This window comes from Quercus robur, chromosome 4 (assembly GCF_932294415.1).
Source record: "Quercus robur chromosome 4, dhQueRobu3.1, whole genome shotgun sequence".
Classification (NCBI taxonomy): domain Eukaryota; kingdom Viridiplantae; phylum Streptophyta; class Magnoliopsida; order Fagales; family Fagaceae; genus Quercus; species Quercus robur.
This window is the reverse complement of record NC_065537.1, coordinates 74,399,358-74,471,446: the sequence shown is the minus strand read 5'-3', so window position 1 is coordinate 74,471,446 and position 72,089 is coordinate 74,399,358. Positions and strand designations below refer to the sequence as shown.

General features: G+C 32.9%; 6 protein-coding genes, 2 long non-coding RNA genes and 3 pseudogenes across 10 annotated transcripts in view; 5 read left to right on the top strand and 6 right to left on the bottom strand.

Moving 5' to 3' along the window:
• Positions 1-4,588: 4,588 nt before the first annotated feature.
• LOC126723723 (GRAS family protein TF80-like) lies at positions 4,589-11,087 on the top strand. 2 transcript variants are annotated; one of them, XM_050427500.1, is made up of 3 exons: positions 4,589-4,880; positions 4,976-5,057; positions 9,624-11,087. In XM_050427500.1, exon 3 carries the CDS (start codon positions 9,643-9,645, stop codon positions 10,987-10,989), a length of 1,347 nt encoding a protein of 448 aa, XP_050283457.1. In that variant the 5' UTR covers positions 4,589-4,880; positions 4,976-5,057; positions 9,624-9,642; the 3' UTR covers positions 10,990-11,087. The 2 variants fall into 2 exon arrangements, with proteins under 2 accessions (XP_050283457.1, XP_050283458.1); XM_050427501.1 differs by having other exon boundaries at positions 4,589-5,057.
• A 3,850-nt stretch (positions 11,088-14,937) lies between these two features.
• LOC126723722 (scarecrow-like protein 3) lies at positions 14,938-18,140 on the top strand. Of its 2 annotated transcripts, none has more exons than XM_050427499.1 (2): positions 14,938-15,538; positions 16,529-18,140. In XM_050427499.1, exon 2 carries the CDS (start codon positions 16,569-16,571, stop codon positions 17,976-17,978), a length of 1,410 nt encoding a protein of 469 aa, XP_050283456.1. In that variant the 5' UTR covers positions 14,938-15,538; positions 16,529-16,568; the 3' UTR covers positions 17,979-18,140. The 2 variants fall into 2 exon arrangements, with proteins under 2 accessions (XP_050283456.1, XP_050283455.1); XM_050427498.1 differs by having other exon boundaries at positions 14,939-15,538; positions 16,543-18,140.
• A 3,859-nt stretch (positions 18,141-21,999) lies between these two features.
• Positions 22,000-24,907, top strand: LOC126723721 (GRAS family protein TF80-like; annotated as a pseudogene).
• Positions 24,908-32,925: 8,018 nt separating this feature from the next.
• On the top strand, positions 32,926-36,271 carry LOC126723719 (GRAS family protein TF80-like; annotated as a pseudogene).
• A 41-nt stretch (positions 36,272-36,312) lies between these two features.
• On the bottom strand, positions 36,313-37,109 carry LOC126723720 (dirigent protein 22-like). Its single transcript, XM_050427497.1, has one exon. It carries the CDS (start codon positions 36,975-36,977, stop codon positions 36,426-36,428), a length of 552 nt encoding a protein of 183 aa, XP_050283454.1. The 5' UTR covers positions 36,978-37,109; the 3' UTR covers positions 36,313-36,425.
• A 2,987-nt stretch (positions 37,110-40,096) lies between these two features.
• LOC126723718 (uncharacterized) lies at positions 40,097-42,813 on the bottom strand. Its single transcript, XR_007654428.1, has 3 exons — positions 42,454-42,813; positions 41,925-41,966; positions 40,097-40,354 (listed from the first exon to the last, which is right to left on the bottom strand). It is a non-coding gene; the product is annotated as an uncharacterized LOC126723718 (long non-coding RNA).
• A 2,933-nt stretch (positions 42,814-45,746) lies between these two features.
• Positions 45,747-46,283, bottom strand: LOC126722581 (dirigent protein 22-like; annotated as a pseudogene).
• Positions 46,284-48,179: 1,896 nt separating this feature from the next.
• LOC126723717 (uncharacterized) lies at positions 48,180-50,186 on the top strand. Its single transcript, XR_007654427.1, has 2 exons — positions 48,180-48,407; positions 49,541-50,186. It is a non-coding gene; the product is annotated as an uncharacterized LOC126723717 (long non-coding RNA).
• A 296-nt stretch (positions 50,187-50,482) lies between these two features.
• Positions 50,483-53,233, bottom strand: LOC126723716 (dirigent protein 22-like). The gene is made up of 2 exons (XM_050427495.1): positions 52,028-53,233; positions 50,483-51,172 (listed from the first exon to the last, which is right to left on the bottom strand). The coding sequence occupies exon 1, from the start codon at positions 53,191-53,193 to the stop codon at positions 52,639-52,641; it is 555 nt and encodes a 184-aa protein (XP_050283452.1). The 5' UTR covers positions 53,194-53,233; the 3' UTR covers positions 50,483-51,172; positions 52,028-52,638.
• A 4,604-nt stretch (positions 53,234-57,837) lies between these two features.
• Positions 57,838-58,750, bottom strand: LOC126723715 (dirigent protein 22-like). The gene has a single exon (XM_050427494.1). It carries the CDS (start codon positions 58,692-58,694, stop codon positions 58,131-58,133), a length of 564 nt encoding a protein of 187 aa, XP_050283451.1. The 5' UTR covers positions 58,695-58,750; the 3' UTR covers positions 57,838-58,130.
• Positions 58,751-70,418: 11,668 nt separating this feature from the next.
• LOC126723713 (protein trichome birefringence-like 38) overlaps positions 70,419-72,089 on the bottom strand; it is a 29,519-nt gene continuing 27,848 nt past the window's right edge. Inside the window, exons 3-5 of the mRNA XM_050427492.1 lie at positions 71,932-72,089; positions 71,679-71,837; positions 70,419-70,903 (exon numbers count right to left, since the gene is read on the bottom strand). The exon at positions 71,932-72,089 is cut by the window's right edge and continues 18 nt beyond it. Coding sequence (XP_050283449.1) covers positions 70,603-70,903; positions 71,679-71,837; positions 71,932-72,089 — 618 coding nt within the window. The 3' untranslated portion in view covers positions 70,419-70,602. The remainder of the gene's footprint in view (positions 70,904-71,678; positions 71,838-71,931) is intronic.

The following is a 72,089-nucleotide window of genomic DNA, read 5'->3' as shown; positions in this document are numbered from 1 at the left end:
ATTAAAAATAAAAGGATCCAAATTAATTGCTACAAAAATGTAGAGAATAAAATGGTATTTTTGTTTTCTTATTTCTCTCTCTCCTAAATCCAAATTCTTTTTAACCCTAACCATTAACATAATGAAAACAGTTTCATTACCAATGTTTTGTCTCCTTTCCAAGTTCCCCTTTTTTTGTCAAATTCTCTTCTCTTTTACGAAATTTACCTAGGATAAAGAAATCCGTCTAAAATTAAATTAAAAGAAACTTACAAATTCCCAATCACAACCTCAAACATTTTGTGGTCCCAATATGATTCTGTTTTTAACCCATCATCCAAATGCAATATGTTTCCTAGATTTACCTGAATTTTAAAAAAACTTACATAGTTTGGGGAACTTCATTCCTAGTTGCTAAGCTACAAACGGTCATTGAAAATACCACCCTAAACATTGTTTCTTGCACCGTATAATAAGAGAAGAAACTACCTTCGTAGCTAAAAGCCGATGTGTTTGCCTAAGTAACAAGCTAACCTAAGCATGCACTAAAAGTAAAAACAACAAATGCTCCTCTATGGACTAAGATTTCTCTTTCAATGTCTTCTTTAAAAAAAAGATTTCTTTTTCAATGATAACATCTACACCGTTGGCACACCTACCACTGCCGCATGTATTAACTCAGACAAAACCAACATCACCTACGCCAGAGAGAAAAATTTTCCTAGCTGGAAAAATTTATAAACTCTTAAGTTAGTGAAACTCGGATTTGAATGGCTCCAAAGAGCAAAAAACTTTAGCATTGTTGTGTTCGTATTCACTAACCAAACAGTTACATGCCCACATCTCGGAGCTATTAATTTCCTGTATAGATTGAATTATTTTTTGGATAGATGTAGGGTGTGTTTAGATACCGTTTATTTGCTGAAAACTGAAAACTTATTGTTGAAAACACTGTAACAAAATAATTTTTAAATGTGTGAATAATATTTTGAGACTCCAATTTATATTGAAATCTGTGTTTAGATGACTTTTGTGGGTCCATGAACAGTGCCATGGGGACCCACATTTTTTCAGCAAAACGCACAAACGCAACGCTTCCCAAACGCATACATAATAGGATTTCAGTCTGTTTTTTGCTCAATGATGATGGTTTTTTGCTACTAGGTTAAGATGCCAATGAGGGTTTCTTTTTTTGGGTATAGACAAGATTTGATTCCAAGTCCTTTATTTGAAGATAAGTACGGGTGCATAGTGATATGAAAAAACCCCTCCACACTAATCAAATTGCATCAAGTGTCTACTAATGGCCAAACTAATTATGTGGTCTGACAGTTCAAAAGGGGTACCAATTTATGGTTGATGCAGTTATTGATAGCAGGTGTTGTAAAAAAAAAAAAAAAAAGAAAGAAAGATTTCTCTTTCAATGTCTTCTTTAAAAAAAAAAAAAAAAAAAAAAAAATCTCTTTCAATGATAACATATACACCATAGACTCATCTAACACGTGTATTAAATTAGACAAAACCAACATCAACTCCGCCAGAGAGAATAATTTTCCAAGAAAAATTTATAAACTCTTAAGTTAGTGAAACTCGGAATTGAATGGCTCCAAAGAGCAAAAAAACTTTAGCATTGTTATAAAATTGTGCTAGTATTCACTAACCAAACAGTTAAATGTTCACATCTTGGGGCTATTAAGTTCTTGTAAAGATTGAATTATTTTGTTGGATAGATATAATAGGATTTCAGTCTATATTTTTTGCTCAATGATGATAGTTTTTTACTATTAGGTTAAGACACCAGTGAGGATTTTTTTTTTTTGGTGTAGACAAGATTTGATTCTAGATCCCTTATTTAAAGACAAGTAGGGGTGCATAGTGATATGAAAATTAAAGCTAATTGAGTTGACCTCTCCACACTAATCAAATTGCATCAAGTGGCTACAATGGCCAAACTAGTTGTGCAGTCGACAGTTTAAAAAGGGTGCCAATTTATGGTTGATGCAGTTGTCGATGGTAGGTGTTGTAAAAAAAAAAAAAAATCACACCAACCGACATTCAATTAATAAGAAAAAGTTTTCAGTTGTGCATTCTACGTGTTTTTTTTTTTTTAATAAAAATTAAATTAGGGGTATAGATGTTAAGACACTCTTTCTTGTAGGTTGTGTATTTCCCTACTTGTGAACGCCTTTCTCCCATAAAGATCGTTGTAGCTCCCTTGCTCTAGCTTGATCTACTCAAGTAAGAGCACCTCATTGCTATCTTATAGACTATCATTACTATTACTTTTTCTTAACGAATCTTACTTCTATTGTGAAGCTTCTTCTGGGGTCGATTTGGTTGGAGGGGTGAAAAAATAGAAGAATAGAAAATGGGGAAATGATAGAAAAATGAGAGGATAAAAGAGATTTAGTTTTCTCTCATATGTGTTTAGTTGGGAGGGTGGAAATGTGAGAGGATAGAAAACTCTTTTCATTGAGAAGAAAAATATGAGGATAGAAAATATTGTTTGTGAAAATTTATTGTCATGCCCATATTAAATAAAAAAGCAACAAATTAGCAACAAAAAGAAAAAAAAAAAGAAAAGAAAAAAGAAAAAAAGGGTTACACCAAAACAAATGAAAAATACGGATTGAAAAAAAAAAAAATGCTTTTACAAACTAGAAGTACATAAAAGACAAAAAACCAAAAAAGAAGGAGAAAACCAAAGAAAATGAAAAAAAGAAAAGACGAAGGAAAATAACAGAGAAAAGAAAGAAAGATGGGTAACGTAACACCGAAACAGAAAAAGAAAAAGATTAAAAAAAAAGGGAGGGGGGTAAAACTAGAAAACACAAACCCATTCACATGGGCATATTTGTCTTTCCCATGCCTTAACTGTTTTCCTTCAATTTTCTTTCAAATTTGGGGAGAAAACATTTTGATGGGCTCGGAGAGAAAACACTCGGGTCCCATCCCTTTTTTTTCCCCTCTTTCCTCTCAACCAAACACCCACTAAAAATACTCTTTCCACTTCTCTCGTCAATTTTTCATCTTTCCTAAAATCCCTTCAAATAAACATACCCTAAATCCTTGGCCAAAATGGCCCAATACCATGTTTTTTTGAAATTTTTAGCAACAGAGCACTGTTTCGGAAATAATTTGGGATCTACCGCTTTTTGTGGTACTCGAGCTTGGTGAGCTCGAGTACCATCTTTTCATTGGTCAACATCTTCTCAAAAAAAAAAAAAAAAAAAAGTTGCCCGAAAACGTCACTATAGGGCTTAAAAACGCCACTATAGGGCCCCTTGAACCTGGTATGGGGACTTATAAAAAAATTTTGCAGGAAAACGCCGCTATAGGGCCCTAAAACGTCACTATAGAGATTAAAAATGCCACTATAGGGCTCCTTGAACCTGGTATGGGACTTATAAAAAAATTTTTCTAGAAAACGCCGCTATAGGGACCGAAAACGTCACTATAGGGCTTAAAAACGCCACTATAGGGCCCCTTGAACCTGGTATGGGGACTTACAAAAAAATTTTGCAGGAAAACGCCGCTAAAGAGCCCGAAAACGTCACTATAGAGCTTAAAAACGCCACTATAGGGCTCCTTGAATATAGGGCGACGGTGTAATGGAAAAATGTGGTACTCGAGCTCACCAAGCTCGAGTACCACAAAAAGTGGTAGATCCCAAATTATTTTCGAAATAGTGCTCTGTTGCTAAAAATTTCAAAAAAACATGGTATTGGGCCATTTTGGCCTTAAATCCTTAATGGAAGACTATTTATGGTATTATGAATTCAATTTTTTGGTAGTATTCTAATAATCCTAAATCTCTTTTTATTTTTTATTATTTGGGTTTAAATGGATGTGGATTATAGATTTGTCATGACTATATCCCAAATTCAAGGACAAGAATTATAATTGAAGAGTATAATTTATGTTAATAGTCTTGTAGCCCAATTAGTATCTTTTAGGTTTCCAACATGAGTTTTGTAGCTTAGCTAACAACTGGTGTTTTCAACGAAGATTGGGGGGTGTTTGGTATGTGTTTTTAAATAACAATTTTCAGTTTTTAAACAACATTATATATATTTTCACACACTTTTTTATCAACACGTCCATACATGTTTTTAAACAATTTTCAGTTTTTAAACACATGTACCAAACGGGCGGGTTCAATCTCTCTTCCTAAAGTATCAAATTATAAAAGTCCTTGGAAAAGATGGAAAAGAGGGAATGGGAGCCTGGATCTTCCAAGTACTCTCATGTCCCACCCCAAAAGCTAACGTTAAATCTACTTTTGACTTGTTCCCCCCACCTCCATTGCTACTTTGTCCTAACGCCAGTGGAAAGAACCAAGCGGTTGTGTCTACACCTTCAACAAGAATCCAAATACTGGTTTGGAGGCACTTGTAACTTCCAAAAGACAAGCAAGGATGTTGTGTTGGTTTCTTCGAACACGTTTAATAATTACAAGACTGGTGTTTTATCGGAGCATCATACCCTGTTTGCCCAGCTGTTATTCCTTATCACTAAGCATAATGACAAAAATTCAACTTTCTGAGAGTAATACACGTGAAGAAATCTAGGTAGAGATGACACAGCATTTGAGAAATTCCATATTCCTCTGAATTCCCCAAGAACAACGTTTCAATGATGAAGACAAAAAAGTCTATTATAAGTCATCACCAATGCTGTCTTGGAAAAGCCCTTCGAAACTTTGTTCCTTTTGACTCACTCTGCAACAAAATCCCAGACCCCAAAATCTCTTTAGCTCTTAAACCACTTTGATGGTTAGCAGGTTGGCTCACCAAGCATGTAAATTTCTTGGAGGGTTTTTCTGGGTTTTTGGTCAATTTGGAAACCCAGCTGGAAATTTGAAATTGGTGGTGTACTTGATAATTTCTGAACTCTCTCTGGTAATTTCCCTTGTTTTTGTTTCATAAAATTGAACCCTTTGATTAATTCCTGAACATAACTCGTCCATTGTATGCTTTTGATTTTTGTATAATAGGTGAAATTTCTTGAATTCTGAGCGGGTTTCGTTAAGGCTCTTTTTGGTTGCATGGAGAATATCAGAGCATATTAGAAAGAAGGTTTTGAATGTGAATTTTTGAAGTGTTACACTCATTTCTGCTCTACAATTTATGGTAAAAAGAAAATTTCACCTGTTTGGTTCTTTCAGAAATAATGTTTAAAATGAAAAGAGTAAAAGAAATCGAGTAGAGGAAGTATTGGAAACACACACATATATATAGGTTTGGAAACTTGTTTCTATTGGAATAGTCACGAGAAAACATAGATGGAGAATAGGGTTTCTCAAACTATGTTGTTTTAAGATTGAAGACATTTGTCAAGAGCTTTATAACTCAGTAGCATAGTTTATTCTCCTTTATTAGGAGAACTAGCATATACCCATGCAAACGCATGAATGAATTTAAAATTAAACATAATTTTTATTATAAAAATATAAATAATTAGTCAAATAATTAAAAAAAAATAGCATGTAACACATGCATTCATATACATATATATATATATATATATATACATTTAAAATCAAATACAATTTTTATCATAAAAATATAAATAATTAATCAAATTATTTTTAAAAAAAAGTAATCGTAATTAGTCACATATTAAAATTCTTACCTAAATTTAATATTACTTGTGATCATTTTTTTTTCTTCTAATTTTTAATAAGATAGAACGTGTGGTAATCTTTGTTATGTGTTGATTTTTATTGAGTACTAGTCGCCAACCCGTGCTATGCACGGGAACCTACCTATTTATGTGGTAAACTAAATTGATTTTATAAAATTTTAAATTGATTAAGAAACTATATTATTGCATGAATTGCTCTTGTATAACTTCAATTTGTGTTACAATTTGATAAAGAAGTCATTGTTTGAACGTGCAATGACTTACGAAAAATATTAAAGAATAGTTCATGACTATAAACTTATAACTATTGAAAAGAATCAAAAGATTAAGAGCTTAAAAATTATAAAAATATATGTGTGTGTGACTACACAACAGAGAAATATAAGAGAAATTTGTTACACTCAAAATAATAATTCATGGTTATAATTATTAAAATTTCCAGATAGTTTTGGATATTACAAAAATATAACTCAAAAAGTCAGATGTTAAAACTTCCAAAAGGCCAAAAAATATTAAGGAATCATAAGATTTACATCCTATAAATTATTGAAACAAAACTATATATATATATATATATATGATTTTATAATAGAGAAATATAAAAGAAAAATTGATTACCTTCAAAAGAACAATACATGGTATAGTTGTTGAAATCTGCTAAACATGTTCAAATATTGCAAAAACTAACACAAAATATATGACTATTCAAAAGAGAAAAATAAGAAGAAGAAAAAAGTACATGAACCTATAAAGTAATTAGTTTTAAATTTTAATGGGTCTAAACTTTAAACAATGAAAAAAAATCACATGTTAGGTTGTGTTCCTAGCAACCTTGAAAGTAAAAGTAAAGGGAAAAAAAAAACCATGAAATACCATCAGCCAATAAGTTTTAATGGGTTTAAACTACAAACAATGAACAAAAATAATCATAAACAATCATAGGTGCAGGGTTTGGTTACCAAGATCAGATGGTTGTAAAACACAACATTTCAACATTGATTTAGGGTTATGCAGAAGGCAACATAAATGACAGAAAATTGTTTTTACGTTGTCTGCTATGCCAACCATCTAAATATATTAATTCCAAAAAAAAATTAAATAAAATAATTCCTAGAATTATATGAGATAATTAAGAAGAACATCAAGCCCTTGCGTGGATGTTATTTGTGGACGGCTGTCCATCACTGCAATTCATAGACTTTGTTGTTAATAAGACAATCAAGTTCAAAACTAAAAGCAATTAGGTGGCCTTTGTACTACAGGATTTGTTCTCGTTGAAGAATCAACTTGCTTCCTGCTATGGCTTCAATTTGATATGTGTGTTTTCTTTGTGAAAATTTGAGTGAGTATGAAGGGTTTCGACCTTGGCAGAAGTTTATATTTGTGAAAATTTTTGTTATAGAATTTTAGTTGAAATAGAATTTTCAAGCTTTTGAAACATATATCTAATAGAATTTTATTTAAACTAAACTATTGTAATACTTGATAAGATATAAAACCAAAAATAAAAAGAATCTAAAAGAAAAAGAAAAAGAAAATAGTGATGACGTTGAAAATTATGGGAGCTCCAAAAATTATGGGAGCTCCAAAGGCTATTTTCAAGCTTTTGAAACATATATCTAATAGAATTTTATTTAAACTAAACTATTGTAATACTTGATAAGATATAAAACCAAAAATAAAAAGAATCCAAAAGAAAAAGAAAATAGTGATGACGTGGAAAATTGAACCAAAAATAAAAAGAATCTAAAATAAAAAAAGAAAAGAAAATAGTGATAACGTGGAAAATTGTGGGAGCTCCAAAGGTTTCGGTTTTATATATATATATATATATATATATATAGATTAGCCACAAACCTGCGCGTTGCGCATGATAATTATTTTTATGGTAGTTTTATTAAATTTTTTTTATACAATTTAAACTAATTTAATAAAGAGTAATGTATTTTGTAATTATATTTTTATTCATTATAAGAATAATCATAAATGTAATATAGAAACAATCATAAATCATAAATTTAATAATTTTTGTCGTACTAAAATGAAAAAAAATGCAATTTTTCTCAAAAATTCAAAAGGCAATTTAACGAAAATATTTATTTTTTAATAAAAGTTATTTATAACATTTTGTGAATCATTAAAAAGAAAATAAAATTTAGAAATTATTCTTTTAGTTTTAAACAAACTTTCTCAAAAAAGTAACTAAAAAAATTAATAAAACTTAACTATGATTAATTGAACCAATTAGGAAAAAAAATTGTTATTTATAATCTACTAAGGTTATTTTCTTTGCGGAAATTGTAATTTCGTCCACCCAAAACATATTATCAAATAATCAATTATTAGCAAAATCTAAGAATTAAATTTTTATATATGCATTGTTATAAAATAATAATAATAATAATTAAAGTAAAATTGCGAAAGATAAAATTTGTCTCTCATCCAATAACTTTTGTTTAGCCAACCTTTGCTTTTCTCTAAATAAATTGCATTATAGAGTACTTTGTCTACCACAAAGGATTAAAAAATAAACAAAAATGATTAAAGTCCCATTGTTTAACATCTAAATTGAGCAATATAAAAATCATGCTATCAAATTACAGTATCTACCAAATTAAATTATCCAAATCATGCTATGTATTAGAATAATATTATATTTTTATATTTAATCCTTTATAATGCAATAGGATAACATTTAACAATCTAAGAGAGAGAGAGAGAGAGAGAACTGAATCGCATTAACCTAAAGTAGATTAAAGAATATAAAAAATTATCAACCTAAAGCGAAGATGCAAGAAAAATAAAAAATAAAAATCCACTAAAAAATTGTGTGTGTGTGTGTGTGTGTGTGTGTGTGTGAGAGAGAGAGAGAGAGAGAGAACCTTTTTTTTGTAAGGAAAAACTATGCATGGAATGAATGAGATAGTGACAAATTTATAGTAAGAAAGTGTGAATAAGAAGAGACAAAAATAGAGGAAGATGAAGGGAAAGATGAAGAATGATATTAATGTAGAGAGTAGTGGGGAGATGAGAAGGTGAGAGAATGAGAGAAGGAGAAAGGTTAGAGAAGTAGTGGGGAGATGAAAAGGTAAGGGAAGAAGAAAGGTTGGAGAAGTGTAAATATGAAATAAAAAAAAATTATAAATAATTATAAGAAAATGGAAAAAAAAAAAGAAAAAGAAAAAAAAAAAGATGATGACGTGGACGTTGACGTGGCTCAACGTGAGCGCAGCAGCATTAAACGCTACGCTTCAGCTTTTAGTAATATATTGATGTGTGATTTTTTTTTTTAAAATTTTATAGTTGATTAATATTAGATTATTAGTATTTTGCATTCATTAATTCACTTGGCACAAAGATTAAAAAAAATTAAGTAGATAATTATGGTGTGGTCTCCACATAAATTTAGATACATTGTGCAAAATTAAATTTTAATTTCAAATTTTAATTGAACTTTCGCTAAACTTTACCTCTCTCTCTCTCTATATATATATATATATATATATATTAGGATTCAAATCCCCCCTCTATTGTTGTAAATGTCGAATTATGTATTATAGCAACAAAAACAAAAACAAAAACAAATGAAAACACTTGTGCTTGGGTAGAAAAATCCAGATTTCCCTGAATATTAAAGGAAGAAAAGAAAAAAGAAAATCAGTCCTTAAAAACAATTTCCAAAATTGTGTTCTTTTAACTGTTTTCTGAGTCTCTGACTTGAGAGCTAAAACTGTCTCCTGAATTTATAATGAAAAACAAATTTTTATTTTATTTTATTTATACCTTGGTTGGCTTAAGATTATAATTATTTGAAAAACCAAACTAAGTTAAAGAAAATATATAATACAATGTTTCTTTCTTCCTTCCCTTAGCTTCCTCAGTCATCAAATGGTGTAGTGTTATTATTCTGGTAATTGAAATTAATTCTCCTTTACAGTTAGTCTCACTCTAGCTATTTTTAATATAGTTTTGAGATCTTTATTTTTCCCATTGCACAGAGTTTGTTCCCAGTACTCAATGGCAGGAGCTCAAGATGCAAGGTATTCTGCAACTCCATCATCCTCTCAATGGATGTCACTGTCTCCTGGTTTAGGATCACCGATTGGAACACCACTATCTGAGAAATTGGGCGTGGAATTGTTAAGAATGATTGAAGAATGTGGTTATCATGTAGCTGCAAGTAATATGCCTAATGCTAATATCATGCTTGAGCTTATTTCCCGTCTTGCCTCTGCTAATGGCTCCCCCATTCAGCGAATTGCAGCATATGTCATCGAGGCATTTGCTGAAAGGATGTTGAAAACAAAATTGCCTGGTCTTTACAATGCCTTCAATTCGACAAAAATATCATTAGTCTCCGAGGAAAATGTTGCTCAAAGATTGTTCTATAACGTTTGTCCTTTCATAAAAGTCGCATATTTGATCACGAATCAAGCCATTATAGAAGCTATGGAGGGCGAGAAGTGGGTTCATATTATTGATCTCTATTCATTTGAACCTGAACAGTGGATTGATCTTCTTCATACATTTAAAGCACGGCCAGAGGGGCCGCCCTGTGTGAAAATTTCCGGTATCCATGACCAGAGAGTAGTTTTAGAGCAAATGGCTGTTCGGTTGATGGCAGAAGCTTCTAAGTTAGAAATTCCGTTTCACTTCATTCCTATAGTGAGCAAATTAGAGAATGTTGATACTGAAAGTTTTTGTGTTAACGCCGGGGAAGCTATTGGAGTCAGCGCTGTATTTCAGCTTCATTCTCTCTTGGCTTTTGACGAGGAAGTGCCAAGAAGGATTTCACCTGTGGCATCAAAGAGGCCTTTACGGAAGTTTCTCGACGAGGTCAGTCCTGATTTCACCTCTCCATCATCCATACTATCTCCAAGTTTTTCACCAAAAATGAAAAACTTTCTAAGTTCTCTTCGGCGCCTCTCACCGAAGGTGATGGTGATAGCTGAGCAGGAGGCAAACCATAATGGTTTTAGTTTAACTGAGAGAGTCAAGGAAGCATTGGACTTCTATGCTCCTCTCTTCGATTGCTTAGACTCCATTCGATCAATAGCACCAACGGAGAGACAAATGATAGAGAAGATGATTTTTGGAGATGAAATTAAAAACATCATAGCATGCGAGGGAGTGGAGAGAAAGGAGAGGCATGAAAAGCTTGAGAAATGGATTCTAAGGCTAGAGCAGGCTGGTTTTGGCCGGGTGGAATTGAGCTATTACAACAGTATAAATGCTAGGAAGTATTTGCAGAACTATGGCAATGATGGTTATAACATCAAAGAAAAGGATAGATATATTGTTCTCTGCTGGAACTGGTGTCCCTTATTTTCCATTTCAGCTTGGCAGTTCGGGAGACAAAAATGAGATAACTAGCAATGTGGTCAATGATTTCTTTTTCTTGTTCTTTCAGTTTATTGTTTTTCATTTTCTTCTTTGTATACAAGAATAAGGTTTTCATGTTCTACGAATGCATATGTTCCAAAGAAAGTTTTAACAACTTCACTTGGTTCTAAGCTTAGAGCTTTGTGATACAATGGTTTTTTCAAGCTCTTCAATGGAGGAGAACCTAGGTTCATATACCCCCATTTGTAAGGAAAAAAACTCATTCTATTCTAAAATTTACATTGTTTATTTATTTTAGTTTTCTTTATATATGTGCATTGAGATTTTGTATTTTGTTGAAGAAATTCATGTATAGTGCACACTGTGTAGCGCGTGTGTACACCCCATTATAGTTACACTTACATTGGATGGTCTTAAGTATGGCAACCACAACTCCCCAGGGAAATAGTACTTCTAGGGGCTCAAATTAACATGTACTCTCAAATTTTGAGAATCTTACTAGGTAGCTAAAGTTTGAATTAGAGTATTAGCCTAATAGGAGATGTGTAGAGCTTGATTTACTGTGCTGGTTATACCAGAAGTTCAAAGACTGACAGACAGACGGTCTTTGATGGCACAAAATTGGTGTGTACAGTTATTGGGGATATTTTCGGTCTTTGAGTATACATTGGATGCCTCAGGCTTATTATTTTAATTTTACATATGCCTATAGTCCAAGTATTAAGATGGCATAAATATGTTGATGATCCTTGTAACTCCTTTAGAAGCCGTTATGATGAAATTGCAGCAACTCCCCGGACGTAACCCTCTTAGTGAACCACACAAAGCTGCAAGGGCGGCTCTACCCTTTGTTCAGGGGGTTCAAATGAACCCCCTGAGTAGGGGTGTCCAACCCAACTCGGAACCCGAGCAACCCGAGCAACCCGCTCGAACCCGAACCGGCAACCATCCGAATCGACCACTCTAACGGTCAGTGACGGGTTTCTGACCCCAAGACCCGACGCCGGCAGGTCGAGTGGCGGGTTTTCTTCTCCAAAACCCGAGCCACTCGACCCGACCGACGTTATATACAAATCTGGCAATATCCGGCGACATTCAAGCGAGATTTGGTGAGATCCGGCGAGATTCGAGGAGATCCAGGCTAATTTCGGCGATTTTTGGTGCAGATCTACTGGGTTTCTGCAGATTCCGGCGATTTTTTTGAAGATTCCGGCGACGTTTGCAGGATCCGGCGACTCTCAACACTGACCGAACCGACCCGAACACCACCCGAATCCAAAATCGACCCGATCGAGTGACGTCGGCAGTCGGTTTCGGGTCCCTTCGCCTTCCACCCGACGCCGGCGGGTTGGGTCCGGGTTGGGTCCAAAACCGACCCGTGGACAGCCCTACCCCTGACTTCCCCAAAAAAATTATATATATTTATAATATTTTTTTTGTTAGTTTAATATTTTAATTTATTCTTAAAAATATTTTTATACACCCTAACTTAAATCTTATGCACTCTTATTACAAGTATTTTCAACTCTAAAAGTACGAGTAAGTGTTCGTGAACTATAAGTGTCACTCTTTATTATAAATTTATATTATATGTGTGTGAGTGTGTCTAATATTAATTATGTGTATTACTTTTTGTTATAATGTTATTTATGTGAATAATGATGTGTTTGGATATTTGTGTGTACAGTATAAATATAATATAACTTTACATAATTTAAGGAAATAGAGAGGGTTTATTACATGTGTGTGTATTGTTATCATGTTATAATAACTTTTTGTTATAAAGTCAGAAAAATTCAAGAAGAAAAATTGTAAAGTTAGTGATTGTTCAAGCATTTAATTGGTTAAGTAGACACGTAGTGTATTATTTTATGTATGAATGAGTGTGGTTGTGTGCGCCAATAATTAATACAGAACCAATGAGTTAATTTTATTCATTTAGTTTAAAATATTTTTATAAAAGCAATGACAAATTAATAGATAATAATAACTGCATAAAAATAAAAATGTTAGACAAATTTAACAAAATAAAATGGTCATAGTTACCCACAGTGCCAATAAATGCTAATAATGAACTATCATGTAACAATTCAAAATTTGAAAACTTGTAGAAGGAAATTTTAAAACTTCATATTTTTTTTTTTTTGTTGATAACTTGATATATTCAAATTCTATTTTTATTAAAAAAAATTTAATTTAAGTTTTTTAATGACCCCCTTAAATAAAATTCTTGGAGCCGCCATTGCAAAGCTGATATTTGCATGAGTGCCTTGATCTCTTCTGTATTTTGTTTTCTACTGCTTGCATTTCAAAGATGCTGGTTTAGATCTTGTATTTGTTAGTAAATTTCGAACTTTTTCTGGTACTATGAAATTATAGTACTTTCCAATAGCATAAATACTCCTAAAGGGTAGATATGATGTGGAATATAAACAAGAAATGAAACTCCATTTTTTATAACCTAACCAGGCATTTAACTCTCCCTTTGAAGGACAGAAGGGTTAAGTTTTCATCTAGATATGCCACCACAATAAAATCATGGTAGGAGAGGTCCTAGCTTCTTGAGGTTCGAATATCATTGCAGTTTATGCTCAGATTTAGTCCTTCATCTTTTAAGGGATTGCCGTGACTCAAAATTTGTTTGGATCAACTAGGCATTTCTGGTGAATGCAATTCCTTTTGTGATTTTTCTCTACAAAAATTGCTATAGTTTGACTACAATTCTTAAGCTCTCTTTCGCAAACATCAATTACCTTGGAGAGTTTTTGTTCATCACGAGTTTATAGTCACTCTGGCTTAATACAAATAGTTTAATTTTTAATCCATATGTGATACATTCAAAGCTTGTAAAGGCTGGCATTCATAGAGCTACATATGGTTGATTTGAATTTTGCTAGTACCACATAATTGAGCACAAATTTGTGGCACAACTTGCTATATGACGAGTTATGATTGGTAATGGTGTATCCTCACATGGCCCACTGACACCCCTTTGCTAATCACAACTCATCATGTGGTAAGTTGTGGCACAAAGTTGTGCCCAATTATGTGGTACTAATACAACTCGGTTGGTTTAAGTTTAAGCTATACATGGTACTAACACAACTCGGTTGGTTTAAGTTTAAGCTATATATGGATGGGTCCTTACATGGCAATCCAGGACAAGTAGGTGGACTGAATCATGGGCATTAAGGGGTGGTCTGTTTGTTGCCTTTTTTATTGGGTATGTGGTTATTACAAGTATTGTGACTGAACTATGAGCATTAAGAGATGGTCTATTCCTGGCTTCTTTTTATAGAATTCATTAAGTTGAATGTTGAGCTAAATGCTTTTGTTGCGATTTCCTTCTTATTAAACAGATAAAGTTCATTATAGTTTGAGTTCTTTTGTGAATGATTGTAGGCGTCTGTTGTAGAAGATCCCTAGGACTGAAATCAAACACTATGGAAGTAAAAAGGTGTACTGACACATTGGCAGCAATGGTTATCACACATTGTACATTGTCACTGTTCACATTTTTATTGTGGATATCTATACAAAAATTGTGGATACCATGCGCGCAATTCTTGATATTGATATGTATGGAGTATACACCATTGAGTGTGTAACAAAAATTTTCCTTGCATATGATAACTCGTGGAATTAGGACTTTTGAGTACTTTTTTAAAGGTGGGTTTGGGAGTTACACCTATAAAACTTTCATCTAGTCGGCTTCTTTTCAGCAAAAGAAAACATTGAAACCAAGGATAAGAAGGAATCTAATATAAGGTTCATTAACTTCCATTAATAATAAACTTATTAGGTGAGAAGAGATCATGTCGTCTAGTCCTAGGTACAACAAGTTGCTTCAACTAAGGCTTTAAGTAAATATAAAATACTAATAAGACATTATTTATTAGTGAATGGTCTTAGGAATCATAAACAAAAGGAATAGAGTTTGGATATTCCAATTTCCAAGTAATACCCCAACAGAAAAATGTACTGCCTATTCAAAATTTCAAACTTTTAACCCCAAGAAGAAAATTACTCCAAAGTACCACGAGACATATCACCTGGTGAACTTTCATGTTGCTTTTGGCTTTTCTAACAACTACTCCCTTGTCTCTTTGTCCTTACGCAAGAAGAAAGTACCAGATGGATGGCTATACCTTTAACAAAAATCCAAATGGTGGTTTTTTGGAGGTACTTGTTAAGGCTTTCCTTGCTAATATTGCAGTCTACAAAGAGAGGAAACACTGTATTTCAGAAAATTCCATATTAGTCTGATACACCAAGCGACAACAAATCAATGACGACAAAAACAACCTCATATATTGTCACCAATGCAGCTATGGGAAAGTCCTTGAAGAGAAGAGCCTTTATTCTATTTGACTCACTCTGCAATAAAGTCCCAGACCCCAAACCCTGCTTTGCTCTGAAGCCACAAGGTTTAGCAGACTGGCTCACCAAGCCAGGAAATTTTCTTAGTGGGTTTTCTGGGTTTTTGATGTAATTGAAAACCCATCTGGGAATTTGAAGTTGGTAGTGTACACGATCAGTTCTCAAAGAGGAACCAATTTTACAGTCTCTGGTAATTTCCTCTGTTTCTGTTTCATAAATTAGGTCCCATTGAGGAATTCTTGAAAAATAATGCACACCCCTTAAGCATGCTATTGGATTTTTGGTACAATAGGTAAAATTTTCTTGAATTATGGCATGGTTTTCATTCAGGCTGTGTTTGGTTGCTGGGAAAATCTTGGAGCAGAATAGAGATGAGTTTTGAATTTTTTTTTGGTTCGTTCTGGAACCAAGAAAGGATTGTATTTCACTTAAGTAGGCCTAGTTTTGTTTGGATTTGTAACTTTCGTTCTTTTTTTTGGGTAACTTTGGGTATGATTTTGGCTTACTTATGTCAAGCTTTTTATTTAATTTAGGAAAGATTGAAATTTAGGGACACAGATTGGCTTTTATTTTATTTTTATTTTTTCAACTTTTAATATAAAGTTGGTTACAGTTGCAGCAGAAAATATGGAATACAATTTTTTTGGAATACAATGTTGGTTTTTCTTTTCTGTAGTTTCTGGGAATTTATGATTCTAATTCAGTCGCTTTCCTGATACTGTTGAGATACGGAGAAGAAAAATTTCATTGTCTAGAAACTAAACTATGATTTTATGACTCATTAGAACCCAAATTTGACCTGTTTGGTTGTTTTCAGAAAATAATGTTTCAAATAAGTAGAGAAAAATAAAAATGGAAACCTGTTTCTGTTGGAATTCCTGAAAGAGAAAACACAGACAGAGAACAGTAGTTGCAAAACAGGCTGTTTGAGAATGATTTGTTGAAAGCGATTTTCAAAAATGTGTTCTTGAATTTCTTCTTTTGACTTTGAGAACTATTTACAGTGTCCTTAAATATGTTGAAAATCTTTTTTTTTTTTTTTTTAAACCTCATTTGGCTTAAGTTTATAATTATTTGAAAAACCAAACAACATAAAGCTCTAGTGTAATTATTGTGGCAATTAAAATTGGCTTTCCTTCAAATCTGATCTCATTCTAGCTTTTTTTGAAATAATTTTTAGATTTCCATTTGCAGTGCACATAGTTTGCTCTCAGTTACTAATGGCAGCAGTACAAGAAGACGGATCTTCTGTAACTTCATCATCCCATGAATCCTCTCCCTGGATGCGACGATCTCCTGGGTTAGGATCACCATCCCCTTGGATTAGGGAGCTTGGATCGGAGGAGAGGGGTTTGTGTTTGATACGTCTTCTGCAAGAATGTGCTGTCCATGTAGGTACTGGCAGTATGGAGAATGCTAATCTCGGACTTGAGCATATTTCCCATCTTGCCTCTCCTGATGGTGATACAATGCAGCGAATCGCTGCTTACTTCACCCAGGCACTTGCAGATAGGATGCTTAAAGGCTGGCCTGGTCTGCACAAAGCCCTCAATTCAACTAAATTATCATCAGTCTCTGAGGAAGTGCTTGTTCAAAAGTTGTTCTTTGAGTTTTGCCCCTTCTTGAAGGTTGCATATCTGATCACAAATCAGGCCATTATAGAAGCTATGGAGGGGGAAAAGGTGGTTCATATTATTGATCTTTATTCAATAGAGCCTGCACAGTGGATTAATCTTCTTCAGATGATAAGTGCACGGCCAGAAGGCCCTCCCCATTTGAAAATTACTGGTATTCATGAGCAGAAAGGGTTATTGGAGCAAATGGCTCTTCAGTTGGTAGAGGAAGCTGGCAGATTGGACATCCCATTTCAATTCAACCCTATAGTGTGTAAATTAGAGAATCTTGATCTTGAAAGTTTGGGTGTTAAGACTGGTGAAGCTCTTGCTGTCAGCTCTATACTTAAGCTACATTCTCTCTTGGCTACTGATGATGATATGCTAAGAAGAGACTCACCTGTGGCATTAAAGAACCTGCAGAAAGTTTTCCATAATCGCCAGCGGCCTTTACGGGAGTTTCTTGACAAGGATCTGATCAATTTGTATTTGGCTAGCCTGGATTCCACCTCCACATCATCCCCACTATCTCTATGTGCTTCCCCAAAAATGGAGAGCTTTCTAAGTTCTCTTTGGAGCCTCTCACCAAAGTTAATGGTAATAACTGAGCAGGAAGCAGACCATAATGGTTTCACTTTAATGGAGAGGGTCAAGAAAGCATTGAACTTCTATGCTGCTCTATTTGATTGCTTGGACTCCGCGGTATCAAGAGCACCAATAGAGCGACATAAGATTGAGAAGATGCTTTTTGGTGAGGAAATTAAAAACATCATTGCTTGTGAGGGAGCAGAGAGAAAGGAGAGGCATGAGAAGCTTGAGAAATGGATTTCGAGGCTTGAGTTGGCTGGTTTCGGGAGGGTGCCATTCAGCTACTACAGTAGATTGCAGGCTGGGAGGCTGTTGCAGATCAGTAATTATGGTGGCTATAATTTTAAAGAAGAAAATGGATGTTTCGTTATCTGCTGGAAAAGTATTCCCCTATTTTCGGTTTCAGCCTGGAGAAGGTGGTCAAACTAAGATTACTAGCTATCTGCCCATATGATTTTTCTTTTTCTTTTTCTTCCTGTGTCACTTGTTTTAGTTTCCTTTCTATATGTAGACTGAGATATTGTATATTTGGCTGAAACCACCATATTTGAAGCAATTTATGGATAATGAGTACTCTCTCCTTTTCTAGCATTTGATACACCCCATTATAGTTTGATTTGGTGGTCTTGACTCTGGCAGTCACGGCTACCCATGGAACTTGTACCTCAAGAGCTTAAAGTAGCATGTACTCTCAATTTTTTGATAACCTAACCAGGCACTCAAGTTTTAGAAGAGAACCACCATCATTTGTTACTTGGGGTTAGCCAGCCTTATTCTATTGCTAGAGCATGGGAAAGAGTAAGCAAATATAATCCCAATTGTAAAGCATGCAGTTTGGTTGGGGTCAATGTCTTGAGTTCAGATCCTCAAGGGTGAAAGTTTGAGTCTCTTAGGATGCTTTCCTGCTAATGCTGTTGGGATCCTAGATTCCTAGTGGAATTAAGTTCTTATGACTGATTCTCAAGAGAGAGAGAGAGAGAGAGAGAGAGAGAGAGAGAGGTTCTTATGATTGAACTCAACTAAAGGAGTGCCTACAATTTCCTATGCCATCTAGGTCTTAGTGTATACACCTCATGTTGAATCATGAAAAAAATATACATTTTGGCTTAAATAGCAAAAGAACCAAATGATTATTACATGAGAAATTACGATTTTGACATAAGGTTAGAATTTAAATCATAAGTGGTCACCATTAGAATCTAAGGGTAAAATCCTTTTTTTTGGTTTGTTCCTTTCAACATGAGAATTAGGGCATTTTTCTGGATCATTAAAAAACTCAATTTGAATTTGTCAAAAATTGGTCTAACTTGGACTACAATATGTAGGATTTTTCATTTTAATTCAATTGGTCCTTAGTGAGTTAGTAAAAGTCAACCTAATGCTTGATTTCTTGTCAAGGATTTAATGTTCGTGTACACATAATGATTCTACTAAAGGATAATGGGAAAAAAAAATTATATAATCAAATCTTGAATTAGATTGTTTCACATGAATTATCAATGATAAAATTGATTGATTCAAGTCAATATGACCATATATATTGTGGGGGTTTTTTCCCCGCACACTCGGCTCATTGTCCTCTTTGGGGAGCCAAGCCCGCAAGGATTTGTCCTCGTCCCCGAGTGTGGTCTTTGGGATTTTCACATTTTTGAGGCTTGACACCCTTAGTCCCACATCGGTTAGAGAAGCGCCCCACACATGCCTTATAAGCCCTTGGAGCAAGGCATGCGTGGGGCGCTTCTCTAATCGATGTGGGACTAAGGGTGTCAAGTCTCAAAGAGGTGAAAATCCCAAAGACCACACTCGGGACAAATCCTTGCGGGCTTGGCTCCCCAAAGAGGACAATGAGTCGAGTGTGCGGGGAAAAAATCCCCACATATATATTTTGTCTTTAATATGTAATTTAATTTTAAGGCATTTGCATGTTTATGCATCTATATTTTATACAATATCTAATAGCTAAATCTTAGCATCTATTGTTACTATGCTCCTATTAAGCCATATTAGTATAGCATTTTGGTTCATTCTGTCCACTTCAGTCTAGTTTAGTCCATATGATATATTTCAATCCAATTCGATCCACTTCGGTACATTTTGATGCACTTAAGAATGTGAAAAAACAAATTTGGGTTCAATTTCAGTTTTTCTCAGATTGGTTTAGGGTCCAATTTATGGTTGAACATACCGATCTAGTTTTTAAAGTAGTGATAGTAAATTAAGTAGCATCTTAAATATAAACCCTTCATTTAGGTGGATGATAATTCACTTTTTCTTTGTGTGTGTGTGGAGAATTCCCTATTGATAGTTGCAACCAAGGGATTGAAAAATCATTATCTGTTTGTTAGGGAAAAAAAAAAAACAATCCAATCCTCTAATACATGGCAATTAACTAGTCATCCCAAGAGGATGTGGTTTCCAATGCCATTAATTTGTAAATGATGGGATTAGAGCCAAATAATGAAATTTGTAAATTATGAGATTTATAATTCCATAATTTATAAATTTGTGTATTTTACAATTTTTCACCCAAACAGTGGCTAGGAGCTATTATTATGTTGACATCTAGGAAGATTTTCACAATTGACCATTCAGTTATCTTTTTTACTCAAGGAAAAAAAAATATAATAATCTAATATATGGTAATTAGCTAACAATAATATAATTCTTTACCATCTAACAGACAATAAAAATGGGTAAATTCATGATCAACTCACTCCCTAGGTTCAATATTACCTGTTTTAGTTGAAGATCAGTATTATTTTATATATTAAAAAAATCAAATTTTTTTAGGTTGGAAATATTTTTTCCTTTTTTAATTTTTTTAAAGAATTTTTTATTCTTTTTTTTTGATAACCAGTCAAAAAAGAATTTTTTATTCCTAAACTTTCAAGTTTCAACCAATACATTACACTAGGAACAAAATCATGAATTTTGTATCAACACCTAAGCTAAAATTGTATTATTTTCGACAATTCCAAGCCGATGATGATTCCTTTACAAATCCTTATCTTCTTGTAAAATGTTCATCTCTTATACATCACCAAATTTAGCTAAGATAAAGAAATCCGTCTGAAAGATTTTGATAATTTTATATGATTTTGTTCTTAACCCAGAATCCAAATGCAATATGATAAAGCTTACATAAATTTTAGAGAAGCTCCGTACTCCCTCTAAGTCCTAACAATTATTAATTTGGAGAAAATCCACTCTTGGTTATAAAGACCAATGGTTTTTCCTTGATATCATCCACACTAAAACATATTTTTTTGAGAGTGCACACAAGACATGTTTAGGACCAATGTATATATAAGACAGAAAGCTACCTTTCCTAGCAGAAGGCCAATATGCTGATGTCTATAAGTTATAACAAGCTTATCTAAGCATAAAGCAATGAATGCTTCTCTTTAGACATTAAGCTTTCTCTCTCAATGAAAAGGTACCAATAACCCAATATGCTTGTCTTAGCATACACTGAAAATGACTAATGCTTGTGGGTTCTGTTTAGCTCAATTCGTAAAGTTTCTTATCGTCGAATAAGAGATATGGAATTTGATTCTCGTCTGTACCAAAAAATCAATTGATATCTTGGTGACACCATAGGTTGAAACTATTTATATAAATATATATATATATATATATATTTTAATATAAATATTTTATTTATGAACAACAAAAAATCCATGCCTTCCTCTTTCGATGATAATATCTAAATTCTAGACTGGACAAAATCCATGCCACCTCTGCAAACCACAAAGAGAGAGGACAAAACATTGGGAAAAAAAAGGTACCTAGCAGTAAACCCAAGTTGTGAACTAGATTCCACATCATAAAACCGTTAGCATTACTAACAAATTGCTCGAATTCACTAGTGAAAACCAATTATTGTAACCAAAGTTTTCCTTGAAGACTTGGAGCCATTGAATTGGTGCTAAGATTGATTTTGTGAGCTTTTTTTTTTTTTTTTTTTTCTTTTTTCTTCGTATGTATGCTTATAAATTTGTTGGTAAAGTATCTTCATTTTTCATATTAGCATGTATACATCATGGAGTTAAAAAAAAAAAAAATAATTGATATAAACTAAAGACTAAAAGACATATAACCAGATTAGGTCGAGGTTTTTCGATTTTTTATCCTCCCAACTCGCTTAGAAAGCGCTGTCATATATGTAAGAGTAGGTTTTTGGCCAAGCGAATTGGACGGTTTAGGTGAATTGAGCGGGTTGATGCAAGACATGTGACGATAGTTACTGGTAATGCCACATCCAGATGTCACATCTATGCATTTATGTATAAAAGAGAAAAAGTGGGAGGAAAAAAATAGTGCTTCTGCCATTGGCCTTTTTCACAATTCCATTGGCTCTTTGCAAATATGCAAGAAGAAAATGCCAAGCATCCAAATAGTGCTTCTGGACATAGCCAAAGAAATAAAACAAAATAGTGATAATGGAGACACTTTATTTACGGCTTCTCTTGCAATTTAGAAAGACAGGTTTTTGTATTTCTGAAACTTCATGTTCCTCTGATTCCTCCTAGGGACAAAAAAATATATGAAGACAAAACCGTAAAACATCTTACATTGCCAACAACGATCCAAGGAAAAAGCCATCAAGACAATAGGTCAATAGCTTTATTTTATTGGACTCACTTTGCTACACAATCCCTGTCCGCAAAATTTGCATAGCTCTGAATCCACTTTGATGGTTTAGCAGACTAGCTCACCAAGAGTGGAAATTTTCTTAGAGGATTTTCTGGGTTTTTGATCAATTTGAAAACCCAGCTGGGAATTTAAAGTTAGTGATGCACTTGATCAGTTCTTAAGGAGCAACCAATTGAACATTCCCTGGTAATTTCCCATGTTTCCATTCCATATATATTTAATCCTTTTTGATTAGTTATTGAAAATAATACATTCCCTTAAGCTTGCTTTTGGATTGAATAATAAGTGTGTGTGTGTGTTTTTTTTTTTTCTTAAAAAAAATATTTGACATGGTTTTCATTCAACCTGTGTTTGGTTGCTGGGAAAATATTGGAGCAGAATAGAACCGAAGTTTTCAAAGTTTTTATGTTTTATTTTTTTTGGTTTTATGGAATCAAGAAAGCATTATATTTTGCTGGGAAAACTAATTTTGATTGGCCTTTTACTTTTATTTTTTTGGTAACTTGAAAAATGGTTTTGGATTACTTTTGTTGAGCTTTTTACTTAATTTTTGAAACATCTGCAGCTTAAAATTTAGGGACACAAATTGGTTTTTCTGTTTCTTAAAAGTTTCTTTGAGTTTATGATTCTAATTTACTGTCGGTTGGCTTATACTGTTGAGATATAGGAAGGAAAAGTTCCATTGTCTTGAAACTATTTTTTGATTTTGTGAGTAATTAGCAACCCAAATAGCCCCACATTTACTTCCAAAGGAAATTATTGAAGAGGAAAAAATTATGTTTCAAGAGTGATATATTTGAAGTGTTCTTCAACTGCTTCTTTTGACTTTGAGAACCAAAACTGTTACTTGAAAATATATTGAAAAACCAAACAATTTTTACCTTGGTTGGCTTAAGATTGTAGTTTTTTAACAAACCTAACAACAAAAAGGGAGGGAAGGATTCAAGATATAGTTCTTTCTTCCTTCCCTCAACTTTCTCTATCATCAAGTGGTGTAGTGTTATTATTGCAGCAATGAAAATTTATTCTCCTTCACATCTAATCCCATTCTAGCTGTTATTCAGATCTCCATTCCCAGTGCATTGAGTTTGCTCTCAGTTATTGATGGCAAGAGCAAAACAAGAAGGCAGATCTTCTTTAACTTCATCCCATGAATCCTCTCCTGGATTAGGATCACCATACCCCTGGCTCAGATCGCCACAATCTGAGGAAGGAGGTTTGCAATTGATAGAACTTCTTGGAGAATGTGCTAGCCATGTAACTGCCAGATGTCTTCAAAGTGTTAATACCAGGCTTGAACATATTTCCTATCTTGCCTCTCCTAAAGGCACTGCAATTCAGCGAATTGCTTCATATTTCATTGAGGCATTTGCTGATAGGATGCTTAAAGGCTTTACTGGTCTGCACAAAGCACTGAATTCGACGAAAATATCATCAGTCTCTGAGGAAATTCTTGTTCAAAAATTGTTCTATGAGCATTGCCCCTTCTTGAAGTTTGCATATTTGATCACAAATCAGGCCATTTGGAAGCTATGGAGGGGGAAAAAGTAGTTCATATTATTGATCTCTATCCAGTTGAGCCAGAACAATGGATTAGACTTCTTCAGGCATTAAGTGCGCGGCAAGAAGGGGCACCCCATTTGAAAATTACGGGCATTCATGAACAGAATGAAGTATTAGTAAAAATGGATCTTCAGTTGAAAGAAGAAGCTGACAGGTTGAGAATCCCATTTCAATTCAATCCTATAGTTAGCACATTAGAGAATCTTGATATTGAAAGTTTGGGCATCAAGACTGGAGAAGCTCTTGCAGTCATCTCTGTACTTCAGCTACATTCTCTCTTGGCTATTGACGAGGAAGTGGTAAGAAGGAATCAGCAGTCTCTTCAACAGTTTCTTGAGACGGATCTGAATCATTTGTACATTGCCAGTGCTTCCTCCTCGACATCATCCGAACTATCTCTAAGTGCTTCCCCAAAAATGGAGAGCTTTCTAAGTTCTCTTCGGCGTTTCTCACCAAAGCTGATGGTGATAACTGAGCAGGAAGCAAATCATAATGGTTTTACATTAATAGAGAGAGTACACAATGCAATGAAATTCTATGCAGCTCTCTTTGATTGTTTGGATTCCACCAAATCAATAGCACCAATAGAGCAACAAAAGGTTGAGAAGATGCTTTTTGGAGAAGAAATTAAAAACATCGTAGCATGTGATGGAGCAGAGAGAAAGGAGAGGCATGAGAAGCTTGAGAAATGGATTTTATGGCTTGAGTTAGCCGGTTTCAGCAGGGTGCCATTTAGCTACTATGGTAGAGTTGATGCTAGTACAATGTTGCAGTACTATAGTGATGGGTATAGCTTCACAGAAGAGAATGGATGTTTGGTTATCTACTGGCATGAGATTCCCCTATTTTCAGTTTCAGCCTGGAGTTTCAGATGATGAAACTGAAATTTCTAAACTCTAGGCTGAAACTGAAAATACTAGCAGTGGCTAATGATTTCTTTCTATTGTTGTTGTTGTTGTTTTTTTATTTTATTTTTTATTTAATAGTAGCAATGGTGGAGAGGTGATTTGAGCCCTCGATGTCATGGACAAACCAAGCCTTCCTCTACAAGGCTCTTAGCCTTTCTCTTGATCTTTCTATTTGTCATTTTTCAATTTCTTCTTCATATTAAAAGATCTTATGTTTTTGTCTTTTGTGAATGCATATGTTCTATGGAAAGGTTTAAAAATTGAACGATGTTAGGAGTAACCCCAAGATGATTCTCTGTTTATTTGCTGGAACCTAATTTTGAATAAATTTAAGGATAGAGAGCTCTAGGAAGCGCAAGACGAACTCATGACATTCAACGAATAAAAATCCTCAGTCTTACTCTCACTCTAAGTTTTATGAGAACAAATTCAACTTGATTATGATTTAGACCCCAAGTTAAAGTTACGCCTAAAGATATTTTATGAGAAAGTATGCATACTTCTTGGGAATGTTTGTACAGTTTGTGGGAAAATCTGTATATTTTGTGGCAGTGTATATAAATTTTATGAAAAAAATCTGTATATCTTGTAGGAAAGTCTGTACACTGTGTTGGAAAGTCTGTACATTCTATATGAAAGTTTGTATAATTTGTGGGAAAGTCTGTATATTTTAGGAAAAAAGTTCGTATATTTTTTTTGGGAAGTCTGTATACTTTTTGAGAAATTATGTATATTTTAGTAGAAAGTTTTTATATCTAATTAGACAGTATATATAATTTTTTGCAAATTCTATACACTCTTTAGGAAAGTTTGTAAGTTCAATAGGAAAGTCTAGAAATGTTTTAGGAAAAATTGTATATTTTATGCAAAAGTCTGTATATTTAATGTTAATGTCTATATATTTTATTAAAAATCTGCCCATTTTATTTAAAAAATCTGTATTTCTTGTAAGAAAGTCTATACACTATGTTCGAAGGTCTTATTTTCTATGTGAAAGTTTGTATAATTTTTGGGAAATTCTGTATTTTTTGGGGAAAAGTATGTATATTTTGTTGGTAAGTTTGTATGCTTTGTGATAAATTCTATATATTTAAAGGGCTATTTTGTAATCTAATTATAAAGTCTAAATTTTTTTGGCAAAGCCTGTAAACTTTTTATGAAAGTCTCTGTATGTTTTGGGAGAGTCAGTATATTTTTGAAAACATTCCGTAAATTTTGTGGGAAAGTGTATTTGTAATGGAAAAATCTGTATATTTTTGGGAAAGTCTGTACACTTTTTGGGAAATTTGGTATGTTCCATGTGAAACTCTATACATTTTGTGAGAAATTGTTTATATTTTATGGGAAAATCTGTAAATTTTATGGGTTTTTTGATTTTATATTTCATAGGAATATCCATATATTTTGTAAGAAAGTTTGTACACCTTGTAAGAAAGTCGGTACATTCTATACTCATATCTGTATATATTGTGGGAAATTTAGTTTATTTTATGGAAAAGTCCTGTATAATTGATGAGAAAGTATGTATATTTATGGGAAAATCTGGACACTTTGTGGGAAAGTCTATATATTTTGTGATAAATTTGTACAATTTGTGAGAAAGTCTGTTTATTTTGTATGAAAGTTTATACAGTTTGTGGGAAAGTTTGTATATTTGATTGGAAAATTTTTACAAATTTATTGGAAAGTCTATACAGTTTGTGGGATAGTATGTGCACTTTGTCGGAAAGCAGTCGAAAAACCATTGTTGTCAATGGTCGATTTGGCAGTGTGGTGTGATTGGCTTTGGTTGGCTTTAGGATGGACTACTTGGGTGGTTGGGCCTAAAATTGATTCTTTTTGTAAGTTTCCTTATCAATTTTGGGCTCAAAAATTCAAAAAATCAAATCAAATCAAATTTTCAAGTGGAAGAGCAAATGATTTTGATCAAACATGGCTTTTTAGTTTTGAGCTATAAATGCAAACAAGATAGGCATTGGAAGTTAGAGATATGAGCTTGGCCCTAAAATAGCAACAACAAAAAAAATGATAAATTTTGAAAATATTATTTTTAAAATTCAATTTTCAAATATAGGCATTATACATATACTTATATTTATATAGAAAACAAAAAAGCTACTAACATTCTAAACTTATATAGTATTTAAACTTAAATGTAACATGTAATATGTGTTCCATGGACTTGGAAATGTACATTTTTTTTGTTTTTTACGTTCTTGGAGATGTTCAAATAAGTTAACCGATTATGATAATACTAAAAATGTAAAAAAATACTATAATTATGAAATTTTAATCTTCTTATTAAATTTAGGCTTTAATACCTATATCACTATATATTTCTACTAAATGACAACTCCATTATATGTTCCTTTACATAAACTTGTAAAAACAATTAATAATTTCAAATAGACAACTTACAAAATATATTATATTCTATTATAATATAATTATATCACAACTTACGACTAGTTATTATATTAAACAAGAGTGACAAGAGATTGAAAAACATTCATATCATAGTGTGAAAAAGTGTCCTATGTTTGGGTTGTAATTGCTCTTTACTATCAAGTCACATCAATAGATTATTTTTTGGTGTAGTAAAGTTTCAAATATGTTGGATATATACAAGTGAAAAGTTCCATATCGAATAATAATTAGAAGGGTGAGTGATTAATATAACATAGTTACACCCAAACTCATAATTCCCCCTTCCTTTTTAGCGGTCATCAATGATGTATTCTGTGATTACTAAGGTTATATTTGGTAACAGTTTTTGTTTTCATTAACATAGTTGAACTCTAATGCTAACTCATTAAATGAGACAAATTCATAAAATTAAATGCATGTTTTCACTGACTTTTGAAAATTAGAAACTAAAAACAGTTTTTTGCATGTTTTTAGTTTCATTCACAAATTGAGTTTTGAGAACATTTTTTGTTTTCTATTCATTTTAGGTTGCCAAACAAGTTTTTTAGTCTTAAAAATAGAAAATTATTTTTGGAAACATAAAATAAGGGAAAAAAATAGTTACCAAACATACCTAAGTGTGAGGAAGATCGATATTCACTATGAGAATTATGAAGAACCCCCAACTTATCTCTCTCATCCTTTTAGAAGTGCCGAACATAATCTTCTCCTTTCAACGTTTACAACAAGAAGAATTCTTGAAGACATCACAAAGCACACGCAAGCAAAAAGGTCCAAAATTCAGGCTAGCAAATGATTGTAATCAAGTCTTGTTTTTTTAAAAGCAAATTCCCCACCATGATAAGATTTCGCAGTTCTCAAAGTCCACCTAGTGCAAGGTCCAAGAAAAATTATATGTTATTTTCTTTAAGAATGAAGAAAGTTGGAATAGAGAAATCTGGCAAAAGAAAACTCTTTTGCTTGTATTTTCCTATTTTGATACTAATTTTGTGAAATCTCATTTGTCTCCTGTTTTATCAAATAAAATTGTGTAATTAGTCTAAATGTATTTTTATATACGAGTATGTTAGGTTTTTTTTTTTTTTTTTTTTTTTTTTTTTTTTTTTTTTTTTTCAGCTTATTTGATTTATTTTGTTAGAATAATATTTAAAAATTTGTCTTTTTAAAGTACGTCTTGATTTTACACAACTTATTTCTTAACTTACAAAGCAATAAAAATAAGTTCCTTCAATTGGACCTAGCAATAAACAAGTCCAATTACGTAAAGATTGAAGACACTTAGATGCTTTTAACTTTTTCTTTTCTTTGTGTTGTCTCCTGTGAGTGACTATTGCTAACATAGATAATTAGCATCATGAAGAGAGTTATATATTCAGTTCACATATCTAGTGTGGGAGGGGTAAGATCTGAGTACAGAATAAAACTCTGTGGGCCTAACCCGAGAAGGTGAAAAGGCCCATTCCCTCATTATTTCTGACCCAATACATAGAGAGCTCAAGAATAGGGGTTGAAGAGTCCGACTACTCGAGGAGTCCAAAGAGCGAGCGTTCCTCGAGAGGCATTGAGCAGGCCACTTGGAACAAAAGACAAAATACCGAGGAAGGTGGTAGAGACATGTAAACAAAGAAGAGGGGAAATATCCAAGTTCCCATCACCTTCGCATTCAATGGATTGTGCCAACTCAACTGGCCGCATTAATGAAAGAATGACTCTTGAACAATACCCTCATAGCTTGTATCACATTCTACCACCTTCAGCAAAATCCTGATGGGACAAGCATCCAAATGAAGATTAGTGGCTGTACATGTGGGGGGTTAGGGTACAATTCAGATAGCTATATAAAGAAAGGAAACACCTCCAGAAATGGGGGATGAAAAACTTGAAAAAGAAACATACTTTGTGTAACACTATCTTGTAATCGATACTTGAACATTGTATGTACTAGCGCTTCTCAGACCAACCCGAGGAAGAGTTAATATCAAAATATACTTCTCTCTTATGAGTTACTTGATATTTTTCTATTAACTTAAAAGCTAAACCATATAGGCACACTAAGGTTGACCTTGGAAACCCATTTTCTACAAATTAATTTTCGCCCATTTACACCTAGCATACATATATTCAACCAAAAAACATATTTAGTTCAAATACATAACATGTGACTTAGTACTTACAGAAGGTTCAAGCTCAAGTAGATAAATAGATAAATTTTAAGAATTCAAAAAAAAAAAAAAAGAAAAAAAAGAAAAAAAAAGGAATAAGTGAGGGCACAATTATGAGAAATGTTGGGTTTGGTTGTATTTGGAGTTTTTTTTATTTATTTATTTATTTATTTTTTTTTTTTACTCAATCCGATCTCCGTAGGTTAAGAAATCTTCTAAACAACCTAACTCAACCCATGATAGCTCTAAGAATTAGGTTAGGTTGTCGCATTGTGATCACTTTGTCAACCTAATAAAAAAATTAGGATTTTAATCAATAATGTAAGTTATTATTCTACAAATGATTAAAATTTATACAATTGAGTCTACTATTCCAATTTATCATATATAAGTTTTAAAATTCCAAAATAAGTGAAAATACAAAATTAAATTAAGATCAAAAATTTAAAACCAAAACTATTCAAATTAGTTGCAGTCTAGAATATATAATTATTTTGAGATTTGGTATGATATATAATTTATTCTTTAAATTTTATTCTAGATAATTTGTTCTCCCTAAAAACTAAACAATTTCTAAAAGTAATTTCGATTTTCTATTTTTACAAACATATAATTTTATTATTTTTGGTGTTTTTTATTCATATTATTCTTTTGTGAAGTAGTCCATATTCTTCTAACTATTGTTATTGTGTATTATATTTTTCTAATTTCTTTTGGTACAACTAAAATTTTTAAAGATTCAAATTTCTCATTTTTTTCTTAAGGATATTATCATGATAATAAAAATTATCACATAATTATAATTGATATTACTAAAATAATTAATAGACACATTCAAATATATAGCCATGTAGATTGTGTTTTGATATAAACTGAAATTTTCACTGCCAAATTGAGAATTAACTTGACAAAAATCAAACCAAAGCTAAGAGAGAGAGAGAGAGAGAGATGGACCAAAGTGGACTGAGTTTGACTAAATGGACTGAAGTGGACTGAAATGCAATAAAGTGGACCAAATTGACCAAAGTGAAATGAGTGGACTCAAACTGACCAACTACTACGCTAATGTGACTCTATAAGAGTGTAATAACACTAAATGCTACCCTTCAACTTTTATATATTTAATAAATTTGGCCAAGACAACATCCCAACTCCATCCAAACCTCAACTCCTTGTCCGTTGGTCTCCACCTCCCCAAAATATGTTTTAAAGTGAATTTTTGATGGTGTAGTATTCCAACAGATACAAGTGGCTGGGATTGTACTCAATGGCAGCTCTACAGCCAGCCCAGGGGGTTCTTGGCCCCCCCAAAAAAAAAAAATATTATATATAAAATTTTTTATTTTTTATTTTTTGTTTTGACCCCTAAAATAAAATTTTGAAGACACTGACCCTAAATTTTGTTCAAAGCCAATTGAAATAAACTTGAAATATGATTATATTAGTGCTATTTTCACAATATTTTTACAATAAAATTGGCTTTTTATCTAAATCCATAACTGATATCAATTTTTTACGTACCTTTAACTACTTGCCATCTAGATTTTATTTCGCAAATATTTTGTCAATAGCATTACTCTTAAAATTGCTCATTTGTTAAAAAATAAATAAATCTTCTCTCCAAACTTTGGCTTATTTTACTGTTGATGGTAGAATGAAATTGTTTTTTCCTGCACTTTTCTTCTTCATCAACAAAAAATTACACTACTTGTACAACCAACTAATCTGTATTTACATGTATAATTCTTTTCTCATTCTCTCTTTCTCCTTTTTATATATTTTTTTCCATCTAATCAAATAGTTTGATAAGCGTTCTATAGTTTTTCAATTCCAAAAAGTATTTTAGTGTTTGCTCTAATTCCAAGAGAATGAGCACGTGTGGTTAAAAATCCATACAGTTCAAAAGTAAAATCCTATATAAGTTACTATTTTTTTTCCTTAGTTTTATGTATACTCCCAGATCTACTCTTAGGTGTGTTATTATTCTTCTTTATCATATATTTCTATTTAATTGATATTACATATGATTATAATAAATTATTATTAATTTGACAAATATTAGTTATTTATTTTTATTTATTTATGCATTCTATCGTTATTTTCTTACCGTCTTTAAACTATTAATAATTTTTTTAGACTATTGTAGAATATAGTTGTATTGTACACTATTTAGAATACTATGTTAGATTATTGTATGTAATATGACAATTGTATATACAAAAAAAAAAAAAAAATAGTAATCATTTTATTTTTTACTCCCCCACAACAAAATCTTAGCTCAAGACACTATTGACCCCCCTAAAAAAAATTCTGGAGCCGCCACTGATTGTACTCATTATAAGTAGAAATTAAAGAGTTAGTAGCTTTGGCAAGGCGTAAGGCAGTCTAGTTTGTTTTAGAAATTGGGCTTAGAGATGTTGCTTTTGAAGGTGACATGGAGGTGACCATCAGTTCGATCGTCCAAGACAATTCATGCTTCTTGAGGATGACTAGTTTCTCTCATGTAAAACGCAATGACAATGTTATTGCTTATGAAGTACATGATTTCTCCTTTTTTTTTTTTTTGGTTGTTGTTGTTGTTGTTGTTGAAATAAATAAAAAAAACTATTCAGTTTGGATTCTCTAAAAGAAAAAGATTACAAGATACACACACATATATATATATATATATATATATATATCCAAGCTATTAAACTAATAATATTAAAACAATATTATAATAAATAAATTTGTAAATTATTATATTTTGATTTTGATTTTGTGTTTAAAAATTAATACATCAATTCATAATATTATAAAGTCTATTGTCACCGAATATAATACTTAAATTTTCATACTTCTCTCCATATTTTATGTAAACAACCCTACAAGGCTACAATGTACACCAAAAAAAATCAGCTAATTTTTTACATCTTATCGACGTAACATTTGAGATAATGATGATAATGTGGAAAAATCATGAAAGCTGGACCCATTCCGAATTTTTACATCTTACTCACATAACATCTATAAAAAATATATATATATATATATATATATATATATATATATTAATAGACAGATCGGAGAGAAAATTCAATTAGGTTCTAAATTGAATTTTAATTGTTGTTTAATTTTGCGCTATGTATCCTATTTAAGTTTTTTTTTTTTAAGTGAGATAATAAGGTGTAAAAGACGAAGAGTCTAATATAAATAAATCATCAAAAACCCAATAAAAAAATAATAAACTCATGTGTATATCCAAAAGAAATTAAAATAAAAAAATAAAAGAAAGAGAAAGTAAAATTTGAGTTTATATAGGTATGTAATTATGATTTTTTTTTTAATTATATCGTGCATATACATGGATTATACACTAGTTTTAAATAAGGCTCGATTACAACATTGAAGAGACTCTTCCTTGCCTAAGGTGTGAAAAAGTGGCCCAAAATTGGTGTCTTAAGCACCAGTGTACCCTTGGAAACAACAAATATTATAGACTCACTCATTTTCACGCTTGATTTCACAATTTGCTAATTTTTGCAAGCAAAGAGTAATGGTTCCGTATAATTATTAGAAGGCAGAAAATATTCAAACACTCGTATTGGCATTTTAGTAAAGTTGTGAAATTGACACAAGACCTTCCTGGGTATCATCGTCAGCCCCTAAAACAACAAGCAAGGAGTTTTGTCTTATTTTCTTATAGCATATTTGGATTAGTGACCGTAACACCAAGTTTGGCCATCTCTTATTCCAATCCACTTCACATACTGACAAGACAAGAATCCACTTTAGAGAGTGACAGGGATGAAATCTAGAAACACAAACCTCAATGACGACAAAAGTAAATCTCCTATATTACCACCAACGCAGCCATGGATTCTAGTCCTTCAAGTCAAAGAACTTAATTCCATTTGACTCACTCTTCAATTAAGTGGCAGACATCAAACCCTGTTTTTGCTCTGAGACTACTTTGATTGTTGAGGCAGATTGGCTCAACAAGCGTGGGAATTTTCTAAGGGGGGTTTTTCTGGGTTTTTGATCAATTTCAAAACCCAACTGGGAATTTGAAGTTCGTGGTGTACTTGAATCAGTTCTCAAGGAGGAGCTAATTGAGCATTCTCTGGTAATTTCCTATGTTTCTGTTTCATAATTATTTATTATGGTGTGAGAACAATTTTTCTGAGTTTCAATTATGTCCCCACTTCACCTCCTATTCACTACTTAAACTTTTGGGACAGTTAGTAATTATCAATACGCATCCACTTAAGCATGCTATTTGTTTTTTGTATAATAGGTGACATTTTATTGAATTCTGGCATGGTTTTCATTCAGGCTTTGTTTAGTTGTAGGGAAAATGTTGAAGCAGAATAAAAACGAGGTGTTGAATTTCAACACTTGTTTTTTAAATGTTATTTTGGAACCTAGAAGCATTTAGCTTTGTACTTTTTTTTTTTTTTTTTGGGGGTTAACTTTGTGTTGAGTTTTTTCTGTAATTTTAGAAATTTTCTTGAATTATGTCATGGTTTCATTCAGGCTGTGTTTGGTTGCTGGGAAAATGTTGGAGCAGAATAAAAATAAGTTTGCCTGATACTGTAGCACCATTAATTATTTGTCTTTGTTTTGTTTGGCCTTTTACCTTTTTTTTAGGGTAACTTTGTATTTAACTCTGTATTTAGTTTTAGAATCAATTGAAGTTTAGGTACAAAAATTGTCTTTTCTTTTCTGGCATAGTTTTTTTCAGATTTTTAATGTAAATCTGGATACAATTGCAGAAGAAATTTGGATTAAAAATTGGTTTTTTTCGTGTTGATTGTTCTACTTGTTTGAAGTTTCTAGGAGTTTATGTTTCTAATTCACGATCACTTGCCTGATACTATGATACTGTTGACATAGGGAGGAGAAATTTCACTGTATTGAAACTGCTTTCAGATATTAGGTGATTAGAAACCTAAATTGGCTCTGTTTATCTGTTCTGGAATTTATGGGAAATTTTATTTTTTGACCTTTTTGGCTGTTTCCAGAAAGTAGCGTTTAAAACAAATAGAGAAAAAAATTGTGACATGTTTCTATTGATTCTAATGAAGTGGAAAGAGAAAACATAGATGGAGGTTATTCACCCACGTGATAATTTGTTAAAAGCAAATTTAAAAAAATGTGTGTTCTTTAACTTCTTCCTTTGACTTGGAGAACTAAATCTTTTTCCTGAAAGTATATTTTTAAAATTTAGCTTTGCTTTTTTTTGTTTTTTTTTTTAACCTTTGTTGGATTAAGTTTATAATTATTTGAAAAAAATCAAGCCACTTAAAGAGAAAGATTCAATATCTTTCTTCCTTCTCTCAGCCTTCTCAATTTCTCAATAATCATAGTTTACTGTTATTATTTGTGGCAATTATTATTTCTCCTACACATCTGATCTCATTCTAGCTGTTTTTAAAATAATTTTCAGATATCCATTCCCACTGCATAGAGTTTACTCTCAGTTGTTATGGCAGGAGCCAAAGACAGCAGACCTTCTGCATCCCTTGAATCCAGTCCGTGGACGCAACTATCTCCCGGGTTAGGATATAGTTCAGGAGGCCACTATCTGGGGAGGTGGCTCTGCAGTTGATAAAACTTCTTTGATGAATGTGCTATCCATATAGCTGCCAATAGTATGCAGAGTGCTAATATCTGTCTTGAGCATATTTCCCATTTTACCTCTGCTGATGGTGATGCAATTCAGCGAATTACTGCATACTTCATTGAGGCGTTTGCTAATAAAATGCTTAAAAACTTACCTGGACTGCATAAAGCCTTCAATAAGACAAAAAATATCATCAGTTTATGAGGAAATTCATGTTCAAAGATTGTTCTTTAAGCTTTGCCCCTTCTTAAAGGTTGTGTGATCACAAATCAGGCAATTATAGAAGCTATGGAGGGGGAGAAGGCAGTTCATATTATCGATCTCTATTCATTTGGGCCTGCCCAGTGGTTTGATCTTCTTCAGAAATTAAGTTCACAACCAGAGGGCCCACCCCATTTGAAAATTACAGCTATTCATGAAAACAAAGAGGTATTAGAGCAAATGGATCATCAGTTAACGGAAAAAGCAAACAATTTGAACATCCCATTTCAATTTAATCCTATAGTGAGCAAACCAGAGAATCTTGATCTTGAAAGTTTGCACATTAAGACTGGAGAAGTTCTTGCAATCAGCTCTGTACTTCAGCTACATTCTCTCTGGGCAACTGACGAGGGAATGGTGAGGAACTCGCCTGTGGCATCAAAGAACCGGCCAAAAGTTTTACATATAAACCAGCGGCCTTTACGAGAGTTCCTTAAGAAGGATCTGGTCAGTTTGTACATGGACGCACCTGATTACACTCACACATCATCCCCACTATCTCTTAAGTGTTTCCTCAAAGATGGAAAGCTTTCTAAGTTCTCTTCGGGGCCTCTCATCGAAGTTGATGGTGATAACTGAGCAGGAAGCAAACCATAATGGTTTTATTTTAATGGAGAGAGTCATAAATTCATTCAAATTCTATGCTGCTCTCTTTGATTGTTTGGATTCCACAGTATCAGGAGCACCGATAGATCGACAGAAGATTGAGAAGATGCTTTTTGGAGAGGAAATTAAAAACATCATAGCATGTGAAGGAGTGGAGAGAAAGGAGAGGCATGAGAAGCTTGAGAAATGGATTTTAAGGCTTGAGTTGGCTGGTTTTGGGAGGGTACATTTTAGCTTTCTTGGTATGATAAAGGCAAAAGAATTATTGCAGAGCTATGATCATCAGTATAATGTCAAAGAAGAGAATGGATGTTTGGCTATCTGCTGGCGAGATAATCCCCTATTTTCGCTTTCAGCTTGGAGTTAGAACTGGGATTATTTTCCATGGGGCCAATGATTTCTTTTCCTTTTCCTTTCTGTTTGTAATTTTTCTTTTTCTTTGTACAAAAGGGGTCTATATGTTTTTCATTTCTGCAAGTGTATACGGAATGGTTTTATAGATTGAGCTTTTTTCCATTTGGCTGAGACAAATAAGTTTATGGATAATGAATAATCTGTCTCTCTAGCATGTGATATACCCCAATAGCCTTATTCTATTATTAGAAAAATTACACTACTATCCAATAGTAGAAACACTGCTACAAACATGACTGATTTGGAACACGTAATACTGAAGAACTTGGAACTCTCAGAAGTGCAAGACAGACACATTGTATTCAACCACAGCATCTCCGGTTTTTGGAGTGAACGAAACTGTCTTTGCCAAGGCATAGCCCCGAGCATATCGGAAAACTCCATTGCCTCCAACGATTGGCATTTCCCTGACCTTATTGAGAAAAGGATTACGCCCAAGAATGCTAAGGGCACTCCCATTATACTTACCTTCCAAGAAAGCGAAATTCATCACCATAAGCAAGGCAGAGTCATGTTGAGAAGCAAATGCATATATTCCCTGAGCTCTTCCCACAAGCTTTGAACTAGCCTCTGGCCCTTCAGTCAATGGATCATCTGTCATAAAAGTAGTGCTAAATGACCTGTTTGCTGGTCCAGCGATTCTAATAGCAGTTGGGTTTGTTCCATCAAGGGTGTCATGGAAATAGAAGTGGAGGCGGGTCAGTTTCTCCGTGTGTTTTGTTAATATGACCATGGGGGATTGTTCAGAGAATACCCCATTAATGATGGTGAAGGAAGTTGAGAAGAGCATGAGATAGAAGGAGAAGAAAGTGAGAACAGAAGTCATATTGTAATAGTTAATTTTCCACTATGCTGTTCATTGGTAGAGAAGATTATTTATGGGGTGCTAAAATAAAAAGTGACAATGACATAAGCATTTTAAATGATTTGTGGCATATGAAATAGCAATATTGCATTCACCAAAAGTAAAGACAGAAAAGGAAAGGTATTGCTTTCATGATTCTGAGAGTCTTCAAGTTTTATCGAAGATGACTCTCAGCCTTCTCTCAACAATAACAATGAAGGGACATGGGTTGCTTAATTGTGGAACTCTTATCTTCTAGAAACATGTGACATGATATGTGAAATGAGTAGCTCAGACTCAGCCATGTGTTTAAATTTGTTCCCAAGTAATATACCCTCCTGGTCAAGTTGAGTGGTGACAAAAGCATGACCATGGAGTGACTAACATCTGAAATTAATATGTAAAAACCCCCCTCATAGTTTTAAAAATGACAAGTGACTAACACCTGATATTAATATTTGTATTATTTTTAATTTTAATTTTTTTGGTTATATAACCAACTTAATTAGTATGTTTTATTATTTTGTATGAGAATTTAATTTGAAAGTTATTTATTTTGACTCATTTGTGATGGACATTAAATGGTCATATGGAGTTATTTGTTATATAAATCAAGAGTAATTCTACGGTACCCTCCAAAAAAAGGGGGGGTATGGTACCCACTAGAAGGTAACCTGCTACATCAGGTTACTTTTTTCTCACATTTGACGGTTCCATTCTCACATTGTGTAGTTCCAAGATCACATGTGACAGTTCTTTTCTCACATTTGGTGGTTCTTTTTTTTTTTTTTTTCTCATATTTGACGGTTCCATCCTCACATTGTGCAGTTTTAACATCACATGTGACAATTCTTTTCTCACATTTGGTGGTTCTCTTACTTTTTTCTCATATTTGAAGGTTCCATCCTCACATTGTGCAGTTCTAACATCACATGTGACGATTTTTTTTCTCACATTTGGTGGTTCCTTTATTTCTTTTTTCTCACATTTGACGGTTTCATCCTCATATTGTGTGGTCCCAACATTACATATGATAGTTCTTTTGCCACATTGGGTGGTTCCCTTACTTTTTTCTCACACTCGACGGTTCTATCCTCACATTGTGTGGTTCCAACATCACATATGACAGTTCTTTTGTTACATTGAGTGGTTCCCTTACTTTTTTCTCACACTTGACGGTTCCATTATCACATTATGTAGTTCCAACATCACATGTGACAGTTTTTTTCTCACATTTAGTGGTTCCCTTACTTTTTTTTTTTTCTCACATTTGACGGTTCTATTCTCACATTGTATAGTTCTAACATCACATGTGATAGTTTTTTTCTCACATTTGGTGGTTTACTTACTTTTTTTTCTCACATTTGACGGTTTCATTCTCATATTGTGCGGTTCCAACATCACATATGACAGTTCTTTTGTCACATTGGGTGGTTCCCTTACTTTTTTCTCACATTTGACGGTTCCATCCTCACATTATGCAGTTCTAACATCACATGTGACAGTTTTTTTCTCACATTTGGTGGTTCTCTTACTTTTTTCTCATATTTGACGGTTCCATCCTCATATTGTGCAGTTCCAACATCACATGAGATAGTTCTTTTGTCATATTTGGTGGTTCCCTTATTTTTTTTTTTTTATCTTATTTTTTATTTTCACATTTGACGGTTCCATCCTTACATTGTGCAGTTCCAACATCACATGTGACAATTCTTTGACCTTACGATTTTGTAACCTAAATGACCGAAATGATCTTGTAACCTAAAAAATAATTGAAATACCCTTAGAACCTAAAAAACAACAGTAATACACTTGAAACCTAAAAAAATTACCAAAATACCCATAGAACCTTGAAAATGACCAAAATGACCCTGAAACCTAAAAATTGACCGAAATACCCTTAGAACCTAAAAAAGGACCAAAATGAAACCTAAAAAATGACTAAAATGACATTGTAACCTAAAAAGTGATTGAAATACCCTTAGGACCTAAAAAATGACCTTAATGCACTTGAAACCTAAAAAATTACTAAAATACCCTCGAAACCTAAAAAATGATCAAAATACACTTGAAACCTAAAAAATGACCAAAATGGTTTTGAAACTTAAAAAATGACCAAAATACCCCTAGAATCTAAAAAATGACTGTAATGCCATCGGAAAAAAAAAATAAAAATAAAAACACCGAAATACCCATATAACTTCAAAATTACCAAAATGACGTCGAAACCTAAAAATTGACCTAAATACCCCCAAAACCCTTTAAAATTACCGAAATATTCTTAGAATTTAAAAGCTTATCAAAATACCCATAGAACCTAAAAAAGACCAAATGACCCTGAAACCTAAAAAATAACCGAAATATTCAATTGTGATAAGTTATGCTCAGATGATTCACAAATGAATTTTGATCTTTTTCTTAGAGATGGAGAATTGGAGATACAAAAATAAGGTGGTTTTGTTTCCACCTCTTATAGTCTTCCTTGTTTGACCACTTATTGAATAAATTTACATGATAGAGCATTAGTATTGATGGAGGCAAATTTCTAAAATGCTAAATTTACTAACCAAACATAACAAAATGCTCATGCATTAGTGGAAGCAAAGCCAAATTTTTTGGCTTTTGAGCAATGGTGCACAACTTTCTTTGCACGTGCACTGTAGCTCAGATGCTTAAGAAAAAAAAAACAATATTTTTTAAAAAGATATATTATTTTATTATGTTGTTGGTGGTGGTTGTTGTTTATTGTAGTTGATATATTATTTTATTGTGTTGTTTATATTATTTTATTATGTTGAATACTAAAATAAAACCACTAATGTTGGGTGCTTTGTAAAATGAAATGGTAAACTAGATAAAGTAGCTTTTTGTGGTACTAAATTGCTAAATTTTTGGCACCACTAATGCTGATGCTAAGGGCGTCTTTTACATAAGTATTGTTGCAGCACAAAGGTAGAAAGAGCTTTATAATTAGTCATTTTTTCATATCAAAATTCAAGGCAATTTCTTTTTCTTTTTTTATTAATCTTTCAGTTCTCCACATTATATCAAGGTAATTTGCGTTTTGCATTACCACCCTAGCGCATCAAATGAACTGAAAATTTTGTTGAAATGCCTTATTAGCCTTTGCATTTACAGAAATCTAAAAATACCTCAGCTTAGTTCAAGACATCTACCCCTATTTGTCAAAAGAAGAAAATTAACTATTTTATAGTTGAAACTAACTAGATAAAGCTTCTAACTGCAAGACAATAACTTCTTAACAAATATATCACTCTAGTGCCGCTTGACTCCCTAAGTCATTGCATGTGTGATCGATCTTCTGTGATTTTCTCTTGCAACAAACATCTGTGGACAATCTGAGAAACAAATGTCAAAGAAAAATAAGAAAAGATCAAATTAAGAGTTAGAACCAATTTTACATTGAATTTTGATTAAAAATATTTCTAGATTTGATTAAAGCTGTTAATATATATTAGAATTGACATCCTCAAACAAGTCCAATTGTCAAGCACAAGCTCATGACAAAGAAAACCAATGCTATGCTTCTGCATTTGGTTGTTGCTGGAAGGTCTAGGTAACTTGCAGCAACATTCATTTCTCAATCAAGTAACATTGCACTTTTTCTACATAGCTCACTAAAATGAGTTAGATGGAAGTGTCATTACCAACAAGTTGAGAACAATGCGCATATATGAAACTTTTCCCATTTTCTTGACAGTTTTTATATTAGGATAAAACTTACCTAAATCCTTACTTCATATCCAAGAAAGTAGGAAAATATTGGACAAAAAATTGAAAAGAGACATCTAAGAATGATAGGAATAACTGAACTCATGCAAAATTGATGCATACTCCAAATGCAAAGAAGTGTTTGAATGTTCATTTTCCTCATATGCAAAGGTAGAAACAACTTTTGAGCCTGAGTAAAAACTTCCTCTCCAAAGGGTTGAATTCAAGGAAAGGTGACTTGCAGGTTCACCATATTTCATCAAGCTTTTTATGATTTGAACATGAAAAATGAAGGCAATAGATTTCGTTTTATGCAAAAATTATTGTATAGAAGAAATGGTTTTGATCTCACCTATTTGCTCAGAGCCTCATTCTCTAGTAGGGCCTTTTGTTCCTAAAGGTAAATAAAGCCAAAAAGAAGATAAAGGACATACCAAAGTTATTTATTTAAAAATGGAATGGTAATCCAATGAAACATGCTCATTGGGTTCTACACTACTATTTTCATTAGCCTGAGTCTGTTTCTTGCTTTCTATGATAATACAACCATGGACACTTCAGCAGAAGATATCATTTACTTACTAACTCCCTAGTAAATGCTATGCCAAATTGCCCCCCCACACCCAAGAAAAACGTATGAATTCTTTAAAAAAATTTCATCTTTCCAACTTTGGTCAAATTATTTCAAACCAGAATTCCATATTTTCTTTTATGTGATTTCAGTTGAGCCTATATGTTCACCATCACCACATGGGAGCAAACTTTAAGTGTGCTTGGGTGGAACCAATACATAAGCTATACTAATTACAATTCCCGAATCCCAATTGAGTTCTCAAACACCAAAAGAATGATTTTCAAAAATAAATCTCCAGATTGATATATGACATAACCCAGAAATAGATCTTACTAAAGAGGTTATAAATTTATTTTACTTTTTCATACCAAAGGGAAACATTCAAAGGCACCCTCTTTTTGGGCCTTTGTTGGTTGGACCATGTTAGTGACCTACCAAGTTAATATGTGAAAACTTTGTGCTCTATAACTCAAAGGGTCAATCATAAACAACCTTTTGTAGAAAGAAATCCTTTCTAATTGTTGAGACCCCCTTTTTTTTTTATTGATCCTAATCAAGATGCTCGTTCATAAAAGCAACCAAAAGACAGAAAGAAACAAAATTAAAGAGAATATTTAGTTTACTTGTATTTTGGACTTCTTAAGTTGCTCCAAAAGAACTTCCTCCTGCAATATTAAATTTTAAATTAAGTCTTGTGGAAGAAGCCACATAATCACCAAGCTTTATTAAATCAAAAATTGGTTGCCATTTTGCTAACAATTGAGGGACTAATTACAATTTGGGTGATCGCCTATATGAAAGAAAGCAGATCTTCTATATATACATGTAAAACAATGCAGATTTTTCTTAGAAATCGGTAGAAATTTCCATAGTTTTGGTCTCTAAAACTTCCGGTTTGCAATTTCTTACCCAAAAAGAAAAAAAGTTTGTATTGTAAGGTTTGGACCGAAAATAAGAAGGAAAAGAAAAAGATTGACGTTTTCCAGAAATCCAAATCTTCCATTATGAGTTATATGACCCACAAAAACCAGGTTTGTTCGACAATTAATATAAGCCATATTGTGCCACTTAACAAATAACAAATCAGGGAAGAGTAAAAAACAAACCCAAAAATTAAATTAAAATGATGAAGTAAAAGAAAAAATATCTAACCATTCTTCATGACTCAATGAAGGTCATGTAGGTGTAGGATTTGATCTTTCTAGGTTCCAGTGACTTCAACCAATAGAGAGGAAAATGATTAAAAATCAAAATCTTGATTTGAATACCAAACACAGGAGCCATGAAGGTTTGAGAGAGGCGGCTAGATAGAAGAACCGTGATCTCTCTCAAACTCTTTGTCAAAAGAAGAACTTTGTTTTGTTTTTTTGGGTTTTATATAAAACCTAGATGATCGGTAGCAGGTATCTTAATAAAATTAAATAAACGGACCAGATTAAAATAAGCAAGATCTATGGCTAAGAATTAAGTGGGTACCGTAACCCCCTTAAAAAATTGGGGGTACAGTAGAATGACCCATAAATCAAAACTTTAAGGGATAGAAATTTGTTTATAAGAATAGGAAGGAGTTCTTGACATTTTCCAAAACCTCAAGTGAAGTTATTGTAATTTTAATTCACCATTTGTTTGGTTATTTGTTGGCAAAATAATCCCATATTTTCCATTGAAGCTTGGAATTAGTCTAAGAGGTAAAACTAAGATTATTTTTCCATGAGGTCAGTGATTTCTTTCCCTTGTACTTTCTATTTGTTAATTTATTTTCCCTTTCTGTACAGAAGAATCTTAAGTTTTTCATCTCCAACAAGTGCATATGGAAAGGTTTAAGAATTTCATTCTTTTGTTTATTTATTAGTTGTTTCCTTTAAATATGTAGACTGAGCTTTTTGTATATGGAAAGGTTTAAGAATTTCAGTCTGTTGTTTATTTATTAGTTGTTTCCTTTAAATATGTAGACTGAGCTTTTGTATATCTCGGGATTTTTAGATTTTGGCTAATTCTATGACAAATTTATTTGTAATTATTTTGGGTTTTGATTTTGTAATAACTATTGGCAGACTTGTGCTATGCGCAGAAAAATTTGATATTTGTTTTTTGTTAAATGTAAAAAGAAATATTAGAAGACACTTATAAGTGTTAGTCCCAAACCCTTCTTAAAATGATTGTGATTATTTTCTAACAAACTATTGCTTATACAATATATTTCATTTTCTAAATTAAGTTATTATATTTGTTATTTGAAAGGTTTTTAAATTTTGTCAGTTTTTTTTTTTTTTTTTTTAGGGAAGCATAATGCATTTTACTTTTAATTATTATATAAGGTAAGATATTTTGTAAATAATGTATTGTGTGGTTAGAATTTTTTTCTTGTACACCTTACAAATATTCTCTATAAATCTTAAATGGCTTAAAGAGTAAGTAGATACAAGTAAATTCATCATTTATATTTGAAAAAGAAAATACAAGACTTTAATAACCTACAAACACTACGCTGAGAATGTGACATAATTATCAATGAAGTAAGTCCTCTCTCTACACAAACCTCCTCACAATGCATTGCCGAAATTATCTGAATGGACAAAAGTGGACCAAAATGAACTAAATTGGAAAGAACATACTAAACTAGACTGAATGGACCAAAGTAGACCAAAGTAGACTAAAATGAGTTGAAATTGAGCTAATGGAACAAAGTGGATCGCAGTGGACAGAAATATACCTAAGTGGACCGAAATATAACAAATAGATCGTAGTGGAATGAATGGACCAAAGTGGAGTGAAGTTAAACGAATGGACTGAAGTGGACTAAATAAAACAAAGTGGACTGAAATGGACTGAAGTGGAACGAAATAGAGATGATGGACTAAAGTGGACTGAAGTGGAATGAATGGATCGAATTTGACTGAATAGACCAAAGTATACCAAAATGAAGCTAATGGACCGTAGTGGACCGAACAGACCGACCTGAGACAATGTTTTATGGAAGTTTATGGATAATGAAATATACCCCACTGTAGTTACATTAGGTCTTGGTGAGTAAGGGCTTGTTTGGTTAAAAAAAATGGTCACTCAGTTTTCATCACCCATTACTCATCACTCAAACTCTATTTTTTCACTCACTCAAAATAAAACTTGTTTGGTTTCAATACTCAATCACATATCTCACCTTTTTAACCCAACTTTTTGCCAAAACTGTGGACCCCACCCACTGACACTACACAGTGGTTCATTTTATCCCATCAAAAAACCCATTTAACGCATCTAACACCCATCTTCACAAAATACCCAACTTCAGATCCAATCAAGACTCTTAATTCCCTAGCCTCTGCTTCTGTAACTAGAGCTCACCACCTCAAATTCCCAAAATCAAAATCCCCACTTGCCAAAACCAAAGTCTTTCCTCACAGCTATAGAGGCTACTCAACCGTTTTAATCTTCTTTCCTTTTTCAATTTCACTTCCTTTTTCAATTTCACTTCCTTTTTCAATTTCACAATACCCATTTAAGGCACCTCTTTCAATTTCACTTTTCTTTTTCAATTTTACAATACTTATCTGCAGAAAATAAAGAGACCCATCTCCTCATCTAGATCGCAGACCCATTTTCAGCAAAGTTTGAAGCTTCTATTCTTCAATAGCCCTCAACACAACCACAACCTCCACCAAAAAACCCACAAACACAGAAAACCCAAACCCAAACCCAAGACTTAGATCAAAAACCAAAATCACGAAAATGAGGTGTGGGTTTTTGTTTCTGGGTATAAATTTATGCATGTATGAAAATGGTGGAGTGGGTCTGAAGAAGAAAGAAAGAAAGAAAAAGAAAAAGAAAGAAGAACCAAAAAAAATTTTAAAAAAAATTGTTGGAGTGGGTTTGAAGAAAAAAAAAAAACTTTGGAGTGGGTCTAAAGAAGAAAGAAAGAAAGAAAGAAGAATGAGAAAATGCCGTTGGTGATGAGTGGGTCTGACTTGACAACACACAAGTCATGGGCCCCACAATCTCAGCTAATTTACGGACTTGCCACTGAGTGATTGGTTTTGAGTTTTGAAAACAGCAAAATTGAGTTTTCACTTTCCATCACTTACACCCATTTTTTTGAGTCACTGAGTCATGAAGATGGTGATCCAAAACTCATCCAAACAAGTGCTCTTCTATGGACCCACATGATTTGGATGATGAAAACAGAAAACTAAGTGATATCACTCAAAATTCACTATATTCAAACAAGCTCTAATATACTTTCAATTTTTTGAGGAACTAACCAGTCACTCGTTTTAGAATAGAGATACTAGTATATCTTTGATTGAGACTAGCCTTATCTATTGTTACTAGGGGAATGACAGTACTTTCCTATAGTAGAAAGACAGCTACAGAGTAGACATGACTGACTTGGAATATAAAAACAAGATGAAAAACTCAAATAATACTGATTACTGAAGAACTGGCAACCCTCAGAAGTGTAAGACAGACACATTGTACTCAACCACAGCATCTCCGGTTTTTTGATTAAACGAAAATGTCTTTGCCAAATCGTAGCCCCAAGCATAACGGAAAACTCCAGTGCCTCCAACGATTGGCATTTCCCTGACCTTATCAAAAGTTGGATTACGCCCAAGAATGCTAAGTGCACTCCCATTATACGTACCTTCCAAGAAAGCGAAATTCAACACCATAAGCAGCAAGCCAGAGTCACGTTGAGAAGCAAATGCATATATTCCCTGAGCTCTTCCCACAAGCTTTGTCAATGGGTCATCTATCATCATAGTAGTGCCAAATGACCATTTTGATGGTCCAGCGATTCTAATGGCAGTCGGGTTTGTGCCATCAAGGGTGTCATGGAAATATAAGTGGAGGCGGGTCAGTTTCTCCATGCGTTTTGTCGATTTGGCCATGGGGGATTGTTATGAGAACACTCCATTGATGGTGGTGAAGCAGGAAGTTGAAAAGAGCATGAGATAGAAGGGGAATAAAGTGAGAACTGAAGTCATATTGAAATAGTTAATGAATTATACTAACGGATGCTCTTAGGATAATAATTAACAATCTATTTTAAAAAACCTTTGACATAATTTTTATGAAAAATAGAAAAAGCTGTTAAAACATTAATTACATTTTTTTTTCTTCTCTTTTTCAATAAAAACTTTCTTAAATGAATTATTAACTATTACTCTAAGGGCATCTGTTCGCATTTCTAATAATTAATTTCCTACCGTGTGTTGTTTAGTTGTAAAGGAAGTTATTTATGGGTGGTAAAAACTAAAAATTGGCTATTGTTGGAAATTGAGTAACTTCGACGGTGTGGCCTATTTCGGCTGAATAACTTGGACATTATATCCAATTTTCAGCCTTTTGTTATGTTGCGGCCTTCAGCAGCAATTTTCTTAGGCTTTCAATTACAGCAACATCTCCCAATCAAAATAGGTAAAGTACTTCATCTATTTCCTTCAGACTAACTGACTTGATATTGCTATATATATATATATATATATATATATATACACATGAAGTTATTTCAAAGAATAGACACAGTTTTGTATTAAAAGGAGTGGATGACCACTTAAATATTAAGTTCTATATACAATCACTTATAGATTTTTCTATTTTTTCGACTACTTCCTTTTATTTTATAACAGCTATGACATAAACTTTCAAATGATTTGTGGCATAGGCAGTTACATTCACCAAAAGTGATGAAAGAAAAGGAAAGCTATTGCTTTCATGATTCTGGGATTCTTCAAATTTTATCAAAGATGGCTCTCAGCCTCACAACAATAACAATGAAGGGAAATGGGATGCTTAATTGTGAATATCTATCTGAAAACATGTGACATGACATGCGAAATGAGTATTTCAGAGTGAGCTAGGTGTTTAAATTTGCCCAAGTAAATTAAGCTCTTCTTATCCAGCTGGTGACAAAAACATGACCCTGGAGTGCCTAAGCTAATAAGATAGTCGTTTTTAAAACGCAAATTACACCAACTTCCCTAAGGCCTAAGGTTTGAAGGAATATAAAAACCCCGCTCATTTAAAAATGACTAGTGGCTAACAACTGAAATTAATATTTCTATTATTTAAATTTTTAATTTTTTGGTTATATAACCAATCTAATTAGTAAGTTTTATCATTTTGAAGTTATTTTTTATGAGAATTTAATTTGAAAAATATGTACTTAGACTCATTTGTGATGGACAATAAATGTTCATATGGAGCTATTTGTTATATAAATCAAAACATCAAAGGATAGAAATTTGTTTATGAGCGTAGGAGAGAGTTCTTGATATTTTCCAAAACCTCAAGTGAAATTATAGTTGTCGAACGCGGCCGAAATCCAACCTCTAGCCCAAACCATACATATATTTCGACCTTCTGTTAACCCTAATGAAAGTGAAGGAAGACAGCTACCATAATTAAAACCATCGATCCCATTCTTGTCTTCCAATTCTCTCCTATTGAATTACTTTTAGAGTGGAAAATTCGCCACCTAAACACAAGATCTCCACTTTTGTCATTGGAGTGCTGTTTTTAAACCATATAGATGGCAAAAATCTTCAAGCGACCTTAAAGTAATTGTGCGATCGGTTTTGAGTTCAACGATCGACTTTTTAATGTTAGATTACTGTGAAGATGAAGGCTAGATCTGCAGTTACAGCAGGAGAAGGGATCTCAGATACCATGTTTGTGTACTTGTATTAGAGGTCTTATAAGTCAACGTGTATCACAACTTTTTTATAGTGGATTTAACGAGTTGGACTAGGTTTTTCTTGGAGTATTTTACCTTGTTAGATTTTCACTTCGTAAACAATTCATCGTCTCTTGCACGTGTATGAATGCGTGATTGTTTTTGTTGCGTTAGTTGTACTGTTTTACGCCACCAATGAATAAAAGCCACGTCATAATTTTAATGGAAAATCAATACACTTTAGCACACACAATCATAACTCAATTAAACCTACAATCCTCAACACAAATACACGATATTCTCTTAGACCTTAAAGAGCTAAATGCCTAAACCCCAAATCCATCTCCTCCTCTCCTCACCGGCGCTCCTCCCCGCCACATACGCCGCCGCACACGCCGTTTCTGGAGCTAGCACCGCCGCACCCAACTTCAAGGTTTGTTTTATGATTTGTTATTTCCCCAAATTTTGGATTTCGAAATTTTGATGGGTTTGGGTTATTTTTTGGATACCAATCTGTTCATATTGGTATGGGTTTCGTTGATTTGTTATGGATTTTCTGTTTTTTGGCAATTTCATGTTTTTTGATTGGATTCTTAAGTGGTAGATTCAAACCCTAAAAAAAAAAAAAATCTGATTGTGGTTTTTTATTCGTTAGCCTAGGTTCTTATGAATTTTTTTTGGCTTCGAATCATGATTCTTGTGTGCTTCCCTTTTAGTTATGAAATTTTTTTGAGGTTTTCTATGTATTTGGATCCCCTGTATTGCTCTGCCCTTTGTTAGATGAATTATGCACAGTTTTACTGGAAAGTGGTAATCTTTTAAGGCTTAGAAATTGGAGAAAATTCTTCATGAAGTGATCAGCTGAAAAAAAAAAAAAAAAAAAAAAAAAAAAAAAAAACCATCACATTATTTAGTCATGGTTTACCCCTTTAATTGGTCGATTGTGGAAAATTATTTGTTTACTTAAGATATAAAGAACAAACGCATTGTAATAAAGTTCTAAGCTGACACTGAAATTTTTTCCTCCTTACTTAGTCAATAGGTAAAACCTAAATTCATCCCATGAATACAAACTTCAACTTGGTAAATGGAACGTGGGTTATTTCCCCAATGTTTTCTCATCATTGTTCTTAAATGGTCCTACCCAAAACTCAACTAGTTGAAAGTAATGTAATTGAAATTGTGTTAAAATATGGACTATTCTAAGGTTGGACTTGGCTCATAGGAGCTTATTGTTTTCCAAAGAGTGTGTAGAGAAGAAATTTGTAGCTATCCCAAGTTCACTGGACACTGTAGAATTCTTATATGAAATGATATGGGTAGTTTAATTGGGTTTGCAAATTTTAGCAGGTCCTAGAACTGTAGATCCAAAACTATCCCCACAAACACCATCCAAAAACAAAGAGACAAATAAACGTCCAGGTGCTCAACAGGGTCTAAGGATTGCATATCACATCTTCAGGAAGGAGGAATGTTATATGTTTTGTTAATTTATATGACTTATGAGTGTTAGTATTGTGTCTATGTATGTCCCCTACTCTCACTATCTTTTCCATATTCTTGCAGCCATATAATGAGGAAAGTAAGAAAGAAAGGGAAAGAGTGAAAGAAATGGTTGCCTTCAAAGAAAGGGAAAAATGAAAGAAATGGCTGCCTTCAAGGATTGCCAGAACCTGCAAAATACAAAGACTCATGAAACTTGCCTGGATGGTGACTACCATGTGACTTTGGAAGCAGAGTTAGAGAACTTCCTTGTGCCTGATGAATCAACTATCAACTTGGCCATTACAAAGATGAATGACCCTATGCTTCAAATTGACTGTGTTGGCTCTCTCGACATACCAGTTGAAGGATCCAATTTGCTCTAGAGCTTCAGTTAGTGGAGTTGCTTTTGTGATGGGGGAAGGTGCCTATATAATCAGAAGATGGATACTTGTACTGTTGTACATGCATCCTTCTTTGGTCAGTCTTTTGCATAGAGTAGTGTTTTCTTTTGGAGCTTTTGTATATGTGTACATATTTCCCATTGGCCATTTGAGCTAGCATTATCATTTTTAGTTTTGGCAGCAGCTAAAAGAGTAGAAGTACATTACAGACCCTTCAATTGTATCAATTTTGTATCAGTAAAAGGTGCTTTTGTTGTACCTAAATTCATGTTCACTTTCTTAAGCTGAAATCATGCTGGCAAAGACGCAGTGGTAGTATTGGAAAACTCATGGACTTAATTGAGCCCTCCAGGATTGTTGATCCTCTTTACAGCTTTTGGGGAGCTATGGCCTATCTCTATTTCAACACTTTTGACATCTTTCTTCTCTACCTTCCCAAACTTGACGAATTGCCCTTTTCTGTCTTGCAAAATTGTCATAAAAGTATCTAAAAGTAGTGTTTCATTGATTATTTTTTCTCCAATTTTAATTGGTGTAAGGTGATTAAACAACAATCTTTTCTTAAACATTTTTTTGCCTCTGAACTGTCTGAACATAAACTCTGTGACAGAAAACTATCACAAACATAATGTGAAAATAGTATGTTTATCCCAAGTTTTGATTGACATTGACGAGAAGGAAACTTCACTCAACACCATAGTGAGAAACTTACAATTGCATTTGGACTACTTAACACAACATCGGAAACAAGCATCCATGTTGTGATTGATTGAGGATGTGTGAGGAATGCCATTCAATCATAAAGCTCATTTATAAAGTTTACAATCGCATATGGCATACCTTACTTATATGCTAAACAAAACAGAAGAAAACATCCAAGATGTGATACAAACCTATTGTGACATATTTTGCCACACTATCTCTATTTTATACTAGTATACATATTAATTCACACCTTCTTCTCACAATCTGGTCTTGTACGCGGGCATGTGGTTATATAAAGATGGTGTCTCTCAGTCGATGATCCTGAAGGATTACCATTACTTTTATAACTCTCATTCTTATCATTCTCACTGTGGTTATCTTCGTCAGAAGTGTTGCTTTCCTTGTTCTTATTATAGGCATCAACTGTTGGCACAGAACCTAATATTGGATTTCCCTTTGAGCTTGACTTCTCAGGTTGATTATTTGGCTTTACATTAGTTTCACCATTAGTCACCTCTTCTAAGAGAAACCTTTTGGCATCACCTTGGATACAAAGCAAGAGTAATCCACAGCAACCAGAACCACAAGTACTGTCTACATGATTAGCCTACACTTAAAAACCAATAAGTTAATTTTATGAGCAGTTACTGAACCAAGATTAACATATAATTTAACAATGCAATTACAACTCAAATGAACCAAACAATGTTGAACATCTTGAAGCAATATATCTTCTTTCTCTGTTTCTGTTAGATGCAGATGATGAATATTGAACTCAAGGATAGATTTTATAGAAGAAATGTCTTTGCTTAATCATGATTAGTAGGAAATTAAAATTTTGAATGCAAGCACTAAGAGTTGAAAATTTTAGTGGAGCAAACACAATTTATTGCCCTTGTTGGGAAAACTTGTGCATGTGTGCTTGAAAGTTGGCAGCCAAAGTACTAACTATGAAAATGTGTAAATAATCAATGGAGATTTTCAATAATGGTATGAGAATTACATGGTGTTATTACTATAAATAATCTAACAAAACTCTGACAACTCTTAACAGATTCACATTCTCTGTCTCATACATGTTGTACTGTTTTCTCAATAAAGTTACTATTACCTATTAAAATAAAATATTAAAAAAAAAAAAAAAAAAACAACGGGCAGAGCAATAAAAAGGAAGCACAAGAATCATGATTTGGAGCAGAAAGAAAAAAAAAAAGTTCATAAGAACCCAGACTAACAAAAAAAAAAAAAAAACCACAATCAGATTTTTTTTTTAGGGTTTGAATCTACCACTTAAGAATCCAATCAAAACCCATGAAAAGACCAAAAAACAGCAAAATCCATAACAAATCAACAAAACCCTTACCAATATGAACAAATTGATATCCAAAAAATAACCCAAACCCATCAAAATTTCGAATTTGGAAATCCAAAATTTGGGGAAATAACAAATCATAAAACAAACCTTGAGGTTGGGTGCGGCGGCGCTAGCTCCAGAAATGGCGTGTGTGGCGGCGGATGTGGCGGGGTGGAGCGCCGGTGAGGAGAGGAGGAGATGGATTTGGGGTTTAGGCGTTTAGTTCTTAAGGTCTGAGAGAATATCGTGCATTCGTGTTGAGGATTGTAGGTTTAATGGAGTTATGATTGTGTGTGCTAGAGTATATTGATTTTCCATTAATATTATGACATGGCTTTTATTCATTGGTGGCGTAAAACAGGACTTTTACGCCAGCTCCTGACCAAAGTTAAGCTCGACAATGTTTTATAGAAGTTGATGGATCATGAATACTCGTCTCTCTAACATGTGATATACCTCATTGTAGTTACATAAGGTAGAGTAGTCTTGATGAGTAATATACTCGCAATTTTCTGAGGACCTAACCAGTCACTCGTTTTAGAATAGAGAAACAATATTTGCTAATTGAGAATAGGCCTTATTCTATTGTTACTAGGGAAATGACAGTACTTTCCTATAGTAGAAACAATACTACAGTCTACAGACATGCATGCATGACTGACTTGGAATACTAAAACAACTCTCAAACAATATTGATTACTGAAGAACTTGGAACCCCCTCAGAAATGCAAGACAGACACATTGTATTCAACCACAGCATTTCCGGTCTTTTGGTTGAACTGAACTGTCTTCGCCAAAGCGTAGCCCCGAGCATATCGGAAAACTCCACTTCCTCCAACGATTGGCATTTCCCTGACCCTATCAAGAATCGGATTGTGCCCGAGAACGCTAAGTGCACTCCCATTATACATACCTTTCAAGAAAGCGAAATTCATCACCACAAGCAAACCAATGTCATGTTGAGAAGCCAATGCATAGATGCCCTGTGCTCTTCCCACGAGCTTTGAACTTGCCTCTGGCCCTTCTGTCAATGGGTCATCTGCCATCATAGTAGTGCCAAATGACCTTTCTGATGGCCCAGCGATTCTAATGGCAGTCGGGTTTGTGCCATCAAGGGTGTCATGGAAATAGAAGTGGAGGTGGGTCAGTTTCTCCATGCGTTTTGTCGTTATGTCCATGGGGGATTGTTCTGAGAATACTCCATTGATGGTGGTGAAGCAGGAAGTTGAGAAGAGCATGACATAGAAGGAGAATAAAGTGAGAACAGAAGCCATATTGAAACAGTTTTAATTTCTTACTGTGTTGTTTAGTGGTGGAGGAGAGTATTTATAGGGTAGTAAAAAGTGGCTATTAGATAAGTTTTAAAATGGTTTGTGGCATATGATGCGCAATTGCATTCACCAAAGTAATGAAGGAAAAGGAAAGTGAATGCTTTCATGATTCTTGGGGGCTGCAAGTCTTGTTGATGAAGATGGTTCTCACCATTAACAATGATGGTCACGCTTTGTTCCAAGAAATAAAGTTCTCCTGCTCAAGCTGGTAAAACTATGCTAAATGTGTGGATCGAAAAGCTAATGACAAAAGCATGACCATGGATTGCCTTAGATAATCATATATTCTACTATTTGCTAATCTTGATATACTAGTATTCCAAATCATGTTAGAGAGTTCATCTTCCAGTTAAGAGATGGCCTAACCTAAAACATGGCTTTTTTTCATACCTTCCAATGTTTTGATAAATTTGGCTAGTCTTGTATTTCATAATATTTTAATTGTTATCTCAGTGTTGCATTGTTAACCAGGTTTGATTAACTTCATGGTGATTTTTATTTTTTATTGCACTTTTCAACCTTATCATGAAGTGAGATCTTGGTCCTTCGCACATGTTAATCACAAAATTTGAACTGGAAAATCATCGCATTAAGCTTCAACCATAGATGATAGGTGCATATTTAATCATTTAAATGAGAAAAAAGTTGAATTGCATGTGTGTGGCATTTCATTTAAATGGTTGGTACCAAAATGCAGAACCGAAAAAAAAGAAGCTTTACGGTGAAAGCAATTTGTTTATTTATTGAAAGTTGGCAAAAGTATAGTTGTACCCAAAAAAAAAGAAGAAAGTGAGAGTTTAATGAATTGTACATAAATAAATAAGTTAAACATACTAAAATGCTAATATCCAAAAGCCAAACTCACAACTTAGGACTAATTTTGGTATTGAATAGTTGAATTTGTAGGGTATGGTGTAAAGAAGAAAAGCAATTGGTATAGCTTTCTTTCAAGTCTCAAATGCACCGGAAAAAACAAAAAATTCCCCTTTTGTACACTAGTGTGGCCCATTCTTGGAAGTAATGATGAAGCTGAGTTAAATGATCTCCATAGGCAGTAGAATATTCTGATGATCTGATGTGATTGTTCCCAAATTTGGAGTGTTATGAGAGTCTAAATTGGTCCCCCGGTGTATGTGCTTTAATTGGAGAATACTGGTTCAACACTGAGATTCTCCATTGTGGTGTCCATACCACTTTTCTTTTTGCCTCAGAGGAAACAAATGATTGAAGATGAGCATGCTTGCTTCATAAACAAGGCTATATAACTTTATTTCTGGCAGCTTTCTTTAATTTTTCTTGTATGTAACTTAATGTAAGTTGCTACAACTGCATAGTATTCTTGAACGATCCTTGTCTTACAAAAATGAATCTGATACACACACAAAAGCAACTGTTAATTGCATACAAGTACAACTATGCAAATGCAATTTTTTTTTTTTTGGGAACATATATGGGACAGGTTGTTCTAGGAAAAGAAGAGAAGATGCCGTAAATTGCTTAACAAATAGACACAACTGATTTAATTGGCCAAATTTGGACTAAATTTAACCCACGTATAGCTCAGCCTGAAAAATTGTGCAAGCATAGACACAGGCCACAGGCTCGAGCCCAGAACATTGGGACTAATACAATAAGTATGTCGACATACTAAAATTCAGAATAGATTTTACAATTGTATGACGTGGCATATTGTTAAGTGTGGGTAATAAAAGTAATGTCAATATTAAACAATATGAGAATCAATAATAACCTACCAATTTAACATGTGTAAAATTTGTTATATTTGTAATATTACTCTTGCAAGATTGAATCATATAACTTTAGCACCCTCTAAAGACAAAAAGAGTGAAATTTTAGGTATACAATTTCTCTGTCTCTAGACTTTCTTTTTGTTTTACACCATATAATTTAACTTTTATGATCTCTTCTAAATCGATTTACTTATAAAAATTTGTAAGTATACAACCATATTATTGTGCCCATTTTGTTAACATCTGTTAGAATCTTGACACTAATAAAGACAACATTGTTTTAGATAAGGAAAAAAAATGTTATTTTTAGTAAGTTTAATGGTAAAAATGTGTCTGACCACAAGAAAAGAAATAAATTGACATCATTTTAATTGTTGAGATTTAAAATTGCAAGTTTTAAAAATCAAGAGTCCAATTTAAAGGTGATTAAAAGTACATTTTAGCCACTAAAAAAATAAAAAAAAAAAAATTATGTATTTGGTCTACTACTCCAATAAATTGCATTATGAGTTCTTCTAGAATCATAACTTTTGTGTCACAACTTTGATGTGATAGACTGTGATTGACTTACTATCACCTTCATATAAACTCATAACTTTTTCTCCAACACTCACCATTTGTGGTAAAAATTGTAACATTGTGTCCCTAGATTTTCTCTGTGACTTTTTTCAACTCAAATATGTTGCATGACAATAAGATATGCTAACTGATAATTCTAGTTCAATGTTCTCATGCGTGAATATAGTAGAGTTTGGTGGGCTTTTCCTAAGGGTGCTTAAGCTTTATAGAAAGTAAAAAGTTATCGACGAACTCATTACTCATCCAAGGGTACTACTTTTTTGCTGCCTTTATGAAGAGCTTGGGCTTGGGCTTCATAGCCGGTCTTTGAGAAACATGTAAGGTCAGTTCATAAAATAGCTGCAAATTTTTATAAGCTTAATCCCAATTGGGCCCTACTAATTTGAATAGTTAGACTTGGGTTGGACCTTTTGAGTACAAAGTATTAAGTGGCCCAAGCACTAGTTGAGGCTTTGGTCTTTTGTCTTATTTAACATGCTCTTGTACTAAAGCCTAGATATATACTTGTCCAGGCCCATTTTCAAAGGGGAGTCAAATGTCAATACTAGGAGAGTATTTTGTGTATCGATTGCATACGATATCCGTCTTACTTGGGATTCACTGTATGAGAAAGGTATTGTATGCAACCATTTCGTAAAATATAAATCCAATAAGTAAATTTCAAAATTTTGCTAAAAGAGAAGGAAGATGGTATATAGGTGCAAATATCATGTTAACCTTAGAATTAAAATTAGTATTTGATACATATATATTTGATGATAATGAGTATGAATAAACTCTCACTCATTCCCGCTCCCTAATCACATGAGATTATGGTGAGCATGAGGTTTTTTTTTTTTTTTTTTTTTTTTTTGGTGGGAAAAGTATGAAAGCTAAAGTTTTGAGTAAGAATTAAGGGGAAATATCATTTGGCATCACATGCTAAGAGCATTCCCATCAGCTCTCTCATAAAAAATGTCATTTTAACACATCAAAAACCTACTTTATCATTTTAACACATCATTTTACAACATACCATTTATCAGATGTTCTATACTTCAATTCTATACATTAAAATAATATTTTCTACACAATAAAATAATATGTTAATTACTCCCTATCATCCTCATCCTCATCCTTAACAACAACGGCATAACCACCACTGCCGCAACAACATCGACAACCACCACCAGCACAAACCTACATCCACCAACGCCACCTCAATTTATTAAAAAAAAAAAAAAACACACACACACACACACACACACAACCAGAGAGATCGGCACGGCAAAAAACACAACCAAATCAAACAAACCCAAAGGCAAAACCCACCACTGCAGGCCGATTAAGAGAAATCTGATAGTGGGAGGTTTCGATGACGTGGTGGATGGCACGACAAGCTCGGCAGCGTGGCGTGGCGTGGTGATCAGGCCATGGGTTGTTATGGATGTGGTGGGTCGGGTTTGTGTGGCTGTGTTGGTGGACGGCGATCTGAGAGTGTAGATCGGGTTTGTGTGGCTGTGTTGGTGGACGGCGATCTGAGAGTGTAGATCGGGTTTGTGTGGCTGTGTTGGTGGACGGCGATCTGGTTTGTGTGGCTGTGTTGGTGGACGACGATCTGAGAGTGTAGATCGGGTTCATGTGGCGTGGCTTGATGCTCCGGCTTGAGTTTCGTCGGAGAGGGAGGCAGTGACGTGGAGAGAGAGAGAGAGAGAGAGAGCCGATACATTTCGGTGAAGGAGATGAGGAGACATAGGGAAGAAAGAGGAGATGAGGAGACAGAGGCAGTGGGCCCAGCAAGAATAAAAAAGTAATATAAATTATAGTAAAGGTGAACAGTATGCTCTCAAATTTAAGAGCGTACTGTAGCATGTTCCAAAAAAATGGCACATATAGAACACTTGATGAAGCTCATATTTTGGAGTTTGATGTGCCAAATGTCAAATATTATAGCATTTAGCACATTTAGCACACCTGATGAGAGTGCTCTTGACTAGAAGAATGTTGTTTTTTTTTTGGGACTGAAAATGTAAGATATATACGCATATTGAGTCAACATAATTTGTGTTTATACCAGTTTATTGTTCGACTAGATCTGTAAAGAGAAGACTGTTCAAACATGATATAAATGAATTTGGTAGTTGAAGAGGTTACTCAGTAGTTAAAAAAATTAAAAAAAGAAAAAGAAAAAGAAAAAGAGGTTACTCAGTAGTTAGAAGAGACATTTGGTTGGGAATTTAAATGTGGTAGACAAGGCATATATATATATATATATATATATATAGAATTTCACTCAGTTTCATTGCAACAATATATCTGAGGCAACCATTGCGCCTAATACAATAGACTACTGTATTCGTGAAAACAACTATATAAATAAAAACATAGCCAAGAAAGCACAAGGAAATATCAACATATATGCCAATGACCTCTAGCTTATTTGGCACCTCCTTCTCTTATAAGTATTAGAAGAATGAGAATGCGAATTTAAGATCCATTGGTACATGTAACTTGCCAAAAGAAAAACAACAAAAACTACCACTGCTATTGATCGAATGTGGCTATGTCGTGCTAAGCCCGTACATAAACATTGTACTCAACAATGGCATCTCCTGTGCTAGGATCAGCTGAAATTGTATGTGCCAATGCATAGCCGCGAGCAAACCTGAAAAGCCCATTACCTCCAACAATAGGCATTTCTCTCTGATCAAGAAGCACTGCATTTCTCCCAAGAATGCTAATGCTACTACCATTATACTGACCTTCCAAAAATACAAAGTTCATAACCATAAGCAATGCCAAATCATTTTGAGCAGCCATGGCATAGAGGCCTTGAGCTTTTCCAACAAGTTTTGATGTGGGTTTTGGCCCTTCAGTTAGTGGATCATCAGCCATCATTGTGTTGCCAAAGTTCCCAATAAAACTGTCTGGTGGCCCTGCAATTCTCACAACACTTGGGTTTTTGCCACCTACAATGTCATGGAAGTAGAAGTGGAGGTGGGTCGTCTTGTCATCTCGCTTTATTGCTATGTCCTCTACGACTTCCTCAATAAAAACTCCATTGATTGTATTGAAAAAGATAGAGAACTGGGTGAAGTAAAGGGTGAAGACAGTGAAAGAGAGAAAACAAGCCATTTTGGGAATTGTCACTAGCACTGTTCTATGTCTTTTTTTAGTAGGAACACATTACACATGAATCATTTTATAGACAAGGCAAAGGACAAAGTTGATTTTCTTAACATTATTAAAGTTACATGAACTTTTAAAAAGGAATAGCCTGCAGGTTGATGCATCTTGAAGAAACCATTCCTTTTGTTGGCTTTTTTATGGGCTTTCAAGATTTCGGGGAAAGTTGTTGTAATTTTGAAGAAAGAATGATTATGCTTCCACTCATCACAAGAAATCCATTAACACGCAAAATGAGTCTGTACCATTTTTAGAAAACCAACATGTTTCTTCCCCTTCCCCCTTTTAATTCTTTGGCCTCATCCTAATCCTAGGAAAACAACGAAAGAAGAATTAAATCTCAACCCTAATGCCGTACTAACAAAAAGAAATTTCATTCAATCTAAGGGTCCATTTGATTGGAGGGGTGAAAAAGAAAATTATTATGTACTCCCGGAGTACCATAAATACGTGCTCCCTCCTCTCACATGAATGGTGGGTCCCATCAGTACGCATTTATGATACTTCGGAAGTACCTAATAATTTTCCAAGTAAAAAAGTGGAAGGATAGAAAATGGTAGGAGAATAAAAAAAATTTTAATTTCTCTCTTTTTTGTTTATTTGAGAGTGAAAAAGTGGAGGAATGGGACAAGTGAGCTTGTATAAATATACTAATACATCCTTATTAAAAAATGATGCTCAATTAAAACAAAAAAGTGACAAGCAACTCAAAAAAAAAAAAAAAAAGGCAACATCCCAAGAAAGTATTAAAAAATGAGATAAAAGAACAAAAAAGGCAAAAGCTAAGGAAAGCAAAAGGCTACAAAAAAAAAAAAAAAAAAAAAAAAAGCAACGTTTTGAAGTTTAATTTCAGCCATCAAATTTCCCCCACCAAGTTTAATTTCTCCCCATTTTGTAGAAAAAACTTTTTTAGTGGGTCCAGAGAGAAAACACTTAAGCCCCACCATCATTTTCTTCTCTCCCTTCCAACCAAACAACTTCCTAAAAGTTTTCCTTCTTCATTTTCTCTCCTTTTTTTTCTATCCTTCCTAAAATCCACTCTACCAAACACATCCTAAGGCCTTAATTGCTTCGACGTAAAATATTTTCCTAATAATTTTTTTAAAAAACTTTTTCGGCATTTAGGGTGGCTAACAACACCTAATTAAACCTAAATACTTTTCAATGATTAGTGTGAACGTCCCAAAAAAGGAAAAAGAAAAGTTAGTTTAGGCTTTTTCCCTATTTCTTTTGGTTTATCGGACATTGGGTCTTTGGTGACGTGACTCTTTGTGTGATTGTGTTTCTAGGGTGAGGTGTGTACATGTGAATCCCTTTTTCTTACTTTTATTTTAGGATTCGCCACCAACCATTGATATTGTATTAAGCTTGATTGGTCACCTATTCGTCTAATTCATTTTAAGTTACCTAATTAACTAAACATATTGTAAGGATTTATTAATTAAGGTAAACAAAAAGTCTTGAATAAAAAATCTTAGACTTGGAAGTTTGGTTACGTATGGAGAAGGTGTTAGGCACCCCACAATGCCTATCCAAAGGATAGTACCCAATTTTAATTTAATCCAAACTTTATCTTTTAAGTAAAGAAAATAGATACTTGGCATTTCGATTTTTGAAAAAAGTTTGTACAAACAAAATATATATACACACACACACACACACACATATACATGTGAGTATTTATTTATGTATAACATAACATGTGAATATTTAATTTAAAGAATATTTACAATCAAAGCATGTGAGATATATACATAAATAGCATGTGAAGGAGCATGCAAATAGAAGAATAATATACAATTGCATGTGAGTAAAATATTTACTACATAGATAGAACATGAATACTAACTACTACATACAAGTAAAGCACAACAAATAAAGAAAGGGAGTTGGAAGGATAACACCTTGTTCTCATCCACAATTTTCTCATTTTTACCATGCAAAAAAGATGACAATAAAAATATGTTAGTGCCAAAGCAAAGAAAGCGGCTATATAAGCTTGATGGGTGCCTATGAGTTCAATGGAGATTGAACCATAGGCACAAATTCTCTCAACAATGCTATTCCAAGAAAAAGTTTTAAATTACAATGCATACACAAATTTTGAAATGTTAGTTCTATTTTATTTTTGAAAGGAAAGTTTGGAAAAGTTGTTGATTTTTTGTTAAAGAAAAATCTTATTTTTGAAAAGAAGAAGTTTTAAAATTATGCATTATTTTTTTTTGGAAAAAAAAAAATCTTTTGAACAAGCAAAGTTTGCAAAAGGGAAATAAGTTATCATTTTTAAGAAAAAGATTTTTCTAGGTATTTAAAAAAGAAAAAAAAAACTTCAAATAAGAGAGAAAATTCCAATAAGAAAATTATTGTGTTCATCTCACTCCTATTTTGCTAAATGGTAGTTGCATCTGTGTAGGATGTGACTAGGACGCATGGTGCGGCCTGGATTTTAAGTGAAATAGGAGTGGAGATGTCATTGCATGTGGCAGATGGTGGAGTGTGGTTTAAGTGAAAAAGGAGCTTCATGGAAGCTTCCTAGCCCCAACAATGTTTGTTTATTTACAAAAAATACCCTAACTTGAATTTTAAAATAACCAATCTAATCACTTTATTATTATGATATTTCTTTTAAAACACTATATTACCTTCATTGAATGATATTACATTCATTAATTTATATCAATTGGCTTAAGAATAACAATGAGTAATAACATTTTTTTATTAATTACTAACAATATATATATAGAATTTAAATATAAATAAAATATATAATTAAATATATATTTAATAATTAATTAATAAATGTATCCTGTGGCACCTGTGATCTACTTTTTCAAAAATTGCCGTGGCACTGTACCAACTAGATGATGACTGCTCACATTTTCAGTTTTATTTTATTTTATTTTTAATGAATTAAAGCTCCTCATTTAATAAACTGGTAAATGGAGTTTTTTTTTTTTTTTTTTTTTTTTTTTTTTTTTTTAACAAGATAGAATTCTACTCTAACCTAATCTAAGTGTATATGTGTGTGAAACTCCTTCCTAGAGACTTAATTAGACTAAAAATTAACCCCTATATTAACACGTAAAGTAGAGTATAATTAACCCTAACCTATATTGATAATAGAGGGATAAACACTACAAAATAAATTAGTCAGTACAAGTAACACAAGTTTCGTCGTGGTAATCAATATTGGTGACGGTGCCACAGGTCCAACATCTCAAATCTCCAATGTTCAGACTTGAGGTTCGATCTATTTAACCCTGAGCAAAAGGAAAGCTTAGACTTGTGAGCCTCCTTTTCACTCAGGGTAGATAGATTAAACCATAAAACTTACAAAAAGATGGATTTCTCCTCATAAAATTACTGTGCACATGGTTATTGTGTGAGGACATCGAAACGACTATTTTCAAGTTTCTTTTGTAGGGATGGCAGCAATTTGTGAAACGCACACGATGGTGCTGACCAGACCTCTTCATATTTTTCCTACCCGTTTTTCCATGGTGGTTCAGTGAGTGGTGAGGGTTTCAGATTCAGTCCAACTTCAGCCTCTCTCAGAGTTTGGTGTTTGAGTGTTTGTGTTTGTGTTCGGTTCAATGACGACTTGCAGAATTTTTTTCTGGGAGGGTCAATAGTATTGGAGCTAGAAATTTGTTGCGGGGAGTAAAAAATAAAATGATTATTATTTTTCCTATATATACAGCTTTCATTAATCTAAAATAGTATTTTGAATTCAATTTAGTATACAATACAATTATGTTGTACAATAGCCTAAAATACTAATTAGGGATAATTACAAATTATCTATACATGGTTTAGCCCGAATTTAACTTACCCACCCATGGTTTTATTTTTGACACTTTACCTACCCACCGTCTATGCTCTGTAACCCATCTCTAATTTTTCTGTTACTCTTAACACATTTCATAAAAAAATCAAACAAGAAATCAGATCAAACACTTCTCTCCCAAACACTCTCTATGCTTGCTCAATCACTAATTAGATTGGATTGCGCCGTCCAATCATCATCATCATCAATAATTCAACATGGCGAGCGCCAATCTACCAGAAAGCTTGGTGGAGGACATCCTGTCAAGGCTTCTCGTGAAATCTCTAAAGCGATTCACGTGCGTAAACAAGTCATGGTCTACACTTTTCCAAAACCCAGGTTTCATTGCCAAACACCACCATTATTTTTCTCAAAAAAACCCAACTCTTCTTGTCAGTCATCGAGATCGTATCACCAAAAACAGTGTCTTGTCTTCGCACCCTGTTTCTAATGATAATGGCAATCTTGATCTCAATCTGGAAATCCCTTTTTCAATGATGACATGCAGGAACTGAACATATTGGGTGCCTGCATCAACAGGGTAATTTGCCTCTAGGATCGTCCTTTTTTGATTTCTAATCAACATCCCAATGATGATCTCTACCGCATAGCCTTATGGAATCCAGCAATCAGAGAATTCAAGGTCCTTCCCACACGTCATTTTCATTGTCCATCTCACGTGGACTACACATATGAAGGTTTTGGATTTCGTTATGATCACAAATCTAACGACTACAAGGTGATTAGAATTGTCTCATTTAGGTGATCAAGAAATCCAAGTGGGTGAGCAAGTGTAGAGAGTGTTTGGGAGAGGAGTCTTTGATTTGATTTCTTATTTGATTTTTTGATGAAATGTGTTAGAGTAACGGAAAAATTAGAGGTGGGTTACGGAGTATAGACGGAGTGAACCACGGGTGGGTAAAGTGTTAAAAATAAAACCATCGGTGGGTAAGTTAAATTCGGACTAAACCACAGGTGGATAATCTATAATTATCCCTAATAATTAATAGTTTAAAGATTGGAAAAAGAACCGTCATTGAATGCATAAATAAATATTATTAAATAACTAATCATACATTTTTGTCAAATTAATAATAATTTATTTTATTTATGTGTTATATCAATTAAACCAAAATATATAATAAAGAAGAATAGTAACACACTCAGGAGTAGGATTGAGAGTAAACATGAAACTAAGAAAAAAATAGTAATAATTGATATAAATTTTTGCTTTTGAAATGCATGATCTTTTAACTATATATGTGGTCATTTTCTTGAAATTGGAGCAAGCATTAAAATTTTTTTGGACTTGAAAATCAAACTACTTGATTAGATAGAAAGAAAATATAGAATGGTGAAAGAGAGACAAAGAGAATGAGTATATATGAGGAAAGAATCACAAATATAGATATAGATTAGTTGGTTGTACAGGTGGTGTAATTTTTTTTCTTTTTTTTGTACTAAGAGTGGTGGATTTTTTGTTGATGATGAAGAAAAAAAAATTCATTCCACTGTTGAAGGCAAATTAAGCCAGAATTCAAAGAGAAAGTTTATTTATTTATAACAAATGAGCAATTTTAAGAGTAGAGCTATTGGCACAATACTTTCACAAAAAAATCTAGGTAGGAAGTTATTAAAGATATGTAAAAAAGTGATGTCAATTGTGAGTCTAGAAAATAATCATATTCAAGCTTATTTTAGCTATGATTAAACAAAATTTAGAATTAGGGTGTTCAAAATTTTATTTTAGGGGGAGTCAAATATATATATATATATATATATATGATTGGAAAAAGATTAACTAGAAAACTGGTTGTAGTCTAAGGTTACAACTTTACTCAATAAAATAAATATTAGTACATATTTTGAAAATCTAACTGTTGAATTATATGTTCTTTACGTTCTTAATACACATGTCAAATTTTATGTCAATCAGATGTTATTTACTATATGATCTGTAAGTTTATATTTTCTACATAATTTTAAATTACAAAAACATGCAATTTAAACAATTTATTGATGACATAACTATTAATATTTAATTTTCTAGAAATTTTGCAAGTATGGATGATATAAGAAGTTGTAAACCAATTATGAATTTGTCAAAATTTACTTTCAATAAAAAAATATTAAGTAAAATTGTAGTCTTAAGGTACAATTAATTTTGTGACTAAACCTTGTCCTATATAATTTTTGTTGCTTCTAAAAAAAATATATAATTTTTGTTTTTCGGCCGGGGTTGTTCATTTGAACCCCCGGGCTGGCTATTTTGCCGCACTTATAATGATCGCACTTATGCTGATTGTGTCGGTGAGGGAATTAGGATTTACTTATTTATGGGCTGGGCTGGTACTAATTTTTTTGCTGATTTTCTGAAGCATCTTGAGCTTGGGCTTCATAGCCGGTCTTTGTCTTTTGAGAAACAGTAAGGTGGGTTCATAAAAATAAAATAGTTGCATTTTTTAAAAGGCATCTTCCCAATTGGGCCCTTTGAATCTAAATTGTTAAACTTCGGCTGGACCTTTGAGTACCAAGTATTAAAGGGCCCAACCACTAGTTGAGGCTTTGGTAAGCCTTTTGTCTGATTTAACGTGCTCTTGTACCAAAGCCCTGTAGTTGAGTCTAAGGGCGGAGCTACATTTCTCCCCTAAAATTTTTATTTTCTCCTACAGTTATACTAGTAATAGAATATAATTGTGAGTTCTAACTAACTCAATTGATAAAATCTTTGATAATTGAATAAGAGTTATTCGATAATTCAATTATTGTCTATACCAAAACTGATTAAAGCTCTCTAAAAAGAGTTATCATTGGATGAAACTCTCTAAATATATATATATATATATATATATAGCCCCCAAAAAATTAGAACTGGCCCCCCAATTGTTTCTAAGATTTCTAGTTAATCTAATGGATTTTTAGTTAGCCTCCTTAATTGTCCAAAACTTTATTACCAGTCTCTCCCAATTATTCCAAAGATTTATTGTTAGTCCAAAGTAACAGTTTGTCTTCTCAATTGTCCAAAAAAAATTATAACCCAATGAATAATAACTAACTCTCGTCACTGACAACCTATTTCTCAACATAATTTCAATTTTTTTTCTCATCTCTCTTAACTCAAGGAAGAAGCTTTTAGTGTTGCAGCTACTGCCAATGCCAGTTCATTGCCCATTTTCTTTCTTCTCAACACAAAAATTCTTATCTCAACACAACTATTAATCCCTTTTTTTTGTCTAGGTGCAGCATCATATCTTTGACTCTTTGCTGAAGTGAATATGCAAGGATGCATTTTCTTCTCTCTCTCTCTTATCAATCATCATCATTTTTTTACCAATATTATTATTTTGTTTAATTATATATTTTAGCCTTCAAGAAAGCACGTGTGGATGTGCCTTATGATTTCTTTTTTTTTTTCTTCTGCACTGTATAGGTGCTTAGATTTATTCTTTGTTTATATATATATATATATATATATATATATATACACACACGGGTATTTTTTTATTTTTTTTATAATATGATTTTTTTTTTTAGATTTTTAGTAAGTTTTATGCATATTCTTTGTGAGTTAAGATTTTGTTGTTCATTTTCTTTATTGCTATATGATAATATATTGAATTGCTATCTTTATTCCTTCAAAGATTGTCAACCATAATTTTGATGCATAATGTTTTTGTATTGGATACTTTTGTATTTATTTATAATGAACTATATAATTTTTTTTATGTTCATTAATATTTAAGAATATAATAATATATCAAAGTTGATAATTTTGTATTCAATATGAATTATGGGGAAAGCCAAAGTTGAATGCTAAAGCTTTCAAGTACCTCCAATAATTGGCATTTCTCTCACCACTTTTTTTTTTTTTTTTTTAATACAAGATAGAAATTCTACTCTATTCTAATCTAAGTATATATGTGTGTGAAATTCCTTCTTGGAGACTTGAATCTCAGCCCTTGCCCTCCACACCCCACAAGCATTTATACTTGTAGAGTGACAATCGCAGTTGCGCAATGGTCTCACTACTTCTAACACAAGGTTCCCCTCCCAACAATGCTAATGCTACTCCCATTTTTGGCAGCCATAACATATCCCTTGGGCTCTTCCAACAAGCTTTGTTGTGAATTTGGGCCCTTGGGTTAATGGGTCATCAGCTATCGTTGAATTGGTGCGGTAATCTAACAATTCTCACAGCAATTGGGCTTTTGCCAGTAAGGGTGTCATGCAAATAGAAGTGGAGTGGCTCCTCTTCTCCACAAGGGGCTTGTGCGATTCTTTAAACAAAACACCATAAATACTGCTGAAAAAGGTTGAGAAGATTAGAAAATGGAGGGTGAAGAGAGCCTGATTAGTGAGAAAAGAAGACATTTTGGGATAGCCTATTATATTTGTACTTTGGTTCCACTATATAGAGTGTGTTAGTTGATAATGGCTGTAACAATTTGAATATGGAAAGATTGGAAGCAGGAAAAGTTATATAAGATATATTATTTACATTTCTTCATTTAATCGTAAATCTTTTTGTTTGGTCACTTATGGCTTGTGATGAACCGAGCAAATGCGTAGAAAGATGGAAACACCAAAAGAACATGTAGTAAAAAAAAAAAAATGACAAAATTTAGTTACAAAATTAGTTGTAGCCTTAGACTATAACCTTACTATAAATATATTTTTATTTGAGATTAATTTTGACAAATCCACCATTGAATCACATCTTCTTTTTATATTCTCCATATTTGCAAAATTTCTAAAAAATTAAAGATCAATAGCTATGTGATCAATAAATTATTTAAATTATAAGTTTTTGTAATTTAAAATTATACATAAAATATAAATTTATAAATCACATAGTAAATAATATCCGATTGATACAAAATTTAACATGTGTATTAAGAGTATAAAGAATATGCAATTTAACAATAAGATTTTCAAAATATATATATAAAAGGAGAGACATCATGCAAGAATGCATGAGCTCTTACCATGTGGCGCTTTAATTTTGCATTTAGCTTTTTTAACCTCTTTCATTAAGTTTTTTTAATTGTTATCCAATAGATCATAATAACTTATTTCTACTATTACATAAAATATGGACTATTATTGACAGTTACTCTAAACAATGAACTACCTTTTAAAAATAGACTAAACCTTATGAAAAGCCCAATCCTATTTATTACCTTACCTATTATGACCTAGGCTTGACCCTCCCCACGTGTAGGTGAATGGCTTTGCATGTTGTAAAATCTATTCTTTTATATATCCCCGTCTCCTTAGGAATCAAAAAGTTATGCTTCTATAATTTCTCTCCCAATATTTACATTTCATTTCAAAAAAGTATGATCATTTTCAAAATTTCATGTTCCACTTATATAGTTTATTTATTTATTTATTGTTGAATCCCAAAATGTTATGTTCATTTGAAGTATTTAGTTTAGCTCTCTAAAAACTATTTATACTTCAATAAATAAATAAACCAATTGTTAACCCACAAAAAAGAAATATTGATTTGTTGTTCAATCCCATAATATTATGTTCATTTAAAGTATTTAGTTTAGTTGTCTCTATAAATTGTTTGCAATTCAATGAGAAAGGAAATTAAAAAATAATAATAATTGTTAACACACAGGAAAAAAAAAATTATTAATTTGTTTGTTGAATCCCAAAATATTATATTCATTTGAAGTATTTAGTTTATAATTCAATAAGAAAAAATTTATTAAAAAAAAAAAAAAACAGTTGTTAATCCCCAGGAAAAAAAACATAATTAAAAAAAAAAAAAAAAAACCAAAACAAAGGAAGTTTTTTTCAAATACCTTTTCCAAAGAAGGTGTATGATCATGTACAAGAAAAAGATTGCATAGATGTATTACACAAACATAGAGTTGTCAAAGAAATTTGGGGGTGGAAGTCATAGGAGTAAAAAGCCTAATGACATAGCAATGATCCATGATGCTGATAGTTATAATAGAGCAAGACTTAATAGGTGAATGGTACTAAACCTTAACCATACTCAGGAAAGTAGTTCAAATGATAAATGTTTATAGTGATCAACCCCTTCACTTATAAATGTTTTTTTCTCACTTGGTTGTTGGGCTTAATGGTGATGTTGCTACTACAACTACTATGCAAGAATTTGGGAGACATCTTCCCAACAAATGTCAATGCCTTGGATGAGCAATGATCCATGATGTTGATAATTGTAATAGAGCAAGACTTAATAGGTGAATGGTACTAAACCTTAACCGTACTCAAGAAAGTAGTTCAAATGATAAATGTTTACAATGATCAACCCCTTCACTTATAAATGCTTTTCTCTCCCTTGGTTGTTGGGCTTAATGGTGATGTTGCTACTACAACTACTATGCAAGAATTTGGGAGACATCTTCCCAACAAATGTCAGTGCCTTGGATGAGCATACAACTGAGCTTATAGGTACTGATTTAATAATTGTTCATGATTGTACTAATTCAGCAATTAGCTTGGTTAGAGTATCTATATGTATGGCTGTGACATGCCTAAAAGCGTATTGAATCTTTGCTTAGGCTAAAGTATAGTCACCCTTAATGTACTCATAAAACACGATAGTGATGTACTCATAAAACATGATAGTGATTAAAAAGAAATATTTTCTTTGATAGAGGTTTGATCAAAATAAATTCTTAAAATTACCCATATGTGTTTTTCTTTTTGGTGTTTTGTCAAAGTTACATTAACATTTACGGTTTTTGCAAACTCAACAAAATGACTTGGATTCACAATTTTGAAGCCCCGTCAACTATATGACTTTTTTTTTTTTGACATGCATATCAATATTTGATAGACATAAGAGCACTGATTGAATTTATTTTACTTTTGAAAATATGTTGCAACATTTCATATTAGATTTTTATTTATCTTAACCATGTAAGGAAATAATCAATAAAGGAGGAGCTTATGTTGCATGGTCATAAAGATAATTTCTTATATAATATTTTAAAATAAATTTATATCGTGTCTGTGTATCGCACAGGACATTAGCTAGTATGTGGTAATGTTTATTTTATTGAATAAGGTTATAACCTAAAATTACAACTAATTTTGTAGCTAAACTTTGTAAAAAAATGGTCTCTAACCTACTACATATACGTGAAACGATGGCAAAGAACTCAACAAATTTCTAACAAAAGTTTTGCTAGAAACTCATAAACCACTCTTTTTTGTTGTTGTTATATTTTCGTTTAAATATTCTTCTTCTATTCCCTTCTTTTTTTCTTTTTTTTTTACTGTAGAAAGAGTGAGCCGTTGGTGAAGGAAATAACAAATTGAAGAGAAATTATTTAGCAGAGCTGTTGTATTCAAACAATTGTTCAGCTCATTGCAAATGCTCATTTGTTCAGCTCATTGCAAATGCTCTTAGTTCTACTTCTATATAGTAAAACTACCACATTTTCATCAACTTTTTACGGCTTCAAAAGACCACCTGTTGTCGTGTCTACTGTACCAGGTATAAGGGCATAATAGATTAGTATTATATCCTCTCCATTTCATAAAATTAAGGGAGAAGATCCAATTTCGTATGATTAATGGTTTCCTTTTCTAATACCTATAGCTATTAGTATTAGCACTGTGAATGTGTCATGTAGCACATATGGCACATGAACGTGTGATCAAGTTTGAATGATTTTTTTTTTTTTTTTTTTTTTTGCTTTATTAAAATAAGATGAGATACAGTGGATCATAACTTGTGGAAGTTATTTTTTGATACATAAATAGTTGATTTTTAAAAGATCATTGTTTTCTTAAAGGTTATAAATTACTCTAAAAAGTCATGTATTTAAGATTAGGTGTAAACCATGCCAAGATAATTGTGTTCATGAATCATGTCAATAGGTAACTTGCCATTTAGCATTGTGATTTTTTTTTTTTCAAATTAATAATGATACCATGTAGACATGTTTCTACATGATTCAACTACAAATATATCCTTTTATTGGAGAATACTTGACTTTTCAGCTAACATGGCTACACTTGTTCATTGTTTTTCTAGATCTAACATCTTTCATTAGTGAGAGCTACATACAGAAGTTGATTCCAGGTGTCTAGAAGCCCTGCAACACACCAATGGGTGCAATCCATGCCCTTGAATGCATTATAAGAGCTAGGATGTGCATCTTTTCTTAGTTGCGAGAGAGTGGTTATGTCAAACAACTGAACAGGTTTCTCTATTTTACTTAGGACATCCTTCACTACATATTCTGCTGTTGGCAAACCACTTGGGTAAGTTGACCCGTTTATGGGTGTTGTCTCCTTTGCGCAGTTTGTCACTCCTGGCTCATTCCAATCAGTGCCACTAATTTTTACACAAGAAACAAACAGTCATCAAACTATGATTTGCTAATGCAATGTCAGTTTTCAAAATTGGATTAATCATAAAGTTTGGTGTAGGTCCAATTTTGATCCTTCAAATATAAAATATTTTTATTTAGTCCTTAAAATTTTGAAAATAGAATAATCTGATTACTCTGTTTATTTTTCTATTTATGTGGCTAACGGGATACAGAAGCACCCCTTTTTTGAGGGACCAAATCAAGCAAAACAAGGGACCAAAATTGAATGAACAACATATTTCAAGAACCAATATCAAACGATCCTATGAACAAAGAGATGAAATTGTTCCTGTTTTGAAATTTTAGGAACCAAATCACAACTTTTAGATTAAAGGACCAAAATAGAACTTACCTAAACTTTCAGGCCATTTTTTTTTTTTTTTATTAGATGTGGATTTTGACAAATCCACTATTAGATTGCATTTTCATATTATATCCTCTATTTGTGAAATTTCATGGAGATCAAAGATTAAAAGCTATGTTATCAATTAAATGTTTAAATTTTAAGTTTTTGTAATCTTAAATATACATAAAAAATAAGTTTATGATTGAATAGTAAATAATATATAATTTGAACGAAATTTGACATGCATGTTAAGAACATAAAGAACATGCAATCAAATAATTAAATTTTCAATATATGTAACCGTGTTAACTTATTAGTAAGAGTTTGTAGCAATTGTCTACAAACTAGTTTATAACCAAATTTTGTCCTTTAGAGAAAGGGAAGTAACTTACTTGTAATGTTGTGGACTAATTCCTTGAAAAAAGACTTTAGTTTTTCCTGGATCCACATTTGTATCAACCCACCTGGCCCAAGTTGTCAAAGCCTTGCGAAAAGCATCCATACGATCCATGTCCTTGAGAACCTTGCCACCATCTTCAATATAATCCCATCTACAATCAATAATAAGGCAATCAAACTCACATTCTGCTTCTTGTTTTTCTCATAAAATTGATACAAAAATGCATGATTTTATAAAGCTCATACGGTTGTGCAGGTCCACTACGGTACCACCAAAGCCAAGTGTTGAAAACCAGAACATCCATATCTTTCCATATGTTGCCATTTTTCAGAGAATCGAGCTTTAACACTCGACCAATTTGTTCTTCTTCGATGTCCACTAAGTAGTGAGTTAAAAATAGTAG

Coding starts and splice junctions, on each gene's coding strand:
- LOC126723715 (XM_050427494.1), bottom strand. CDS start 58,694: ATGGCTTGTTTTCTCTCTTTCACTGTCTTCACCCTTTACTTCACCCAG.
- LOC126723720 (XM_050427497.1), bottom strand. CDS start 36,977: ATGACTTCTGTTCTCACTTTCTTCTCCTTCTATCTCATGCTCTTCTCA.
- LOC126723723 (XM_050427500.1), top strand. CDS start 9,643: ATGGCAGGAGCTCAAGATGCAAGGTATTCTGCAACTCCATCATCCTCT.
- LOC126723716 (XM_050427495.1), bottom strand. CDS start 53,193: ATGGCTTCTGTTCTCACTTTATTCTCCTTCTATGTCATGCTCTTCTCA.
- LOC126723722 (XM_050427499.1), top strand. CDS start 16,569: ATGGCAGCAGTACAAGAAGACGGATCTTCTGTAACTTCATCATCCCAT.